The 70,584-nt window shown below is 42.9% G+C and overlaps 2 protein-coding genes across 2 annotated transcripts in view; one reads left to right on the top strand and one right to left on the bottom strand.

The window, feature by feature from the left end:
- LOC306977723 (tumor necrosis factor ligand superfamily member 10-like) overlaps window positions 1–3,218 on the top strand; it is a 24,266-nt gene extending 21,048 nt beyond the window's left edge. The window contains 1 exon segment of the mRNA XM_079576151.1: window positions 2,806–3,218. Coding sequence (XP_079432277.1) covers window positions 2,806–3,015 — 210 coding nt within the window. The 3' untranslated portion in view covers window positions 3,016–3,218.
- A 13,423-nt stretch (window positions 3,219–16,641) lies between these two features.
- LOC306977777 (E3 ubiquitin-protein ligase MSL2-like) lies at window positions 16,642–28,664 on the bottom strand. The gene is made up of 4 exons (XM_079576219.1): window positions 28,330–28,664; window positions 21,589–21,986; window positions 19,486–20,226; window positions 16,642–17,053 (listed from the first exon to the last, which is right to left on the bottom strand). The coding sequence occupies exons 1-4, from the start codon at window positions 28,469–28,471 to the stop codon at window positions 16,760–16,762; spliced, it is 1,575 nt and encodes a 524-aa protein (XP_079432345.1). The 5' UTR covers window positions 28,472–28,664; the 3' UTR covers window positions 16,642–16,759.
- Window positions 28,665–70,584: the final 41,920 nt, after the last annotated feature.

Genomic DNA, 70,584 nt, shown 5'->3' on the forward strand with positions numbered 1-70,584 from the left:
AGTTCGCCATTTCATACTCACTACTGCCACCTCAGGCCATATGTGTAACTGCACCTTCTATATCAAGCTCGTGCATGACGGCAATTCGGGCCGAAGTGACACATTTTTGAGTGACCGTACAGGATTTTAGAGGCAGTTGTGGTGAACAGGTCTGAGCTCATTCTACACATTAGGACATGGCTGGAACATGTAGGGGGAGGAAAATACTTAATTTTAACATTTTTAAACTCCTTATAGTCCCTTTAATAACTGGCAGAACAAATTGGCCCAGGACGTTTAGATCAAGACCAGCCTGCTAAAAATTAGCAGTTTCAATAGTCAATAGTTTCAAGGCCATTAGCGATAAAATAAACCTTTGAACTAAAACAGTTCTGCAAAAGCTCCGTGCTGTTTCTGCTGAATTGAAGCCAGCTCCTCGCAGCACTCACAGCTTTAGTCTTGATGTTTACAACTTGCTGGAACAGTTGTAAAATTACTAACCAATCTTAAAATGCACGTTCCGTTAATGAGGTTCCTCTCAGGACTACGACATAATAAACTTCACAAAACCAACCAAATGATCGCACTGTCGATTAAGTTAATGAGACGGTAGAACTCGCCCCGGGGTTGTGGAGGAGTGGAGGGAGGATAGAAGTAACCAGAAACTCTCTCCAAACTGCGGCACTGACGAGGGGGGGCAGGAGGGCGGGTCACCTGGCAGCTCCCAACATGCACCTGTTTGAATACATTTTTCTAACGTGTATGAAAATAGAGGCCTGGGGTTTTGTGGGTCCTGGAGGGAGTTACAATCAATTATCTTCACTTGTATTGGCAAACATGACGTGGAGCAGGAGTAATGTTGTAACAGAGAGGAGGCCCATTGCTCATGAGGGATTTTCTGGGAACCATAAAACATGTGAGTGGTATGAAAGGGCCAGATTGAGTCTCAGTGTTAGTGTTATCAGTTTCTGTTGAAGCCGCTGTGGTGCAATACAGGCCTGTTACCTCATCTGACCGGCCCAAACGTTCGTCGGCCCAAACTGGGAAAACTCCCGGTGCTCCTGATGAAGCAGAATGTAGTTAATGTGAGATGCTAATGTCCCGCTCTAGCCCGATAGTCTTTCTCACACCTGATATTAACCCCTGTGTTTTCTCTCAGGTGAGCTCCTCTTTAGCCCTGGTTCAACTCTTCTTTAGCCCTGGTTCAGCTCCTCTTTAGCCCTGGTTCAGCCCCTCTATAGCCCCAGTATAGTTCCAGTTTACCTCCTTCTTTAGCCCTGGTTCAGCTCCTCCTTAGCCCTGGTTCAGTCCCTCCATAGCCCTGGTTCAGCTCCTCCATAGCCCTGGTTCAGCTCCTCTTTAGCCTCAGTATAGCCCCAGTTTACCTCCTTCTATAACCCTGGTTCAGCTCCTCCTTAGCCCTGGTTCAGTCCCTCCATAGCCCTGGTTTAGCTCCTCTTTAGCCTCAGTTTACCTCCTCCTTAGCCCCAGTATAGCCCCAGTTCAGCTCCTCTATAGCCCTGGTTCAGCTCCTCTTTAGCCCTGGTTCAACTCCTCCATAGCCCTGGTTCAGCTCCTCCTTAGCCCTGGTTCAGCTCCTCCTTAGCCCTGGTTCAGCTCCTCTTTAGCCCTGGTTCAACTCCTCCATAGCCCTGGTTCAGCTCCTCTTTAGCCCCGGTTTAGCTCCTTATTAGCCCCGGTTTAGCTCCTTCTTAGCCCTTTTTCAGCTCCTCTTTAGCCCTGGTTTAGCTCCTCTTTAGCCCCAGTTTAGCTCCTCTTTAGCCCCAGTTTAGCTCCTCTTTAGCCCCAGTTTACCTCCTTCTTTAGCCCCAGTTTACCTCCTTCTTTAGTCCTGGTTCAGCCCCTCTAGCCCCAGTTTAGCTCCTCTTTAGCCCTGGTTTAGCTCCTCTTTAGCCCCAGTTTAGCTCCTCTTTAGCCCTGGTTTAGCTCCTCTTTAGCCCTGGTTCAGCTCCTCTTTAGCCCCGGTTCAGCTCCTCTTTAGCCCCGGTTCAGCTCCTCTTTACCCCTGGTTCAGCTCCTCTTTAGCCCTGGTTCAGCTCCTCTTTACCCCTGGTTCAGCTCCGCTTTAGCCCTGGTTCAGCTCGTCTTTAGCCCTGGTTCAGCTCCTCCTTAGCCCTGGTTCAGCTCCTCTTTAGCCCTGGTTCAGCTCCTCCTTAGCCCTGGTTCAGCTCCTCTTTAGCCCTGGTTCAGCTCCTCCATAGCCCTGGTTCAGCCCCTCTATAGCCCCATTATAGCCCCAGTTCAGCTCCTCTTTAGCCCCGGTTTAGCTCCTCTTTAGCCCCAGTATAGCCCCAGTTTAGCTCCTCCATAGCCCTGGTTCAGCTCCTCTTTAGCCCCAGTTTAGCTCCTCTTTAACCCCAGTTTAGCTCCTCTTTAGCCCCAGTTCAGCTCCTCTTTAGCCCCAGTTTAGCTCCTCTTTAGCCCCAGTTTAGCACCTCTTTAGCCCCGGTTTAGCTCCTCCTTAGCCCTGGTTCAGCTCCTCTTTAGCCCCGGTTCAGCTCCTCTTTAGCCCCGGTTCAGCTCCTCTTTAGCCCCGGTTCAGCTCCTCTTTAGCCCCAGTTTAGCTCCTCTTTAGCCCCAGTTTAGCTCCTCTTTAGCCCCGGTTTAGCTCCTCCATAGCCCCAGTATAGCCCCGGTTTAGCTCCTCTTTAGCCCCAGTATAGCTCAAACGTTCATCGCCCACTGGGAAAACTCCCGGTGCTCCTGATGAAGCAGAATGTAGTTAATGTGAGATGCTAATGTCCCGCTCTCGCCCGACAGTCTTTCTCACACCTGGTATTAACCTTCCTGTCTTTTCTCTCTCAGGTGAGTTCGTACCCAGTGCCCATCCTCCTGATGAAGACCAGTCGGACGTCCTGCTGGTCCCGGGGCACGGAGTTCTCCCTGCACTCCGCCCACCAGGGGGGGCTGTTCCCTCTGAGCGCAGGCGACCGGATCTTCGTCACCGTCACCAACGCCTCCGCCGTCGACATGGACGAGAAGAGCAGCTTCTTCGGGGCCTTCCTCGTCAGCTAAACCTTCAGCTTCAGAAAACTGCAGGTCTCAGAGGAGCTCGAGACTGAGGTGGAGCCGAGACTCCTCTGATTCTAAACCCCCAGATTCCACATCCTCCCGCTCGCTCCGTTCCGCTGTGAATAGTTTTCCGTTTTAGTTAATGCGAACAGCTCCACGTCGTGTTAAATACAAGTTTATGTTCAGCTCCAGCAGAGTCTCCACATCAGATCATCACCAAACATCTGGATTTTTTACCTCTGCGTGGACTCAATATTTCCACTCTGCTGGATATTGTCATCACTGTAGGCAACAAAAACATAAAACCTCTATATTTAATCACCTGTAAGTGAAAGACACGTGGGCGGCTTCGTCTCCGTGACTGAAGCAAATGCGTTGTTTTAATTATTGAGCAACGTTCCACATTAGGGAGGCACCGATACCACTTTTTCTAAAACCGATACGAGTACTTGGATTTAAGTACTCGCCGATACCGAATACCGATACGAGTACAAGGCATTTTCTTCAACATTCTTATTGTTTTCACAGCAGACTGGTTTGTAATTAGTAAATTTACTGCTACACTTTCAAGAGCAGTTATGTTAGAATTGTGCTGATGCCATTTATTTATTTTTTTAATTTTCATTCAATATAATTTTTTATTTTTATGTCTCTGTCCATCATAGACAGAAAAGCCCATGTCCTAAAGCTCCCAATGCCTGAGCTTTATTCATTTATATATTTTTATTTAACAATAGTATTGAGATGTTTCTTAAATGGTCTCTTTTCGTCTTTACTTCAGCTCCTGTAGATTTTCTCGTGTGTTTGTAGTAACTTAGCGAGAAGCTACAGCGTTTTCATTGTTCTGCTGCAGCTCATTTTCCTCAATATAAACATGCTGTATGTCTTTCATTTGGATTTTCTGAGGACTTTTTAGTCGCTGGGTTAGTTTTTCAGATGAATAAACCCCTGGGCTTAAAACGGCGTCAGAATGACCAAAACTGCTAGCCACGAGTTAGCAACGTTAGCCTGTGTGTTGTAAACACTGCAGACGCTGCAGCGCTAACAACATTAAGCTCTGGTTAAATCCAGCTCAGACTCTGGTTTAGAGAGCGCAGTCTGTAATAAAGTCAGCTCTATGTGGATTATTGTATTTACACTAAACTATTCTCCAGTTTTTGCTATTTTCTCTCCTCAGCTGAGAGCTGCGCCTCGTAGCTGCGCCTCGTAGCTGCGCCTCGTAGCTGCGCCTCGTAGCTGCGCTGGCCACACGTCAAATGGTATCGGTTTCTGGTATCGGGACCTCATGAATGAGTACGAGTATGAGTACAAGCATGTGGTATCGGCCCGATACCCGATGCTGGTATTGGTATCGGTGCATCCCTATTCCACATCCTCTGTTCCTCCCCGACAAAAATATGGATCAGCTCTATTTTCAGGCTCCACATCAGATCAACCACACAGGAGTAGGAGTTCCAAAGTAAAAACCCTCCACACAGGCTTTATTTGAATGAAAATGTCCCTCTTCTACACACAGTAACCTTGATGCTTCCACTCTGGAGGAGCTGGAACCCAAAGTGATGAGACTTCCCTCAGCTCAGAGCTTTAAAATGAGCCCTTTCACACTCCCTGTCACGGTCTCAAGTTAGTTCACCTATTTTATATATTTTACGTTGTAGACTTTTACATTTCAGAACCACACAAGACAGAGGCTTATGGCTGGTGTACCAGAGGGGCAGGGGCGGGCTGGGACTGAAAAACAGCCCTGGCCCAAACTAGCGTAATTGTGACACTTCCACAAATACATATGTTAAAATGTTTAAATATTTAAATACTTTTACCACCCGCCTTAACATTAACAAGTGCATTTTCCCCAGTTCTGCTTTTTATTATTATTTTTTTGATCGGTATCATCAGCAAAAAGAACGGGCAGAAGCAAAATAATTAATATAAATAATAAATAATAATGGTCCCAAAATTGAACCTTGTGGTGCACCATACTCCACGGAATTCCTTTTAGATTCATGTTTTTTTTATACTGGGCTTTACCCAAATCTAAAAGCTTCTCGACTGGAGAGCAACAGTGTAAAGCCTCATTTGAAAGCTAAGACCTACAAAAGTGATGGAAACTTTTCGTCACGTCACCACATTTTTGTCATGTTTTTGATGTTTTTTTAACTATTTTTTCAATCATTTTTTGTCCGTGTTTTTCTCATGTTTTTGTTGACTTTTCATCCTGTTTTTTTTCGCTATTTTGATGCTTTTCTTTTAGCTTTTAGATTTGGGTACAGCTCGGTTGAGGCAAGACCGGTGGCCCTGGAGCCAGTGGCCGTTCTGTGCTCTTCCAGAATGGAAGGACTTGAGACTGACTTGACCAAAGCTCTAAAAAGACTTGCCTTGGGACTTGCTGTTTGTGACTTGAGACTTGACTTGGACTTGAGGCCGATGACTCTCAATGACTCACTGTGACTTTATAGTTATTATTTATCTGAGTGAAACTGTTGAAAGATCAGGATTCATTGCGTTAATCCGCCACATGCTCTTCGGCTTCAGACGGAGCGAGTCGAATCAATACAGCGGGAAAAGGCAGGAGGAAAAACAACGCGTTTCTTTGGGGTAAAGCCCGTTCAGGTGGGAGCTAAGAGGTTAATGCATCCAATCAAAAAGCTTCTTGGGAAGAAAGCACCAAAACAGCCACAAAAAATGAGAAGAAAACAAGGATGTAAACGCAACAAAAATGTGACAAAAATTCAACAAAAATGTGACAAAATTTCAACCAAAAAGTGACAAAAATTCAACAAAAAAATGACAAAAATTCAACAAAAAAACGGAAAAAATTCAACAAAAAAACGGAAAAAATTCAACAAAAAAGTGACAAAAATTCAACCAAAAAGTGACAAAAATTCAACAAAAAAATGACAAAAATTCAACAAAAAGTGACAAAAATTCAACAAAAATGTGACAAAATTCAACAAAAATGTGACAAAAATTCAACAAAAAAATGACAAAAAATCAACCAAAACGTGACAAAAATTCAACCAAAATGTGACAAAAATTCAACCAAAAAAAATTACAAAAATTCAACAAAAAAAATTACAAAAATTCAACAAAAATGTGACAAAAATTCAACCAAAAAATGACAAAAAATTCAACCAAAAAACGACAAAAATTCAACCAAAAAGTGACAAAAATGTGCAAAAAAAATGACAAAAATGTGACGTGGGTTTAGCTGTGTTCATTTTCCGCGGAAAATCCAGAGAAAGTCTTGAGAAATGCGTAGTTGGACCCGCTCATGCCTGGACTCTGAGCCTCCTCTCGCTGCAGAGAGGATCTCTGTCACTCTGCGACTCGTGTTCCAAAACATCAGACACTGCCTCGCTCGCTCGTACGACGGTTCCATTCACATCTGTCTCACTGTCCGACCGAAGACGTCACTCCCCAGAATTGTGCAGTGAACGCCCGCCTTCCCCGTTCTGCAGGGGCGGACTGGGACTGAAAAACAGCCCTGGACTCTGAGCCCAAATTAGCGTAAATGTGCACTTACCACCCGCCTTAACGGAGCGCATTTTCTCCTGTTCGGCTTTACCCAAAAAAGTGATTGTAACTTTTGGTCAAGTTGCCGCATTTTTTGTCATAGTTTTGTTGTTTCTTCATTACTTTTTGTGGCTTTTTGTTGTGTTTTTGTCACATTTTTTTGTTATGGTTTTGTCCCGGTTTTGTGGCCTTTTCGTTGCTTTGTCGTCGTGTTTTTGTTGACTTTTCATCACATTTTTTGTCACTTTTTTGATGCTATTCCGGCACATTTTAGTTTTCTTTTCATCCTCCTTTTTGTCGCTATTTTGATGCTTTTCTTTTTAGCTTTTAGATTTGGGTAAAGCTCGGTTAAGGCGGGACCGGTGGCCTTTCTGTGCTCTTCCAGACTGGACACATGGCCAGTCCGCCCCTGCCGTTCTGTGTTTTCAAATCTAATTTTTGTCTTTCAAACAAGCTCTCTCTGATGTACCCACATGAACATACAGCGCCCCCTGCTGTCACAGTTCAACACTGACACGTTTAGAACACCGTTTTTTAAATACTGGCCAAGAATATCTCAGAAAAACCCACGTCTATCCTCGATTAGATATATTTATATGATTGAAACCATTACTATAATAACCGTCAGCCCCTAGTTCAGTTTGTCGTCACATTTGTTGAACTTTCCTCCTGTGAAAGAGGCTTCAACCCGGGCTCCGTTCCTTATTTTATTAGCGGTTTTATTTTATTTTATTCTTCGGGGAACATGTGGATCATGTGGAATCTGGGGGTGAGGGTTCCTCCTGCAGATGTTTGGAGCTGGTTTAAAAACTGAGACCAAGGACCTCAAAACGTTTGGACCAGATTCTGAAGACGAAATGATCATGAACATTTGCGGAGCAGGAAAGTCCCGTTGGCGGCAGGTTTTATCGGCTCCTGCTCCGGTTCCTCTCCGTGTACCAGCGGAGGCTTTTAGCTGGAAACAGAACGGCTCCTTAACAGGCTGGATGCAAGATGGCGGCGGCGTCCACATGGAGACTTTGAAGACATTGTTTTAAAAGTGACGGGACGCCGGGGTGATGTAGCGCAGACCTGCTCCTCTGTCATTACAAACGCATAATGGTTTCAGACCGGACTGGACTGGACTGAGATCCTGGTCTGCAAACCGGTCTCCATGAACTGGCATCTCGCCGCGATCAAACCCAGCTGCGGAACCGTCGGCAACATCTGGACTCAGGCGCCGTAAAAATGCGTGTAAGAACAAAAGACGGCCCGCGGAGACGCCTGGTTCTGATAAAGGAAACGTCAAAATGATACGTTTTTAAAATGTCTGTTTTATGCAGAGCCAGAGTTACAGATTTATACGTGAATGTTTCCAGAGCCGTCGAGAGAAACCCCGGCGTCGCTTTTAGACGTCCAGGGTTTGGCTTTGATGTTTGGAGTTTGAATTAACCTGTGTTGGTTGGTCTTTACGCCCCCTGCAGGCAGCAGTGGGAAGAGCAGACGCAACTTTGTAACTTTGAAAACTGTCAATCGTAGACCTCTTCTTTGGCCCTAGTTTAGCCCCTCTTTGGCTCTAGTTTAGCCCCTCTTTGGCTCTAGTTTAGCCCCTCTTTGGCTCTAGTTTAGCCCCTCTTTGGCCCTAGTTTAGCCCCTCTTTGGCTCTAGTTTAGCCCCTCTTTGGCCCGAGTTTAGCCCCTCTTTGGCTCTAGTTTAGCCCCTCTTTGGCCCGAGTTTAGCCCCTCTTTGGCTCTAGTTTAGCCCCTCTTTGGCCCCAGTTTAGCCCCTCTTTGGCCCCAGTTTAGCCCCTCTTTGGGCCTAGTTTAGCCCCTCTTTAGCCCCAGTTTAGCCCCTCTTTGGGCCTAGTTTAGCCCCTCTTTAGCCCCAGTTTAGCCCCTCTTTAGCCCCAGTTTAGCCCCTCTTTGGCTCTAGTTTAGCCCCTCTTTGGCTCTAGTTTAGCCCCTCTTTGGCTCTAGTTTAGCCCCTCTTTGGCTCTAGTTTAGCCCCTCTTTGGCCCGAGTTTAGCCCCTCTTTGGCCCGAGTTTAGCCCCTCTTTGGCTCTAGTTTAGCCCCTCTTTGGCCCCAGTTTAGCCCCTCTTTGGCCCCAGTTTAGCCCCTCTTTGGGCCTAGTTTAGCCCCTCTTTAGCCCCAGTTTAGCCCCTCTTTGGCCCTAGTTTAGCCCCTCTTTGGCCCTAGTTTAGCCCCTCTTTAGCCCCAGTTTAGCCCCTCTTTGGCCCTAGTTTAGCCCCTCTTTAGCCCCAGTTTAGCCCCTCTTTGGCCCTAGTTTAGCCCCTCTTTAGCCCCAGTTTAGCCCCTCTTTGGCCCTAGTTTAGCCCCTCTTTGGCCCTAGTTTAGCCCTTCTTTGGCCCTAGTTTAGCCCCTCTTTGGCCCCAGTTTAGCCCCGGTATAGCCCCTCTTTGGCCCTAGTTTAGCCCCTCTTTGGCCCTAGTTTAGCCCCTCTTTGGCCCTAGTTTAGCCCCTCTTAGGCCCCAGTTTAGCCCCTCTTTGGCCCTAGTTTAGCCCCTCTTAGGCCCGAGTTTAGCCCCTCTTTGGCCCTAGTTTAGCCCCTCTTTAGCCCCAGTTTAGCCGCTCTTTGGCCCTAGTTTAGCCCCTCTTTGGCCCTGGTTTAGCCCCAGTTTAGCCCCTCTTTGGCCCTAGTTTAGCCCCGGTATAGCCCCTCTTTGGCCCTAGTTTAGCCCCGGTTTAGCCCCTCTTTGGCCCTAGTTTAGCCCCGGTTTAGCCCCTCTTTGGCCCTAGTTTAGCCCCGGTTTAGCCCCTCTTTGGCCCTAGTTTAGCCCCTCTTTGGCCCTGGTTTAGCCCCGGTTTAGCCCCCAGTTTTTTTAGTTAAATCTACAAAAATAAATCTCCAAATCCAATCCCTAAAAAGTCCTTTAAACCTTTAAAAACATCCCAGTGCGGTTTTGCTGTTTTGCAGACGGAGTTTCGATGCTAAATTCTTTGTAACTTTGTTTTTAATCCAAGGTCTTTATAATGAAAAACAAGCCGACTGTCGCCGAGCGAACCCGTTTTGAATGTTTTTGCAAAGTAAAAATGTCTCTGAGGTGAATGTACATTAAGTAAAACTGTAAATAATAAATATGTGAAATAATAAAAACATTTTTGTATCCGGTGAACGGTGCCGTGTGTTTACTGGACGCTAGGATTAGGTTCAGGGTCAGGGTTATAAGGTTAGTGTGATGTAAGATCTCATACACAGGGGTCTCCAACGTGGTGCCCGCGGGCCCCAGGTGCCCTTTGGGACACGCCCAGGAGCCCTGAGACTTTTCTAAGGTGGAAAACACTTAATTTTCTTGAATCTGATTCTTAAAAATACTGTTATTTCTGTTCTTGTGACAGAGTTTAAATAAAGCTATATAATATGGTGTCAATATCGTATAATTAAACAGTGTATGTATAGCCCCTCTTTAGCCCCAGTTTAGCCCCTCTTTAGCCCCAGTTTAGCCCCTCTTTAGCCCCAGTTTAGCCCCTCTTTGGCCCTAGTTTAGCCCCTCTTTAGCCCCAGTTTAGCCCCTCTTTGGCCCTAGTTTAGCCCCTCTTTAGCCCCAGTTTAGCCCCTCTTTGGCCCTAGTTTAGCCCCTCATTAGCCCTAGTTTGGCCCCTCTTTGGCCCTAGTTTAGCCCCTCATTGGCCCTAGTTTAGCCCCTCTTTAGCCCCAGTTTAGCCCCTCTTTGGCCCTAGTTTGGCTCCTCTTTGGCCCTAGTTTAGCCCCTCTTTAGCCCCAGTTTAGCCCCTCTTTGGCCCTAGTTTAGCCCCTCTTTGGCCCTAGTTTGGCCCCTCTTTGGCCCCAGTTTAGACCCTCTTTGGCCCCAGTTTAGACCCTCTTTGGCCCTAGTTTAGCCCCTCTTTAACCCCAGTTTAGCCCCTCTTTGGCCCTAGTTTGGCTCCTCTTTGGTCCTAGTTTAGCTCCTCTTTGATCCCAGTTTAGCCCCTCTTTGGCCCCAGTTTAGCCCCTCTTTGGCCCCAGTTTGGCCGTCTTTGGCCCTAGTTTAGCCCCTCTTTGGCCCTAGTTTAGCCCCTCATTAGCCCTAGTTTGGCCCCTCTTTGGCCCTAGTTTAGCCCCTCTTTGGCCCTAGTTTAGCCCCTCTTTAGCCCCAGTTTAGCCCCTCTTTGGCCCTAGTTTAGCCCCTCTTTAGCCCCAGTTTAGCCCCTCTTTGGCCCTAGTTTAGCCCCTCATTAGCCCTAGTTTGGCCCCTCTTTGGCCCTAGTTTAGCCCCTCATTGGCCCTAGTTTAGCCCCTCTTTAGCCCCAGTTTAGCCCCTCTTTGGCCCTAGTTTGGCTCCTCTTTGGCCCTAGTTTAGCCCCTCTTTAGCCCCAGTTTAGCCCCTCTTTGGCCCTAGTTTAGCCCCTCTTTGGCCCTAGTTTAGCCCCTCTTTGGCCCCAGTTTAGCCCCTCTTTGGCGCCACTTTAGCCCCTCTTTGGCCCCTGTTTAGCCCCTCTTTGGCCCTAGTTTAGCCCCTCATTGGCCCTAGTTTAGCCCCTCTTTGGCCCTAATTTAGCCCCTCTTTGGCCCTAGTTTAGCCCCTCTTTGGCCCTAGTTTAGCCCCTCTTTGGTCCTAGTTTAGCCCCTCTTTGGCCCCTGTTTAGCCCCTCTTTGGCCCTAGTTTAGCCCCTCTTTGGCCCCAGTTTAGCCCCTCTTTGGCGCCACTTTAGCCCCTCTTTGGCCCCAGTTTAGCCCCTCTTTGGCGCCACTTTAGCCCCTCTTTGGCCCCTGTTTAGCCCCTCTTTGGCCCTAGTTTAGCCCCTCTTTGGCCCCTGTTTAGCCCCTCTTTGGCCCCTGTTTAGCCCTTTAGCCCAAAAACCGCGATGAAACTGAGGATGAAAATACAATTTAAAAAGTGATGAAAAAGAAGAGTTGATGAAGAGTCACAAAAGAGCAAAAAATACTAAATACTTGAACAGCGTGAGGGCTGAAGCCTGATCTTTGTGTTTTAATGGCAGGAGAGAGTTTGGTAAGTTTGAATTCTGATCTGCCATGTAAAGATCTCCCTTTGCTGCCCTCTAGTGTCTGGACGCAGAAATCACCACACAGCACAAACAAATGACTTCATTTCTCTCTTTTTGTGGAAATATCTTACAGTATTGTACAGTTTTCATCAAAGCCCCAACGAAGAGACACAACCAGAACTTCGACACAAAGGAACCGTTTAGAAACGTCCGCCATTTTGTCCAAACTCCTCCTGTCACAGAAAAACGTATCACTTGTCAACACCGTCCTTCGCCAGAAAATAAATAATCCATGAGGCAACTTGGATGTGTTAAGAGGTCGGCCATTTTGGACAGGGAAGACGATGCGTTTGAACCTTGTTTTTGCCTGATTTTGTCATTTTGAAGTCTCGGGCTGCGTCTGAATGTCCACCCGGTCCAGCTGCTCACTGCTTGTGCTTTATTCATTTATCTATTTTTACTGAACAATAGTATTGAGATGTTACATATTACTGCAGATAAACGTTCTCTTTTCTCCTTTACTTCAGCTCCGTGTGGATTTTCTCCTGTGTTTATAGTAACTTATCACTTTGATTGTTTTGCTGCAGCTCATTTTGGCTCAATATAAACATGCTGTATCTCTTTAAGTTGGATTTTCTGAGGACTTTTTAGTCACTGGGTTAGTTTTTCAGATGAATAAAACGGTGTAGGAATCACCAGAACTGTTAGCCAAGAGTTAGCGGCTAGTTAGCAACATTAGCAACATTAGCCTGTATGTTGTAAACAGTGCAGACATGTAGCTCTGGTTAAATCCAGCACAGACTCTGGTTTAGGGAGTGTCGTCTGTAATAAAGTCAGCTCTATGTGGAATATGTGATTTACACTAAACCAGGGGTATAGGCAACGTCAGGCCCTCCATCATCAAACTCTGGCCCTCGAGATGATTTTGAGAAATATTATGCCCCAAATCAGAGCTCAAATGCCTGTTAAAGTTAGTCTCGCCAACCAGACTGCGCTTCTTTACAGAAGAGGGTCTGGCAACACTCCATTGCGCGCTTTCAAAGGTAGTTTATCAACACAAGCAGCCACTTCCCGTAATGCTCCGGTATGCTTGTATTCTGAAGTTTTTCTGACATAAACGACTGAACTCCGTGTGGCAGGAGCGCCATTGTTAATGTCCCAATGATACAACTTTCTTGTGGCTGTTTCTGTCGTCACATCCGCCATGTTCTCATTGGCTGCTGCGCTTCGGTTGTCCCACATTAGTCCCGCCTCCAGCAGTAGCTTTTCTACGACAGGGTCACCAGACTAGTCTCCTGTTTATTCATTAATAAACATCGGAGATTAGTCTGGATGCCAGGCTATGTTAAAGTACTCTAGAAATGTCAAAAATACTGTCAATTCCATAAAATGTCTTAGCAGAGCACCCTTTTAGGCTATAATCCTAAAAGAATACTCTAGGAATACTAAGAAATGACTTAAATCTACTTGAGTTAAGAGATTAAATGTAACGATTGAGTGGATTTGGTCTGGCCTTAAAGCAGATAAAACCTATTCTTGCCAATGGAACAAGCACAAGTTTTTTCTTAATTCTGATTATTTTGTATAATTGGTCTTTTGACGATGAAGAAAACCTCCACCGAGCAAACATGCCCGCCCCGGCACTAAACTATTCTCCAGTTTGTTGTTATTTTTTATCGCTGTTTTGGCTTCGGTTTCCGGTATCGGGACCTGATGAATGAGTATGAGGACAAGCATGTGGTATCGGCCCGATATCCGATGCTGGTATCGGTGCATCCCTAATAAATATCAGTCAGATCAGTTTGATTTAACATGGATTTGACACAGTGCCTTTTCGCCTGAGGGCAGAGCCGTGGGAAGATGTTTTAGTTACGGGGCGCTGAGGGACAAAATATACCCCCAAAATACTTTCTGTGCATAAATCCTATTTATTAACCTCTTAACTCCCGCCTGAACCGAGAGCATTTTCTCCAGTTCAGCTTTACCCAAATCCTGTAGGCCAGTGTAACACCTCATTTAAAAGCTAAGATCTACAAAACTAGATTGATCTTTTTCCTCACATCAGATTTTTTTTCAAATCTACAAGGGCTGGGCAGTCGTCTCATTTCTGTCAAATTTTTGTGACTTTTTTGTGACTTTTTCGTCAAATTATTCGCATTTTTTTGTCAAATTCTTATCACTTTTTTATCCATTTTTGTCATTTTTTTTGTAAATTTTTTGTAAATTATTTTGTCACTTTTTCGTCAAATTATTCGCATTTTTTTGTCAAATTCTTATCACTTTTTTGTCCATTTTTGTCATTTTTTTTGTAAAGTTTTTGTAAATTATTTTGTCACTTTTTCGTCAAATTATTTGCATTTTTTTGTCAAATTCTTATCACTTTTTCGTCCATTTTATCTCAATTTCTCGTCAAATTTTTCTCACTTTTTTGTCAAATTTTTGTCCATTTTTGTCATTTTTTTGTTAATTTTTTGTTAATTTTTTGTCCATTTTTGTCATTTTTTTGTACATTTTTTGTAAATTATTTTGTCACTTTTTCGTCAAATTATTCGCATTTTTTTGTCAAATTCTTATCACTTTTTTGTCCATTTTTTCTCAATTTTTCGTCAAACTTTTCTCACTTTTTTGTCCATTTTTTGTCCATTTTTGTCATTTTTTTGTACATTTTTTGTAAATTATTTTGTCACTTTTTCGTCAATGTTTTCACACTTTTTTGTCACATTTCCATCATTGTTTTCGTCTCAGTTTTGTTGCTATTTTCACACCTTTTTTCCAGAAGCTTTTGGACTGGGGTAAAGCTGGAGAAAATGTGCTCGGTTCAGGTGTTCTGTTCTGTTGCAATGCATTGTGGTCTATATCTCTGACCAGGGCTGCTTTTCAGAATACACTGTGGGAAAGTTTGATTTCACGATTTTTTCCCTCTTTGGACATTCGGACACAGGACAAGATCAAGAAGTTTATAAAAAAACTTGATTGTGATTTAGTAAAATATCGTGCTAATATTGCTAATATTTATACAATCTTTATACTTTTGTCCATCTTTGGGCTAAAAAAAGTAAAGAACTTTCCGGATGAATGTGGAATCCTGCCCTGTCCAAGATGGCGGCTCTGCTGAAAAACTGAGCTGAACCGGACATAAATTAATGAAATATCTGTGTTCGTGTCGCTGCAGCTGCCTCGTTCCAGCGCCGGGTCACGTGACTCTTCCGGGGAGGCGGGGAATGTGCGTGTCCACCAATCAGAGGAGAGCTCGTCGGTGCGTAGACATCAGCAACGGACTCTAACGTGAAAACAAGGCGAGACGCTGCAGGTGGATCAGGAAAACAAATACAAACTTCTGCTGCGGATCAGTGACATGAATGTGAGGAAAATATGTATTTCAAGATTTCATATAAAAATAAGGGATTTGTCTCAGTTGCTATATTATATTTTATAGTCTATATATTATTATTAATCTATATTTTCAGTGGAGTGAAAACGGCCCTCAAGTTTAGTCCCTTTGTCTGCACATGCGCCCTGTGTATAGGTTTGGTGCAGCCCTGTGAGGCGACTTCTGTTGTGATATTGGGCTATACAAAACCATTAAACTTAAACTTATTTCTCCCGTCTTTAGCCGCTGCTGTCACCACACAGGAAATGACCATATTTGGATTATAGCGTCAGGAAAAGAAGAAGAAAGGAAGGAACAAAGGAAAGAAGGAAAGAAAGAAAGAAGGGAAGAAGGAGGGAAGAAGGAATGAAGGAAGGAAGGAAGGAAGGAAGGAAAGAAAGAAGGAAGGGAAGAAGGAGGGAAGAAGGAATGAAGGAAGGAAGGAAGGAAGGAAAGAAAGAAGGAAGGGAAGAAGGGAGGGAGGGAGGAAGGAAAGAAGGAAGGAAGGAAGGAAGGAAGGGAAGACGGAGGGAAGAAAGCAGGAAGGGAAGAAAGAAGGAAGGGAAGAGGGAAGGAAGGAAGGAAGGAAGGTAGGAAGGAAGGAAGGAAGGAAGGAAAGAAAGAAGGAAGGGAAGAAGGGAGGGAGGGAGGAAGGAAGGAAGGAAGGAAGGAAGGAAGGAAGGAAGGAAGGAAGGAAAGAAGGAAGGGAAGAAAGAAGGAAGGGAAGAAGGAATGAAGGAAGGAAGGAAGGAAGGAAGGAAGGGAAGAAGGGAGGAAGGTAAGAAAGAAGGAAGGAAGGAAGGAAAGAAAGAAGGAAGGGAAGAAGGGAGGGAGGGAGGAAGGAAGGGAAGAAGGAAGGAAGGTAAGAAAGAAGGAAGGAAGGAAGGAAAGAAAGAAGGAAGGGAAGAAGGGAGGGAGGGAGGAAGGAAGGAAGGAAGGAAGGAAGGAAGGAAAGAAGGAAGGGAAGAAGGAAGGAAGGTAAGAAAGAAGGAAGGAAGGAAGGAAAGAAAGAAGGAAGGAATGAAGGAAGGAAGGAAGGAAGGAAGGAAGGGAAGAAGGAATGAAGGGAAGAAGGAATGAAGGGAAGAAAGAAGGAAGGGAAGAAGGAATGAAGGGAAGAAAGAAGGAAGGGAAGAGGGAAGGAAGGAAGGAAGGAAGGAAGGAAGGAAGGAAGGAAGGAAGGAAGGGAAGAAGGAATGAAGGGAAGAAAGAAGGAAGGGAAGAAGGAATGAAGGGAAGAAAGAAGGAAGGGAAGAGGGAAGGAAGGAAGGAAGGAAGGAAGGAAGGAAGGAAGGAAGGAAGGAAGGAAGGAAGGAAGGAAAGAAAAAAGGATGGATGGATAGAAGGCCCTAAATTTTAGTCCCTTTGTCTGCAAATGTTGGAGTCACTTCCTGGATAAGGGAAGGGAGAGTTTAGACAAGTGGTTCTCAACCTGGGGGTGGGGACCCCCAAGGGGGTCGCGAGACAAATTTGGGGGGTCGTCATGTAGATAAAATATACATACTTTTTTTTAGCATATTTTATAATATTTTATTGTCACATGTGTGAGCTATTTTACCAGAGTGCCATTATGGGTTCGTAATTTGATGAATTTTATTGCAGCCATTTGTTTTTTAAGAAATATGTAGGCTAATGATACGATTTCTCACGGTGTGACCCAGGCGGGGGGTCACGAACCCCTTTAACTGTTTTAATGGGGGTCGCGGCTCCAAAAAGTTGAGAACCACTGGTTTAGACAACGTTAACACTGCCGGAAACCTGGACGTTTTGACCTGCAGCGTCTCGCCTGAGCGCCCTGACCGCCGTGCGCCCTGACCGACCTGACCGACCTGACCGCCGTGAACGCCGTGCGCCCTAAACGCCCTGAACGCCTCGTCCACTGACGTCTACATCTGAACCCCTCAGGGCGGAGCTCAGTCCTCAGCAGTCGAACCTCAGCTCCAGCGAGTCGTCGAAGGCGCGGCCGTCGTGCCCCGCCCCCGACGTCAGGAAGGAGGCGGTGACCGGGGAGCCGGTGGCCGCGGCGATGAGGGCGTTGCCCGGGGCCGCGGCCACGCCCGGGTTGCGCAGCGCGGTGATGCTGCTCAGGTTGATCCCGAGCGTCAGCCTGGTCTGCTCCAGCGCCTTCTCCGGCACCGCGAACGCCTCCAGCTTCTTCTCGCCGTTCGCCATGAAGGAGTTCTGACAGCCGCGGCAGATACAGTCCAGACACGCCTGCGGACACAGAGGGTTAGAGTGGGCGTGGCTCACATGGCGGTTTATGGGGGTGGACAAAGTGGGCGTGGCTCACCTTGTGGTTGATGGGGTTTAAAGTGGAGTAAAGTGGGCGTGGCTCACCTTGTGGTTGATGGGGTTTAGAGCAGAGTAAAGTGGGCGTGGCTCACCTTGTGGTTGATGGGGTTTAAAGTGGAGTAAAGTGGGCGTGGCTCACCTTGTGGTTGATGGGTTTAAGTGGACAAAGTGGGCGTGGCTCACCTTGTGGTTGATGGGTTTAAAGTGGAGTAAAGTGGGCGTGGCTCACCTTGTGGTTGATGGGTTTAAGTGGACAAAGTGGGCGTGGCTCACCTTGCGGTTGATGGGGTTTAAAGCAGAGTAAAGTGGGCGTGGCTCACCTTGTGGTTGATGGGTTTAAAGTGGAGTAAAGTGGGCGTGGCTCACCTTGCGGTTGATGGGGTTTAAAGTGGAGTAAAGTGGGCGTGGCTCACCTTGTGGTTGATGGGGTTTAAAGTGGAGTAAAGTGGGCGTGGCTCACCTTGTGGTTGATGGGGTTTAAAGTGGAGTAAAGTGGGCGTGGCTCACCTTGTGGTTGATGGGTTTAAAGCGGAGTAAAGTGGGCGTGGCTCACCTTGTGGTTGATGGGGTTTAAAGTGGAGTAAAGTGGGCGTGGTTTATAGGGTTTAAAGTGGAGTAAAGTGGGCGTGGCTCACCTTGCGGTTGATGGGTTTAAAGTGGAGTAAAGTGGGCGTGGCTCACCTTGTGGTTGATGGGTTTAAAGTGGAGTAAAGTGGGCGTGGCTCACCTTGTGGTTTGTAGGGTTTAAAGTGGACAAAGTGGGCGTGGCTCACCTTGCGGTTGATGGGTTTAAAGTGGAGTAAAGTGGGCGTGGCTCACCTTGTGGTTGATGGGTTTAAAGTGGAGTAAAGTGGGCGTGGCTCACCTTGTGGTTGATGGGGTTTAAAGCGGAAGTAAAGTGGGCGTGGCTCACCTTGCGGTTGATGGGGTTTAAAGTGGAGTAAAGTGGGCGTGGCTCACCTTGTGGTTGATGGGGTTTAAAGTGGAGTAAAGTGGGCGTGGCTCACCTTGTGGTTGATGGGGTTTAAAGTGAAGTAAAGTGGGCGTGGCTCACCTTGTGGTTGATGGGGTTTAAAGTGGAGTAAAGTGGGCGTGGCTCACCTTGTGGTTGATGGGTTTAAAGTGGAGTAAAGTGGGAGTGGCTCACCTTGTGGTTGATGGGTTTAAAGTGGACAAAGTGGGCGTGGCTCACCTTGTGGTTGATGGGGTTTAAAGTGGAGTAAAGTGGGCGTGGCTCACCTTGTGGTTGATGGGGTTTAAAGCCGAGTAAAGTGGGCGTGGCTCACCTTGTGGTTGATGGGTTTAAAGTGGAGTAAAGTGGGCGTGGCTCACCTTGTGGTTGATGGGTTTAAAGCGGATGTAAAGTGGGCGTGGCTCACCTTGTGGTTGATGGGTTTAAAGTGAAGTAAAGTGGGCGTGGCTCACCTTGCGGTTGATGGGTTTAAAGTGAAGTAAAGTGGGCGTGTCTCACCTCGTGGTTGATGGAGTTTAAAGCAGAGTAAAGTGGGCGTGGCTCACCTTGTGGTTGATGGGTTTAAAGTGGAGTAAAGTGGGCGTGGCTCACCTTGTGGTTGATGGGTTTAAAGTGGAGTAAAGTGGGCGTGGCTCACCTTGCGGTTGATGGGGTTTAAAGTGGAGTAAAGTGGGCGTGGCTCACCTTGCGGTTGATAGGTTTAAAGTGGACAAAGTGGGCGTGGCTCACCTTGTGGTTGATGGGGTTTAAAGTGGACAAAGTGGGCGTGGCTCACCTTGCGGTTGATGGGGTTTAAAGTGGAGTAAAGTGGGCGTGGCTCACCTAGTGGTTGATGGGGTTTAAAGCGGAGTAAAGTGGGTGTGGCTCACCTTGTGGTTGATGGGGTTTAAAGCGGAGTAAAGTGGGTGTGGCTCACCTTGTGGTTGATGGGGTTTAAAGTGGAGTAAAGTGGGCGTGGCTCACCTTGTGGTTGATGGGTTTAAAGTGGACAAAGTGGGCGTGGCTCACCTTGTGGTTGATGGGGTTTAAAGTGAAGTAAAGTGGGCGTGGCTCACCTTGCGGTTGATGGGGTTTAAAGTGGAGTAAAGTGGGTGTGGCTCACCTTGTGGTTGATGGGGTTTAAAGTGGACAAAGTGGGCGTGGCTCACCTTGTGGTTGATGGGGTTTAAAGTGAAGTAAAGTGGGCGTGGCTCACCTTGCGGTTGATGGGGTTTAAAGTGGACAAAGTGGGCGTGGCTCACCTTGTGGTTGATGGGGTTTAAAGTGGAGTAAAGTGGGCGTGGCTCACCTTGTGGTTGATGGGGTTTAAAGTGAAGTAAAGTGGGCGTGGCTCACCTTGCGGTTGATGGGGTTTAAAGTGGACAAAGTGGGCGTGGCTCACCTTGCGGTTGGAGTAGCAGGGGCAGCGCTGCCCCCTGCAGGTGAGCACAGACGGGTTCTGCGTGGCGCGGCCGCACTTACAGCCTTTCTTCTCGGGCGGTTTCTTGTAGCTGGGCTTGGACGGCGAGGGCGGGTGTGACAGCGGGTGTGCGTGGGCGGGGATCCGGGGCTGTGGGCGGGGCTTGGGCGCCCCCTGCTGCCTGGCCTTTTTGGGCACGCCGTGGTGATCCAGAGTCTTTTTCAGCGCCTTGTTGGGCAGCAGCAGAGTCTTGCCCACTTTGGCCGGGCCCCCGTTGGGCAGCGGCGCCAGGGCGGGGAGGGGGCAGATGGAGGCGAAGTGTGGCTCCTGTTTGGGGCTTGAGCCGCGGAGGACGCTCAGCGACACCGGCGTCAGCTTCTCGCTGTCGCTCTCCGACCGCGAGCGCTTCCGATGGCAGCGGAACGGCGCCAAGACCGCGCTGTTCTCTGATTGGACGTAGAGCTGCAGACAGGGGGCGGGGCTGGGCTCTGATTGGAGGAGAGCCTGTCCGTTTACAGAGGGGGGGTCCAGAGTCCGTAACACCTCCTCCACACTGAGCAGCAGAGGCCCCGCCCCCGGCCTCAGCTCGTCCATGATGTCACAGAGCCCCACCCCTCCGCCGGTATCCACGGTGACGGCAGCGGGCAGCCCGTTACAGTCATGGAGGCCGTTCAGTCCCAGACTCGAGTCGTCCGGCGTCTGCTGCAGCGACGGCGCCTCCTCCTGGGAACGGGGACCAGACGTTTCCTGTCACAGAACTATCTCTCCACAGTCTGTACTTTCATTATGATTTCTAATGAGGCTTTGACAACAGCTGGAAACATCTGGATCAATGTTCGAGGCTAATGCTAACGGCTATAGGAAAAATACATTGAGCAGGCTAACGGAAAAGGGAAACTTTTTCAATGTAGAGATATTAGTTTGAACACTTTGCTGTAAATTAACCTCTTAACTCCCGCCTGAACCGAGAGGAGCTTTTTCCTCACGTCAGCAGATTTTTTTTCCGTCAATTTTTTATTGGGTATTCAACTCATTTTTGTAACTTCTTTGTCATTTTTTTGTCAAATTTTTGTCATTTTTTCGTCCATTTTTATTATCACATTTTTGTCTTTTTTGGTCAATTTTTTGTCATTTTTTTGTCACATTTTTGTCACATTTTTGTCATTTTTTTGTCACATTTTGTCACATTTTTGTCATTTTTTTTAGTCATTTTTTTGTCCTTTTTTCATCAATTTTTTGGTCATTTTTTTGTCAATTTTTTATCATTTTTTAGTCATTTTTTGGTCACATTTTTGTCATTTTTTTGTCAATTTTTTATCACATTTTTGTCAATTTTTTTGTCAATTTTTTATCATTTTTTTGTAATTTTTTTGTCAAATTTTCATCTATTTTTTGTCATTTTTTGTCAGATTTTGTCATTTTTTTGTCATTTTTTTAATCATTTTTTGTCATTTTTTTGTCAAATTTGTACCAAATTTTTGTCTTTTTTTTGTCATTTTTTTGTCATTTTTTTGTCATTTTTTCGACATTTTTTGTCATTTTTTAGTCATTTTTTGGTCACATTTTTGTCATTTTTTTGTCAATTTTTTTAATCATTTTTTTAATCATTTTTTTGTCATTTTTTTGTCAATTTTTTTTATCATTTTTTTGTAATTTTTTTGTCAAATTTTTGTCATTTTTTTAATCATTTTTTTGTCATGTTTTTGTCAAATTTGTACCAAATTTTTGTCTTTTTTTTGTCATTTTTTCGTCAACTTTTTGACATTTTTGCCACTTTTTCATACATTTTTCGTCACTTTTTTGTCAATATTTTCTCACTTTTTTGTCACATTTCCATCATTGTTTTCGTCTCAGTTTTGTTGCTATTTTCACAGCTCTTTTCCAGAAGGTTTTGGATTGGGGTAAAGCCAAACTGGAGAAAACATGCTCGGTTCAGGTGGGAGTTAAGGGGTTAATGACATAAATATAAAAGTAAGGCCTTTTATGCCTGAAAATGTCCTATATTTTTGTGACATATTAGTTACAAAGTCTTTCTCAGAGGGATTTTCGATCTTGTTTTGTTGGCATTTCGCAGCCAGTCCTCACCTGTGTGTCGTCCCTGTCCTCCTCCTCGGCCCCCGCGGTGTCCCCCGGCTCCTCCCGTAGCTCCTCCCCGAGCTCCTCCCCCGGCTCCTCCCCCGGCTCCTCCTCTGGCTCCTCCCCCGGCCCCTCCTCCAGCCCCTCCTCCAGCACCGCCTGCAGGTCGGGGCAGTCTGCGGCGGCCTGGGCGATGTGCGGGGCCAGGGGCGACTGGGCCACGTAGGAGCAGAGGCGGCGGTAGCACAGCACCAGCAGGGACAGCTGCCGGTTCAGCTGGAAGCGAGAGTAGTCTTTGCACCAGGAGCAGGACGGCCGCAGCTGCATGCGCTGGCCCTTACAGCCCAGGCACACGTAATGCTGGCAGGACGAGTCCACGGGCGCGATGGGGTCCGCCAGGAGGTTCCCTGAGGCACATGGGAGAGTTACGTTCAGCTCGGGATGAAAACAATCAGCAGGGATCATTATCAAAACTTTAGGCTTTATGACCACGACACTAGAGGCCGCCATTGCTCCGCCATTGCTGTAGTACCTCCATATCGCCACTAGGCCCCCATTGAAAAGCACTGGAGTTTAGACACCTTAAAAACAACTTTGACTTTTTGTCACTTTTCTGTCATTTTTTCGTCCATTTTTTATCAATTTTTTGTCATTTTTTTGTCACATTTTTGCTCACATTTTTGTCACAATTTTGCCCATTTTTTATCAATTTTTTATCGATTTTTTTTTTCTTTTTTTGTCACATTTTTCGTCAAATTTTTGTCATATTTCTTTCATTTTTTTGTCACATTTTTGCTCAAATTTTTGTCACAATTTTGTCCATTTTTTATCGATTTTTTTTTTCATTTTTTTTTTCATTTTTTGTCATTTTTTCGTCTATTTTTTATCAATTTTTTGTAATTTTTTGTCACATTTTTGTCAATTTTTTTTTATTTTTTTTGTCAATTTTTTGTCAATTTCTTGTCACATTTTTGTCATTTTTTTGTCACATTTTTGCTCAAATTTTTGTCACAATTTTGTCAATTTTTTATCAATTTTTTTATGGATTTTTTTTTCATTTTTTGTCACATTTTTTGTCAAATTTTTTGTTATTTTTTCGTCTATTTTTTATCAATTTTTTGTAATTTTTTTGTCACATTTTTGTCAATTTTTTGTTATTTTTTTGTCAATTTTTTGTCACATTTTTTACATTTTTTGTCAATTTTTTGTTATTTTTTTGTCACATTTTTTTCATTTTTTGTCATTTTTTCATCTATTTTTTATAAATTTTTTGTCATTTTTTTGTCACATTTTTGCTCAAATTTTTGTCACAATTTTGTCAATTTTTTATCAATTTTTTATCGATTTTTTTTTTCATTTTTTGACACATTTTTTGTCCATTTTTTGTCATTTTTTCGTCTATTTTTTATCATTTTTTTGTCACATTTTTGTCCATTTTTTGTTATTTTTTTGTCAATTTTTTGTCAATTTCTTGTCACATTTTTGTCATTTTTTTTGTCACATTTCCATCATTGTTTTCGTCTCAGTTTTGTTGCTATTGTCACAGCTTTTTTCCAGAAGCTTTTGGATTGGGGTAAAGCCAATCCATTGGTTTCAATGTTTTCAACACTAGACTAGGCTGGATGCTCCTCGGACTGTTAGCATTGGAGCAGCGCGAGCTACACGTCACGCAAGGGCGGAGTCTACGGTGAAGATCCCGCCCTTATGCCCTTTTTAGGAACACGCTCATTATTGCTCCTAATCCCTACGTAAACACACCAAACTCAATCCATTAAAAAGACAATTGTGAATCATCCAGGAGAGTAAATACAAGAGTCACTGCCCACTCTACCGTCTGATGATCTGATGCAGAAAATATTATTATTATTGTCAAAACGTTGGCTTAGTCTTAACCTCTTAACCCCCGCCCTAACCTAGCGCATCCTCTTACCCAAATGCCCATCGTAACGACCTACAAAACTCATCAAATAAATCTTTTTTTCCTTGCATTGTTGCTGTGTTGTCATTCCTTTTGTCACTGTTGCTCTATTGTGGATTTTTTGTGGATTTTCAACACTCTTTTCTGTCATATTTATGTCACTTTTTTGTCACTTTTTCGTCACATTTTTGTCAAATTTTTGTCAGTTTTTCGTCAGTTTTTTGTCACTTTTTCGTCACATTTTTGTCTGTTATTTTTTTCAGTTTTTTTACAGTTTTTCATCAAATTTTTGTCACTTTTTCGTCAGTTTTTGTCACTTTTTCGTCAGTTTTTCGTCAAATTTTTGTCAGGTTTTTTTTTCAGTTTTTCGTCAGTTTTTTTTCATTTTTTTTTTTTTCATTGTTTTGTCACATTATTGTCTGTTTTTTTTTCTCAGTTTTTACAGTTTTTCGTCAAATTTTTGTCACTTTTGTTGCTCTATTGTGGATTTTTTGTGGATTTTCATTTCAACACTCTTTTTTTTGTCAAATTTATGTCACATTTTTGTCACTTTTTCATCACATTTTTGTAAAATTTTTGTCAGGTTTTTTTTCAGTTTTTAGAGTTTTTCTTCAATTTTTTGTCATTTTTTTTCTGTTTTTTGTCACTTTTTCGTCACTTTTTGTCCGTTTTTTTTCTTCATTTTTTTGTCACGTTTTTGTGTTTTTTTTTTCTCAGTTTTTCGTCAATTTTTTGTCACTTTTTTGTCACTTTTTCATCACATTTTTGTAAAATTTTTGTCAGTTTTTTGTCAGTTTTTTGTCACTTTTTCGTCAAATTTTTGTCTGTTTTTTTTCAGTTCTTTGTCAGATTTTCGTCAGATTTTTGTCACTTTTTCACATTTTCTTCACATTTTCATCTCACATGATGCTTTTATCAAGAAGCTTTTAGATTTGGTTAAAGCCAAAATGAAAGCCAAAATTTTTGTCACTTTTTTTTCAGATTTGTGTCTTTTTTTTTTATTTTTGTCTTTTTTTTCTCCGATTTTTTGTCCGATTTTTTTCATTTTTTCGTCCCATTTTTTGCCACATTTTTGCCACTTTTTTGTCATTTTTTTGTCAGATTTTGTCTTTTTTTTTCAGCTTTTTGTCTTTTTTTTCAGCTTTTTGTCTTTTTTTTCAGCTTTTTGTCTTTTTTTCTCCAATTTTTCGTCAGATTTTTGACATTTTTTCATCACATTTTTTGCCACATTTTTGCCACTTTTTAGTCATTTTTTCGTCAGATTTTTGTAATTTTTTCGTCAGATTTTTGTCTTTTTTTTCTCCGATTTTTTTTCAGATTTTTGTCATTTTTTGCCACATTTTTGCCACTTTTTTGTCATTTTTTTCAGATTTTTGTCATTTTTTTCTCCAATTTTTCATCAGATTTTGGTGATTTTTTTGTCAGATTTTTTGTCAGATTTTTGTCTTTTATCGTCAGATTTTTGACATTTTTTCATCACATTTTTTGCCACATTTTTGCCACTTTTTTTGTCAGATTTTTGTCAAACTGGAGAAAATGTGCTCGGTCCAGGCGGGAGTTAAGAGGTTAAAGGTCCAGTTGCATCGATTATGTGAACTCTTCTATTTACTTTCCTGGATGACTGAGAATTATTATCTGAAGTGTTCAAAGATCAATGAAGGGGTTTGGACTTGTCTTCGTCCAAGAACTTTGTATTTTTGGATCCAAACGTCTGCAAACCCCTGGACGGCCTGATCTGAGCGACATCTGCAGCAGCTCCTTCTCAAACAGCTCGTCTGCTGTTGCTCCGGAGCCGTAAGTGACTCGACCTTTCGCTCCGTCAGAACAGACTGAATTATTGATCCTTGTTTTATATTTGTCAAGCCGCTGCTGCTTCTGTTTTGAATAATGCAGCGCTCGCCTCCCGCTCCTCCTCTGTGTCTGATGGAGGCGTTGTTTTTATGAATGGACCTTGGTTTTTCTGCAGCTGCGGGCCCTAGCGACCGCCGTTGCTAAGGAAGCTGCTCTCAAAGAGACGTCTCATTCACGTTTCCGAGAGCCGGCTCGACTGCATCTCAGACTGATTACGGATTCAGCCACATCTTTACGACACACTCATTTCTTCTTCTCTTGCCAGACCTTTACCCCAGTGAGAATCTTTGGGATGTGCTGGAGGAGGCTCTGCACAGTGGTCGCACTCTCCCGTCACCAATACAAGATCTTAGTGCAAAAACAAGAACGATACTAAAACATTTGTCATCTAGAACCAGAAAACAGAACGATGATGTGGGAAAGATCTGCAAAGTTACAATATCATGCCACATTTTTGCCACTTTTATGTCACTTTTTCGTCAGATTTTTGTCTTTTTTTTGTCATTTTTTCGTCAGATTTTTGTTTTTTTGTCTGATTTTTGTCGTTTTTTCGTCAGATTTTTGTCATTTTTTTTTGTCATTTTTTCGTCAGATTTTTGTCATTTTTTTGTAATTTTTTCGTCAGATTTTTGTTTTTTGTCTGATTTTTGTCGTTTTTTCGTCAGATTTTTGTCATTTTTTTTGTCATTTTTTTGTCAGATTTTTGTTTTTTTGTCTGATTTTTGTCATTTTTTCGTCAGATTTTTGTCATTTTTTTTGTCATTTTTTCGTCAGATTTTTGTCCTTTTTTTGTCATTTTTTTGTCTGATTTTTGTCATTTTTTTGTCATTTTTTCGTCAGATTTTTGTCATTTTTTTGTCATTTTTTTGTCATTTTTTTGTTTTTTTGTCTGATTTTTGTCATTTTTTCGTCAGATTTTTGTCTTTTTTTTGTCATTTTTTTGTCAGATTTTTGTTTTTTTGTCTGATTTTTGTCATTTTTTCGTCAGATTTTTGTCTTTTTTTTGTCATTTTTTCGTCAGATTTTTGTCATTTTTTTTGTCATTTTTTCGTCAGATTTTTGTTATTTTTCGTCAGATTTTTGAATTTTTTCGTCAGATTTTTTGCCACTTTTTTGTCAGATTTTTGTCATTTTTTTTGTCATTTTTTCGTCAGATTTTTGTCATTTTTTTGTCTGATTTTTGTCATTTTTTTTGTCATTTTTTTGTCAGATTTTTGTCATTTTTTTGTCATTTTTTTGTCATTTTTTTGTGATTTTTTTGTTTTATTGTCTGATTTTTGTCGTTTTTTCGTCAGATTTTTGTCATTTTTTTTGTCATTTTTTTGTCAGATTTTTGTTTTTTCGTCAGATTTTTGTCTTTTTTTTTGTCATTTTTTCGTCAGATTTTTGTCATTTTTTTGGTCATTTTTTCGTCAGATTTTTGTTATTTTTCGTCAGATTTTTGAATTTTTTCGTCAGATTTTTTGCCACTTTTTTGTCAGATTTTTGTCATTTTCAATATATTCAATAATGTCAAGAAATGTGTGGAAAAACTGTAAATAATTTGGGGAAAAAATAGAGAAAATAGGGAGAAATAGACAAAATTAACAAATTGCGTTTTTTCTTTTTTTGTTGAAAAATTGGTGGAAATATGGTAAATATTAATACTAAAAAATGAGCAAAAAATGTGTAAAACAAGAAAAAAAAAGGGGGGGGGAAAAAAGAATTAAAAATGCAACAAAATTTGGAAAAAATTGTGTAACATTGGGGAAAATAATTGTAAAAATAAATCGGGGGGGAAATTATTTTAAAAAATGGGGGTGACTTTTGATACTTTTTGATACTTTTTATTATCAACTGTACATACGATACCTGTCACTATTACTTGTTTGCACATCTTCTCCTGAGTGTTACTGAGAGCTGATGTAACGGTGAGTTTCTCCATTGTCAGATCAATAAAGCTCAATAATATCTAATGATGTAAGTTCTGACATATGACTGGGACAGTTATTTGCTTTAATGATGTCATTTCAAACTTTCAGAGACAGATATTGATGAGTTTCCTCCAGTAAGGAGCTGCCTGTCCTGCGTTACCATGGAGACCAGCTGCACTATGTCAGTGTTAATCAACCCCTTAACTCCCGCCTGAACCGAGCACATTTTCTCCAGTTTGGCTTTACCCCAATCCAAAAGCTTCTGGAAAAAAGGTGTGAAAATAGCAACAAAACTGAGACGAAAACAATGATGGAAATGTGACAAAAAAGTGAGAAAACATTGACAAAAAATTGATGAAAAAGTGGCAAAAATGTGACAAAATGTGACAAAAAAATGTGACAAAAATTCGATTAAAAAATGACCAAAAATTTACGAAAAAATGACCAAAATTTGATGAAAAATTGATAAAAAAATGACCAAAATTTGACAACAAAATTACGAAAAAAATACAAAAATGTGACATAAATGTGACAAAAAAATGACAAAGATGTGACAAAAAAGTGAGAAAACATTGATGAAAAAATGACCAAAAATTGATGAAAAAGTGGTAAAAATGTCACAAAAATGTCACAAGAAATTGACAAAAAATGGACGAAAAAATGACAAAAATGTGACAAAGAAATGAAAAAAAATGATAAAAAATGGACAAAAAAAATACAAAAAATTGATAAAAATTTGACAAAGAAATGATAAAAACGTGATAAAAATGTGACAAAAAAATGACAAAAATTTGACCAAAAAAATGTGACAAAAATATGATAAAAAAGTTACAAAAATGAGTTGAATACCCAACAAAAAAATTATGAATGATGGAAAAAATATCTGTTGACGTGAGGAAAAAGATCTCTCGGTTCAGGCGGGAGTTAAGAGGTTAAACGAGTTGGGAAATAATCAGTTAAAAAAAGCCACTGTGTTTTAAATCAGGAAAAGCTAAACCTAAAGTGTAACATTCACGTGTAACAAGTTGCTAAAGCGCTTCATCCCGGAGCTCCGCACCCCGCACTCACCGCACACCAGGCAGGACAGCGACTGCCTGAAGAAGGGCAGCAGTCTGCACACCTCGGCCAGGGCCTTGGGGTCCCGGGGGTCGCACTGCAGCACGGAGCGGGCCGCCGACACGAACAGCGCCGTGGCGTTCACCGGGTTCATGCCTGCCTGCCTGCCTGCCCTGGGGCACCTCACAACAGCGCTGCCCTGGAAAACGCGGATCGGGCCATGCACTTCACTCCGCACCCCAGCGCTTCGGCCAGAGACGCCCCCAGTGCCGGCGCGTCTCCCGGAATGAACGCGCGCCCCGGCGTCCCGTTGCCATAAACGTTTCGGGGGGTTTTTTGTGCAGGTTTAAAAAAAAAAAAAAATCACGTGTAAAGTCCACGTTCACGCGCTCGCAGCTCACTTCCGGTCCGCCCCTTCAAAACAAAAGCGTCCGGCTACAGAGGCGCGACTTCCGCTCGATTCAAAACGCCAAAAAAAACAAACATAAATCCCGGTAAAGTCTGGAGGTTCTGCGGGGAGCACGGGATGAGATGAAACACGCCCCTCGCGCTGGTTTCAGGACGTAAATGTGAATCCCATCGGTGCGAAACGTCCTCGCGCCGTCCCCCGTCTCACAGCATCACTCCCAGCTCATCCATCCCTCCGCGCGCACCTGCCGCCGGCCATGTCCGCGCGCGATCCCAGGCGGTGAAAGCGCGTTATCAGTCGGGGACAAGTCAAAGCGCCCCCCGACGCCGAACCCCCGGGGACGTTTCGATGCATAATCCGAACGCCTCGCTCCGAAACCTCATCTTTGCGCGGTGTGTGTTGAGGCGCTCGCGGGTTATTCCCAGGGCTCGTGCATCGTCGCGCCTCCTCCTCCTCCTCCTCCTCTGGCACCGGAGAGATTTGTGACGGCGAGGCGAGCTCCGGCTTATGACCGTGTTATTCTCCTGCTGCACGAGGGGGGGTGAGGGTGAGGAGGGAGGGGGGGGGGGGGAACCAGGAGGCCGCCCCGGGTTTGAACGCTCCTCTGCGGGGGGGAGAAGCGCGCGCAGCCTCACGGTGACATTATTGAAAAATCGGTTGAGTCACGAGTCGCGCGGCTGCGGCGGATTCACAGTTTGGGAGAATCTAATAAAGGCGCAGAAAATGATCCGGCGGAAGCAGCGGTGTTTCCTGACGGCGCTCCCCGCCTCGGCAGCGCTGTGGGCCGGGGAGGGAGGCAGGCCGCGCCGCTGTCCTCCGGGGGGGGGATTAGCGGGACTCCTGTGCGGGTCTGCGCCGCGTCTGGTGCTGCCTGGAGCGGGGAGGGGGGGGATGTCGCGGTCCGGTCGCTGCGGAGTCCTCTCTCCGGCTCGCCCGCGGGGGGGACCGAGGGCGCAGATCTCCGGCCACGGCGCGTGTGAATGTTGTGTTTGTGGGGCTGTTGTCATTAGCAGCGCAGTGTCTCAGCCGCTGCGGAGCCCTCGGCGGACACCAGGGGGCGCTGCGGTGGCGCAGAGAGCACGTGACAGGCGCTCCGTTTATAAACATTGACAAAAGAGGGGATTGTTTTGTTGTTTCACCGCGAATGGATGAATGAGATGTGGCGCTGTTTGGCTTAGCGCAGTTTGAATAGATTGTGGAATAAATCAGAGTTACCTTTACTGATGATTAAACACATAGAAACACACAGATGTTCTTCTTTATTTTGTACAGATCATTTATTACAATGTTACTGTATATGATGTAACCAGGGCCTGCAGATGGAAACCAGCTCTTTGCCTTTAAGAACAGATCTGTCTCTGAGCTTAATGTCTCTGTGCACTGTCCCTTTAACCTCTTAACTCTCGCCTGAACCGGATCTTTTTCCTCACGTCATCAGATTTTTTTCCATCATTTTTGTGTTGGGTATTCAACTCATTTTTGTAACTTTTTTGTCCATTTTTTGTCATATTTGTGTCATTTTTTTTTCTCATTTTTTTAATCAAATTTTTTAGTCAATTTTTTGGTCAAATTTTAACACATTATTGTCATTTTTTATCATATTTTTGTAATTTTTTTGGTCAATTTTTTGTCATTTTTTGGTCAATTTTCATCACATTTTCATCACATTTTTGTCACATTTTTGTCATTTTTTGTCAAATTTTTTATCACATTTTTTTTCATTTTTTTGTCTTTTTTTTTTCATTTTTTTGTCCATTTTTTGTCACATTTTGTCAAATTTTTTTGTCAAATTTTTGTCAATTTTTTGTCAATTTTCATCACATTTTGTCATTATTTTTGTCACATTTTTTTCATTTTTTTTTTTTCATTTTTTTTTTTTCATTTTTTTGTCACATTTTGTCAATTTTTTGGTCAAATTTGTGTCATTTTTTGTTAATTTTTTGTTAATTTTTTTGTGACATTTTTGCCCCTTTTTCATAAATTTTTCGTCACTTTTTTGTCAATGTTTTCTCAATGTTTTTCTCAATGTCTTCTTTTTTGTCACATTTCCATCATTGTTTTCGTCTCAGTTTTGTTGCTATTTTCACACCTTTTTTCCAGAAGCTTTTGGATTGGGGTAAAGCCGAACTGGGGAAAATGTGCTCGGTTCAGGCGGGAGTTAAGGGGTTAATAAAGACTGAGCTAAACTAAAACAAAAAAGCACTACAGAGCAAAACTTTCCCCGTTTCCCTGTGATTCTAGGCAGTGCTTAATTTGATCATATTTCAGATTTGGTCTGACGTGATGGTGTTTAATGAGAGTGCTCCGGCAGATGTTCTGGCATGTTCCTCGAATCCATCACATCAGACCAAAAGTGTTCCTGAAAATACTCAATTACAAATGAAGCACTGATTTGAGGACAATAACGACGGCCTCATGGTTCGACCCGGGCCTGTTGGTCTCTCATAAGGGGCTTCTGACCCGCTCTTTGTCTGACCCGTCACCTGTAGGACCTGTTTGCCCCCAACAGAGCTCCAGGATCATTCGGGCGCTCAAATCTTTGAGTGTCCAGAAAAAGCTCTGCGTAAAACCGATGCATTATTATATTATTACTAAATACGTGTGTACTTCCCAGCACTGGTTGTGCACCTGGAATTACCTCAGGTTAACCTCTTAACTCCCGCCTGAACCGAGAGCATTTGCTCCAGGTCAGCTTTACCCAAATCCTGTAGGCCAGTGTAACTCCATTTGAAAGCTAAGATCTACAAAATTCATCTAAATGGATCTTTTTCCTCACGTCAACAGATTTTTTTTCCATCTTTTTTTGGGGGGGTTTTCAACTCATTTTTGTAACTTTTTTGTCATTTTTTTGGTCATCTTTTGTATTTTTTTGTAATTTTTTTGGTCACTTTTCTGTCACTTTTTTTGTAATTTTTTGTCAATTTTTTTGTCATTTTTACGTCATTTTTTGTCATTTTTTTGGTCAAATTTGTGTCATTTTTTTGTCCATTTTTTTTTGTCATTTTTTGTCAATTGTTTTGTTTTTTTTGGGTCAAATTTGTGTCATTTTTTGTCAATTTTTTGTAATTTTTTGTCAATTTTTTTGTCATTTTTACGTAATTTTTTGTCAATTTTTTTGGTCAAATTTGTGTCATTTTTTTTGGTCATTTTTTGTCAATTGTTTTGTCTTTTTTTGGTCAAATTTGTAATTTTTTTGTAATTTTTTGTCTTTTTTTTGTAATTTTTTTGTAAATTTTTGTAATTTTTTTTGTCACTTTTTTGTCACTTTTTTGTCAAATTTCATCATTTTTTTGTCAAAGTTTTCTCACTTTCTTTGTCATATCTTCATCATTGTTTGATGGGGGAGTTTAGGGGTTTTAAACCAAAAAGACACTCAAAATGCTTTACACCGGTGTATGCAGACACTACGGGACAATATCAATATATTTTCGAGGAAAAGTTATTTTAATGCTGTTTTTTGAAAGTATTTAACTTTATTTTGCTGTTAGGCGTCGTTCGTATCGTTAGCGTTCGTATTATTGCATTATTATGTAATGAAATGACTGTGGCTGAATCATTATCATCTGTAGTCATAATAATCGTAACACTACAAGACAAAAGAGGAATTACTCACAGTTAAAAACACATTCATGTTTGTTGATGGTTTATTTTCTTCCCGTTTTGTCAAACCCTTTGCCCTTTCGACCTGTTGCAACATCACTTCCCTGTAGTTCAGTCCGGAAGAGTAAAAGTAATGTTTCCTTTTCGGTTCAGTGACAACAGAGTTCAGAGAGCGGAATAAAACGCTCCGTAACGGAAACTGTGATGTCACGTCCTGTTGTGTAAAGTATTTATATTTATGTTTTTATCAGTAAATATTTCTCACGTCCACATTCCGGGCGCTCATGATCACAGAGGCCCAGGGGCGGACTGGCCATATGTCCAGTCTGGCAGAGCACAGAAGGGCCACCGGTCCCGCCTTAACCGAGCTTTACCCAAATCTAAAAGCTGAAAAGAAAAGCATCAAAATAGCGACAAAAAAAGAGGATGAAAAAAAAAAAAATGTGCCGGAAAAGCATCAAAAAAAGTGACAAAAAATTGGATGAAAAGTCAACAAAAACCCGACAACAAAGCAACGAAAAGGCCACAAAAACGTGACAGAACCGAAACAAAAAATGATAGAAAAAATGTAATAAAAAGTGACAAAAAAGTGACACAAAAGTAACAAAAATTCAACAAAATGTGACAAAAATTCAACAAAAATTCAACCAAAAAGTGACAAAAATTCAACCAAAAAGTGACAAAAATTCAACAAAAAAGTGACAAAAATTCAACAAAAATGTGACAAAAATTCAACAAAAAGTGACAAAAATTCAACCAAAAAGTGACAAAAATTCAAAAAAAAGTGACAAAAATTCAACAAAAATGTGACAAAAAAGTGACAAAAATTCAACAAAAAAGTGACAAAAATTCAACAAAAATTCAACAAAAATTCAACAAAAAATCAAAAAAAATTCAACAAAAATTCAACAAAAATTCAAAAAAAATTCAAAAAAAATTCAACCAAAAAGTGACAAAAATTCAACCAAAAAGTGACAAAAATTCAACAAAAATGTGACAAAAATTCAACAAAAAGTGACAAAAATTCAACCAAAAAGTGACAAAAATTCAAAAAAAAGTGACAAAAATTCAACAAAAATGTGACAAAAAAGTGACAAAAATTCTACAAAAAAGTGACAAAAATTCAACAAAAATTCAACAAAAATTCAAAACAAATTCAAAAAAAATTAAAAAAAAATTCAAAAAAAAGTGACAAAAATTCAAGAAAAATTCAACAAAAATTTAACAATAATGTGACAAAAATTCAACCAAAAAGTGACAAAAATTCAACAAAAAGTGACAAAAATTCAACAAAAAAATGTCAAAAATTCAACAAAAAAGTGACAAAAATTCAACCAAAAAGTGACAAAAATTCAACAAAAATTCAACAAAAAATCAACAAAAATTCAACAAAAAGCCACAAAAAGTAATGAAGAAACAACTAAACTATGACAAAAAATGCGGCGACTTGAGAAAAAGTTGCAATCACTTTGCAGGTCTCAGCTTTCAAATGAGGCGTTACAGTGTTGCTCTCCAGCCGAGAAGCTTCTAGATTTGGGTAAAGCCGAACTGGAGAAAATGCGCTCCGTTAAGGCGGGTGGTAAAGTGTCACATTTAAGCTAATTTGGGCCAGGCTGCTCAGAGTCCAGGGCTGTTTTTCAGTCCCAGTCCAGCCCCTGCAGATTCCTCCACACATTCTAAAAACGTCACACGAGTTCTTCACCATCTCAACCTTCAATAAACAACAAACTATTTCCATTGGGCTCCATATTTATCTTCAGTTCATTTATTTTCCTTTTTACTGAGATGTTTCCCGTTTCTGTTCCTTCTCTTACTCTTAAACCAGAGATGTGTGAAATAAACGTCTTTAACTTTGGACAGAACCATATATGTTTACAAAAATCACCATAGTAACACTTCCTCTGTCTATATTCAGCTGCTTCTTACACCCACGGCTTTGCTCTTTCACAAAACGCTTCCTCTTTAGTCTCACGCTTCATGACGAGGCCGACGTTCTTAGCGCTAAAATCTATAAATACAGAGCTGGTTATTTCTGCTGATGTGGAGTTCCCCTCAGGGTCACGAACGGAAACGCCCTGAGTTTGACTAACTGTTGAGAAATATTATCAGGAATCAAAGAAATGTTGAATTTCTTTATGAAGCTGAGTAAGTTTTATGACTTTAGAAGCAAAAGAAGGAGAAGTTAAATCAGCAAAAACGAAGTGTGGGAACAGAAGCCAAGAGTCCTTAAGGTCTTTAAGGTCTTTAAGGTCTTTAAGGTCTTTAAGGTCTTTAAGGTCTTTAAGGTCGTTACATTTGTAGAAGCCATTTGCTTTTTATCTTTGGCTTTTGAGCAGTGGTGTCTAAAGTTCTTCAGCATCAAACGTTTGGACAAATGAACATAAACTTTTTTTTCTCATGAATCGTTTCATAATGCACCTTTAAACACCTTCCACACGCTTTTCGGAGTTCAAAAACCCGCCTTAAGCCCATAGTTGGACACTTGTTCTTACTGAAGTCAGACTCGTGTCATTAATGTCGAGAGTTGGTCCATGTTGGAAGCAGCTCTGGCCTGACAAACACCTGCTGTCTGAGACAAACTCGTCTCCCTCTTTGTCACTAACATGTCCTGTGATCTTTAACTATATCTTTAACTATATACGTGAAACCTCCCTCGTATTTAAGTCCATATCCAGCCCATACGATTGAATAAGGGACATGGCCGCGTTAGCCGCGTTAGCCGCGTTAGCCACGTTAGCTTGTTACAATCGCCTGCAGCTCATTGTTGATTAAAAGTCTGTAATAAAGCACGGATGTAGTTGTTGTAGTTGTACAATGTAGTTACGGCTTTATTGACGTTATGAGTGCATTATACTGGTTTTCACAGGAGAAAACCGGAGCTCGATGCAAGCTAACTGAGCTAACTGAGCTAACTGAGCTAACTGAGCTAACTGAGCAAACTGAGCAAACTGAGCTAACTGAGCTAACTGAGCTAACTGAGCTAACTGAGCAAACTGAGCTAACTGAGCAAACTGAGCTAACTGAGCTAACTGAGCTAACTGAGCAAACTGAGCAAACTGAGCTAACTGAGCTAACTGAGCTAACTGAGCTAACTGAGCTAACTGAGCAAACTGAGCTAACTGAGCTAACTGAGCTAACTGAGCAAACTGAGCTAACTGAGCAAACTGAGCTAACTGAGCTAACTGAGCAAACTGAGCTAACTGAGCAAACTGAGCTAACTGAGCTAACTGAGCTAACTGAGCAAACTGAGCTAACTGAGCAAACTGAGCTAACTGAGCTAACTGAGCTAACTGAGCAAACTGAGCTAACTGAGCTAACTGAGCAAACTGAGCTAACTGAGCAAACTGAGCTAACTGAGCTAACTGAACTAACTGAGCTAACTGAGCAAACTGAGCTAACTGAGCTAACTGAGCTAACTGAGCAAACTGAGCTAACTGAGCTAACTGAGCTAACTGAGCTAACTGAGCTAACTGAGCTAACTGAGCAAACTGAGCTAACTGAGCTAACTGAGCTAACTGAGCTAACTGAGCTAACTGAGCTAACTGAGCTAACTGAGCAAACTGAGCTAACTGAGCTAACTGAGCAAACTGAGCTAACTGAGCAAACTGAGCTAACTGAGCTAACTGAGCAAACTGAGCTAACTGAACTAACTGAGCAAACTGAGCTAACTGAACTAACTGAGCAAACTGAGCAAACTGAACTAACTGAGCAAACTGAACTAACTGAGCAAACTGAGCTAACTGAGCTAACTGAGCAAACTGAGCTAACTGAGCTAACTGAGCTAACTGAGCTAACTGAGCTAACTGAGCTAACTGAACTAACTGAACTAACTGAGCTAACTGAGCTAACTGATCTAACTGAGCTAACTGATCTAACTGATCTAACTGAGCTAACTGAGCTAACTGAGCAAACTGAGCTAACTGAGCTAACTGAGCTAACTGAACTAACTGAACTAACTGAGCTAACTGAGCTAACTGAACTAACTGAACTAACTGAGCTAACTGAGCTAACTGATCTAACTGAGCTAACTGAGCTAACTGAGCTAACTGAGCTAACTGAGCTAACTGAGCTAACTGAACTAACTGAACTAACTGAGCTAACTGAGCTAACTGATCTAACTGAGCTAACTGATCTAACTGATCTAACTGAGCTAACTGAGCTAACTGAGCTAACTGAGCTAACTGAGCTAACTGAGCAAACTGAGCAAACTGAGCTAACTGAGCAAACTGAGCTAACTGAGCTAACTGATCTAACTGAGCTAACTGATCTAACTGATCTAACTGAGCTAACTGAGCTAACTGAGCTAACAATGGTTATGGTTTTCTATGGAGTTAATTGTAGATGATGTGAATAATAAACTACAACATCAGCCCGGCTCAGTGTGTGATCATTGTTAAACTGTTCTTTATGTGGATGGAGGTTTTATTGACTTTATTTGTGCATATTTAGAGAGATTTAGCTTAGCTTGTAGCATTAGCTTTCTCCGGTGGTGATGCTACAACAGGCATCCTCGAGGCCCAAACACATTCCCAGCACAGATTCAGCCTCTGAAATAAGTTTTCTTGTCTTTTAATCCTGGTGTTTAGATAAAGAAACACTGATGTGTCTTTGTAAAAGTCCAGGAGCTGCTGTAGCTCTGGGTCACCATGAAGCTAATCCTCCGTGACTTGTTTACATCTGAGGCCTGGCAGAACATCTGCCCCGGGGGCTCAGCTACAGCGTCACTGCTGGAGAAAGCTCCTGATGAGTCGACGCTCACAATTTCTCCAAAAAGTTCAACATTTCAAACTCTAGCGCCGGCCGCGCTGGAGGAGCTGGAGGAGCTGGAGGAGCTGGAGAAGGTGGAGGAGCTGGAGACGCTGGAGGAGTTGGAGGAGCGGCAAAAGCGGCAAAAGCTTCACACGCGTGAAAAGCTTGAGGCGCGTGACTCGCTGCGGGACCTCCTGGCGGGACCTCCTGGCGGGACCTCCTGGCGGGACCTCCTGGCGGGACCTCCCTCCTGCCGCTCCCTGAGGCGCGGCCTCCGTGTATTTTACAAGTAAACCTGACGCTTTGGAGGCGTCGTCGCGTTCGGTCTGGACGCACCTTTAAGGTTAAAGGCTCCATGAGACGCAAGAACTTTGTTCTTACACCGAGAGCTGCAAGAACAAAACGACAAAAGTCATTTAGTCATTTTAACCGTGGAAATGTCTTCAGTTACAAGACGTCTTGTAGAGAACGAACCGGCCTTAAAGGGACTAGATGGAAGTGGTCATGGAGCTCACCACTGCCCCCTCAGGTCTTCTGTGTAACTGCAGTCTCTCTGTTAAGCTCCTGCTTTTTGACAGTGACACTTGTAGGACATGGCTGGAGCCTGAAGGGGCTGGAAAATACAATACATCACTTTAACACTTTTAAATTCTTTTAAAATGTCAGCAAAGTGTCCGATTATCAGAAATTCCAGCTCATCTAAATCTGTAAGTGAGATTTCCTTTTGTCGGGCTGATTTAATCTGAACACATCACGTCACAGACTCGTGTCATCTCTGTGTATTTGTAACGTCCAAAAAAGGCAGAATCTGTGATGCAGGTGAGACACTCGGTCAGTCTGTCACTCACGTCGGCCTGAGTGAGTCATGTCAGTCCTCACACTCATGTTTCCAGCAGCTCTTCCTCTTTTTCAGGGCGTATTTAAAGTCCAGTCTCCTGCAGGTCCTTCACAAAGCTCTCAGCCCTCAGACCTGCAGCTCCGGTTCACCATGGCCTCCTTCACTCCCTGGATCCTGCTCAGCTTCACCATCGTTCTCTGCGTCACCGGCCAAGGTAAAAACAAACAGGTTTTATCATGAATTATTACTTGACTGTTTGCTGTGGAAAGTACTTGAGTGTTAAGAGTATAAAGTACAAATCTGTTTAAGTAGGAAGGAAAATAACTTAGATACTAAATCTAAAAGGAACGGTTTAAGTCGAGGCGCTGCAGGTTTAGGGGAAAATAGTTAAATATTACTAAAGAAGTATTGCAAGTTACCGTCATTTGATGTTTTCATATAAAAATGAGGCATTTTGTGAATAAAAATGGACTAAATTCCTGATCTTTTTAGTGTCAAAACCTGAGTAATGGAAAGAGTCAAACTGTAACAAATAAGAAGTTGAGTAAACTTTTAAAAAAAATGAAGCTTTTTTGAGTTCACTCGACTTTTAAGGTTTTATTTGGACCAAATCTTATGCAGAAGTTTAGCAAAAAAACTGTTTTCAGTAATTACAAGAAAATGTTGACTTTAAATCAGTCCAAGAGAAAAGAACGACTTGTGTTGATTATTACACGACAAAAACTAAACCAAACATCAAGCGTGGGTTTAAATGACTTGAACTGAGAACGTTCATGAATCAAAATAAGACGATAAGAAGTTGATCATCACTTCAGGTTGATTTATCTGCTGATGCACAACAGAAAATAAACCCACCTGAAATAAAGACTAAATGTATTGAAATAATCTGGACCAAACAAGTCAAAATGATTCTGTTTGATTTGAGACATTTAAAGTGATCTCTAGTTTCTGGAGTGTGAGGATCAGCTCCTCAGAGACTGGACGTCAGTGTTCATTTCTTCGACTATAATATTTAGTCTTAATTTTAGTCAAAGTGATATTTTTGACGACGAAAATTGGACTAAAACTAAATTGAAAGTTTCTCATGAGCGACAGTGGCGCAGATGGTAGAGAGGGTCGTCTCATGATCGGAAGGTCAGGGGTTCGAATCCCACCTCCTGAAAGTGCACATTGTCGTTGTGTCCTTGGGCAAGACACTTCACCCACATTGCCCCCAGTGTCTGTGTACATTGGTGTATGAATGAGAGCATGAATGGGTGAGTGGATCCTGAGTGAGTTGAAACCATTTACCATGAGACTAAAACTATGACTAAAATGTCCAGATTTTTTAGTCGACTAAAATAAGACTAAATAAAAATGAAAAAAGGAGAGACTAAAATCATCCAAACTTCTATTGAGCGTCTGAAAGAGCCTCAGATCTTTTAAATTCTCTGCCAAAGGATCAGCTCTGAGCTTTGTTCATGTGGAGCAGAAACATGAAGCAGAGGAACAAGATTAAATATGATTATAATGAATATAATCAATGCAAAGTCCACTCAATTGACATGCAATTTTAGTCGACTAAAACTAGACTAAAATTGAAAAGCTTTTTTTGACTAAATCTCGACTAAAATTAAATTACATTTTAGTCAAAAGACTAAATAAAAACTGAAATAAAACCTGTTGTCAAAGTGAACACTGCTGGACGTCTGGAGGAGCTGTTGATGTGGAGATGACGTCGCCGCAGTGGCACAAAAATGAGAGAAAACGCCTTTGGAGAAAATGTTCATTCACAATTTACTAAACCAAATGAAAACACGTTGAAAATCGAGCCTTTGTCAGATCTTCGTCCCGTGTTTTGCTGCAGGTTTTTCAGGATCGAGAATCAACCCCTGCTCCTGCACCAAGACTCAAATAATCAAACGTGGGCCAGAACCTAAACCCGAAAATGTCCAGAAGTGCCTCATCCAGGAGGCGTCCCGGGACTGTCACAGCGCCATCGTGTAAGTCCTTCATCAGAATCTGCTCTTGTACATGTTTCAGGCTCAGAGATAAAGACACACTTATTATCTCTTGACTCTTGTTTTGTTTCAGGGTAAAGCGTCATAAGGGAAAACCGCTCTGCTTCGACCCAACACTCCCCTGGATCGACGGCTTCATCAACAGCGTGAGTCCTGGTTTAGTCCTGGTTTAGTCCTGGTTTAGTCCTGGTTTAGCCCTGGTTTAGTCCTGGTTTAGTCCTGGTTTAGCCCTGGTTTAGCCCTGGTTTAGCCCTGGTTTAGTCCTGGTTTAGTCCTGGTTTAGCCCTGGTTTAGTCCTGGTTTAGTCCTGGTTTAGTCCTGGTTTAGCCCTGGTTTAGCCCTGGTTTAGTCCTGGTTTAGTCCTGGTTTAGCCCTGGTTATGTCCTTCTTTAGTCCTGGTTTAGTCCTGGTTTAGCCCTGGTTTGGTCCTGGTTTAGTCCTGGTTTAGTCCTGGTTTAGTCCTGGTTTAGTCCTGGTTTAGCCCTGGTTTAGCCCTGGTTTAGCCCTGGTTTAGCCCTGGTTTAGCCCTGGTTTAGTCCTGGTTTAGCCCTGGTTTAGTCCTGGTTTAGACCTGGTTTAGTCCTGGTTTGGTCTGACTCTGCTCTCTCTCCTCAGACCTCCTGTGAGCCTCTTCTGGTCCCGTTATCAGGATTCTGAAGCAGCTGCAGTTTTTTAAATAATAATTTCTTATTTCGTATTTATTCTAAAACATTCTCTATTTTTATATACATTTATATTTATTTATTCATTTATGTATCTATTGTTTATCATTATCGTCTGTAACTGTCGATGTAACTCTTTTGCTGAAATAAAGATGTGAAAGTTTGAAACTGTGTCTCTTTAAATGCTGTTTACTCTGAGTTCAAATATAAATCCTGTTCCTCTGATGTTTGAAGTTGCAGAAGTGGAGACAGTTTTCAGGAACAGACCAGTTTCCTGTTGCAGTTTGGGCTTTTCTCCAACAGATGTCGCTGTTTCCCTTTTGCGTTGGTGTCTTTCCTCTGGTTCTCACACAGAGGTCAGAAAGTATAAGCAGTGGTGGTTAAAGTACTGAAGTATTTACTAAAGTATTCACAGTACGGCAACTCGACGTGTGGTTTACGAGTGTTCAGGGTGAACTATTCGTCTTTTGTTTCTGAGATCAGAGGGTTTTGTTGGACAATTTGTTAATACATAGGGCTGGGACTTTTTTCCCCGATTAAAGCAGAACTAAGTAACTCGTGCCCCTAGAGGCCATAAGCGCCACTGCAGCTGTCGCAGCATGTTGTGTTTTTTTACTCATTAAAGAGGGGGTATTCTGCTTTTTTCAGCCACATAGCACCAGTCTATATCACACTACAATGATGACCAAACCTTCTGTTGGTCTGTAAATGCAGTAAATTAGAATAACTGCCTTGTATAAAATGTCTCTCTCAAAATGGCTGTAGTGAATGTCTTGAAATAGGCCTCTGTCTCTTTAAGAACCTCTGAGCCTTTCCGACACGCCCCCTCCACACGCTGTCTGTGGCATCAGTGGGGAGGGGGTTCTGCTGAGGAGCAGTGGTTGGTCACTCGGCTGGTGACGAAAGCTCTGAGGCGTCTCCAGGAGGTTGGGGCGTTCCTAGGAGGACTCAGGCAAAGCTATCCCTAAAATGGCCGCCATCAGAGTTTTTACAGATTACTCAGAAATACGTGAATGTGCCAAGACAACACTTCAGGCATGTTTTTAATGAGGGAATGACACTTGTGTGAAGTTAGCTCCCCCGTAGTGTCCGATTTGTTTCAAAATGGTGTCATTTGGTTTGTGCTTCGTTTGTGCACATACAATTATCGTTTCATGTGCATCTTTATGTGCACAAACGAAGAGCTGAAAAATGACATTAGTTTGGAGTGAATCGGACACTATGGGGGGGTTGATCAATTACCAATCAACGATCAATATCTCAAAAACGAAGTGCGTTGGTGCACCGTCTGGTCTTGGTTTGGTTCTTCGTCTTGATCTGGTCTTAGTTCGGGTCTTGATCTGGTCTTAGTTCGGGTCTTGATCTGGTCTTAGTTCGGGTCTTGATCTGGTCTTAGTTCGGGTCTTGATCTGGTCTTAGTTCGGGTCTTGATCTGGTCTTAGTTCGGGTCTTGATCTGGTCTTAGTTCGGGTCTTGATCTGGTCTTAGTTCGGGTCTTGATCTGGTCTTAGTTTGGGTCTTGGTCTGGTCTTAGTTCGGGTCTTGATCTGGTCTTAGTTCGGGTCTTGATCTGGTCTTGGTTTGGGTCTTGGTCTGATCTGGTCTTAGTTTGGGTCTTGGTCTGGTCTTGGTTTGGGTTTTGGTCTGATCTGGTCTTGGTTTGGGTCTTGGTCTGATCTGGTCTTAGTTTGGGTCTTGGTCTGGTCTTGGTTTGGGTTTTGGTCTGATCTGGTCTTAGGTCGGGTCTTGATCTGGTCTTAGTTCGGGTCTTGATCTGGTCTTGGTTCGGGTCTTGGTCTGGTCTTGGTTCGGGTCTTGGTCTGGTCTTAGTTTGGGTCTTGGTCTGGTCTTAGTTTGGGTCTTGGTCTGGTCTTAGTTCGGGTCTTGGTCTGGTTCTTAGTTGTGGTCTTGATCTGGTCTTAGTTCGGGTCTTGATCTGGTCTTAGTTCGGGTCTTGATCTGGTCTTGGTTCGGGTCTTGGTCTGGTCTTGGTTTGGGTCTTGATCTGGTCTTAGTTCGGGTCTTGATCTGGTCTTTGTTCGGGTCTTGATCTGGTCTTAGTTTGGGTCTTGATCTGGTCTTAGTTTGGGTCTTGGTCTGGTCTTAGTTCGGGTCTTGATCTGGTCTTAGTTCGGGTCTTGGTCTGGTCTTAGTTCGGGTCTTGATCTGGTCTTGGTTTGGGTCTTGGTCTGATCTGGTCTTAGTTTGGGTCTTGGTCTGGTCTTGGTTTGGGTTTTGGTCTGATCTGGTCTTGGTTTGGGTCTTGGTCTGATCTGGTCTTAGTTTGGGTCTTGGTCTGGTCTTGGTTTGGGTTTTGGTCTGATCTGGTCTGGTCTTAGGTCGGGTCTTGATCTGGTCTTAGTTCGGGTCTTGATCTGGTCTTAGTTCGGGTCTTGATCTGGTCTTGGTTCGGGTCTTGGTCTGGTCTTGGTTCGGGTCTTGGTCTGGTCTTAGTTTGGGTCTTGGTCTGGTCTTAGTTTGGGTCTTGGTCTGGTCTTGGTTCGGGTCTTGGTCTGGTCTTAGTTTGGGTCTTGGTCTGGTCTTAGTTTGGGTCTTGGTCTGGTCTTGGTTTGGGTCTTGGTCTGGTTCTTAGTTGTGGTCTTGATCTGGTCTTAGTTCGGGTCTTGATCTGGTCTTAGTTCGGGTCTTGATCTGGTCTTGGTTCGGGTCTTGGTCTGGTCTTGGTTTGGGTCTTGATCTGGTCTTGGTTCGGGTCTTGGTCTGGTCTTAGTTCGGGTCTTGATCTGGTCTTAGTTCGGGTCTTGATCTGGTCTTGGTTCGGGTCTTGGTCTGGTCTTGGTTTGGGTCTTGATCTGGTCTTGGTTCGGGTCTTGGTCTGGTCTTGGTTTGGGTCTTGATCTGGTCTTGGTTCGGGTCTTGGTCTGGTCTTAGTTTGGGTCTTGATCTGGTCTTAGTTCGGGTCTTGATCTGGTCTTAGTTTGGGTCTTGGTCTGGTCTTGGTTCGGGTCTTGGTCTGGTCTTGGTTTGGGTCTTGGTCTGGTTCTTAGTTTGGGTCTTGGTCTGGTCTTAGTTTGGGTCTTGGTCTGGTCTTGGTTCGGGTCTTGGTCTGGTCTTGGTTCGGGTCTTGGTCTGGTCTTAGTTTGGGTCTTGGTCTGGTCTTAGTTTGGGTCTTGGTCTGGTCTTGGTTTGGGTCTTGGTCTGGTTCTTAGTTGTGGTCTTGGTCTGGTCTTAGTTCGGGTCTTGATCTGGTCTTAGTTCGGGTCTTGGTCTGGTCTTAGTTCGGGTCTTGATCTGGTCTTAGTTCGGGTCTTGGTCTGGTCTTAGTTCGGGTCTTGATCTGGTCTTAGTTCGGGTCTTGATCTGGTCTTGGTTCGGGTCTTGGTCTGGTCTTGGTTTGGGTCTTGATCTGGTCTTAGTTTGGGTCTTGATCTGGTCTTAGTTCGGGTCTTGATCTGGTCTTAGTTTGGGTCTTGATCTGGTCTTAGTTTGGGTCTTGATCTGGTCTTAGTTCGGGTCTTGATCTGGTCTTAGTTTGGGTCTTGATCTGGTCTTAGTTTGGGTCTTGATCTGGTCTTAGTTTGGGTCTTGGTCTAATCTGGTCTTAGTTTGGGTCTTGATCTGGTCTTAGTTTGGGTCTTGGTCTGGTCTTAGTTCGGGTCTTGATCTGGTCTTAGTTCGGGTCTTGATCTGGTCTTAGTTCGGGTCTTGATCTGGTCTTAGTTCGGGTCTTGGTCTAATCTGGTCTTAGTTCGGGTCTTGGTCTGGTCTTAGTTCGGGTCTTGATCTGGTCTTAGTTCGGGTCTTGGTCTAATCTGGTCTTAGTTCGGGTCTTGGTCTGGTCTTAGTTCGGGTCTTGATCTGGTCTTAGTTCGGGTCTTGATCTGGTCTTAGTTTGGGTCTTGATCTGGTCTTGGTTCGGGTCTTGGTCTGATCTGGTCTTAGTTCGGGTCTTGATCTGGTCTTGGTTTGGGTTTTGGTCTGGTCTTGATCTGGTCTTAGTTCGGGTCTTGATCTGGTCTTAGTTCGGGTCTTGGTCTGGTCTTAGTTCGGGTCTTGGTCTGGTCTTAGTTTGGGTCTTGGTCTGGTCTTAGTTCGGGTCTTGATCTGGTCTTAGTTCGGGTCTTGATCTGGTCTTAGTTCGGGTCTTGGTCTAATCTGGTCTTAGTTCGGGTCTTGGTCTGGTCTTAGTTCGGGTCTTGATCTGGTCTTAGTTCGGGTCTTGGTCTAATCTGGTCTTAGTTCGGGTCTTGGTCTGGTCTTAGTTCGGGTCTTGATCTGGTCTTAGTTCGGGTCTTGATCTGGTCTTAGTTCGGGTCTTGATCTGGTCTTAGTTTGGGTCTTGATCTGGTCTTAGTTTGGGTCTTGGTCTGGTCTTGGTTCGGGTCTTGGTCTGATCTGGTCTTAGTTTGGGTCTTGATCTGGTCTTGGTTTGGGTTTTGGTCTGGTCTTGATCTGGTCTTAGTTCGGGTCTTGATCTGGTCTTAGTTCGGGTCTTGATCTGGTCTTGGTTCGGGTTTTGGTCTGGTCTTGGTTTGGGTTTTGGTCTGGTCTTGATCTGGTCTTAGTTTGGGTCTTGATCTGGTCTTGGTTTGGTTCTTCGTCTTGGTCTGGTCTTGGTTTGGGTCTTGGTCTGGTTCTTAGTTGTGGTCTTGGTCCAATCTTGTTTCGGGTCTTGGTCTTTGCTTAGTTTTAGTCTGGGTCGTGGTTCGGATCTTGATCTGGTCTTAGTTCGGGTCTTGATCTGGTCTTGGTTTGGGTCTTGGTCTGGTTCTTAGTTGTGGTCTTGGTCCAATCTTGTTTCGGGTCTTGGTCTTTGCTTAGTTTTAGTCTGAGTCGTGGTTCGGATCTTGATCTGGTCTTAGTTTGGGTCTTGATCTGGTCTTGGTTCGGGTCTTGGTCTGGTTCTTAGTTGTGGTCTTGGTCCAATCTTGGGGCTGGAAAATACAATACATCACTTTAACACTTTTAAACTCCATCCAGTCCCTTTAAAGTGCACTTCATTGGGCCTGTAGATCTGATGTCAGCAAAGTGTCCGAAATTCCAGCTCATCTGAGTCTGTAAATGAGATTTCCTTTTGTCGGGCTGATTTCATCTGAACACATCACGTCACAGACTCGTGTCATTTCTGTGTATTTGTAACGTCCAAAAAAGGCAGAATCTGTGATGCAGGTGAGACACTCGGTCAGTCTGTCACTCACGTCGGCCTGAGTGAGTAATGTCAGTCCTCACACTCATGTTTCCAGCAGCTCTTCCTCTTTTTCAGGGCGTATTTAAAGTCCAGTCTCCTGCAGGTCCTTCACAAAGCTCTCAGCCCTCAGACCTGCAGCTCCGGTTCACCATGGCCTCCTTCACTCCCTGGATCCTGCTCAGCTTCACCATCGTTCTCTGCGTCACAGGCCAAGGTAAGAAAAACATGTTCTATCATAAAAAATATATAATAATATGACTTGACTGTTTGCTGTGGAAAGAAAGAGTTTTAGAAGAAGAAAGTACAAATCTGTTTAAGTAGGAAGGAAAATAACTTAGATACTAAATCTAAAAGGAATGGTTTAAGTCGAGACGCTGCAGGTTTAGGGGAATATTCAGTTTAGTTAAATCAAGTTGAAACTCCTGCTGTAGATTATGTAAGTATTGCAAGTTACCGTCATTTGATGTTTTCACATAAAAATTGGCCATTTTGAGCTTAAACCTGAATAATGGACTGAGCCCCACTGTAAAAAATAAGAAGTTGAGTAAAGTTAAAAAAATGAAGCTTTATTGAGTTCACTCGACTTTTAAGGTTTTATTTGGACCAAATCTTATGCAGAAGTTTAGCAAAAAACTGTTTTCAATAATTACAAGAAAATGTTGACTTTAAATCAGTCTTGTGTTGATTATTACACTACAAAAACTAAACATCAAGCGTGGGTTAAATGACTTGAACTGAGAATGTTCATGAATCAAAATAAGACGATAAGAAGTTGATCATCACTTCAGGCTGATTATTATATTATTATATTAAATAATATAACATATTATGTATAATTGGGCGTCACGGTAGCACAGCTAGAAGGTCCCGGGTTCGATTCCCACCTGGACTTTCTGTGTGGAGTTTGCATGTTCTCCCCGTGTCTGTGTAGGTTTCCTCCGAGTACTCCGGTTTCCCCTACCACTAAAATCCGGTGTGGCTTCATTAACCTGCACTGTCCCGACCAAATAAACCAACCCATTAATCTGCTGATTCACAACAGCAAATAAATCCACCTGAAATAAAGACTGAATGTATTGAAACATCTCAGAAGTGAAATAATCAAAATGACTTTAAATGATTTAAATGATTCTGTTCGATTTCAGACATTTAAACTAGTTCACTTTTTGGAGTGTGAGGATCAGCCAGAAAATGGCCGTTAAGTAAATCTTGACTGAAACCAAATGAAATCGAGCCTTTGTCAGATCTTCGTCCTGTGTTTTGTTGCAGGATCGAGAAACAACCTCTGCTCCTGCAGGTCCAAGTCTGGATTTAAAGAGTGGCCAAAACCCTTGCCCAAAAATATCGTCAAGAGATGCTTCATTCAGAAAGAATCACGGGACTGTTACCACGCCATCGTGTAAGTCCTTCATCCCTAATCTTACACATTCATTTTTATATATAAACGTCTGTTGACTCTTGTTTTGTTTGTTTCAGGGTAGAGACTCGTAACGGAAGAGAGCTCTGCTTCAACCACACACTGCCCTGGATCAACGACTTCATCAACAGCGTGAGTCCTGCTTTAGTCCTGGTTTGGTCCTGGTTTAGTCCTGGTTTAGTCCTGGTTTAGTCCTGGTTTAGTCCTGGTTTAGCCCTGGTTTAGTCCTGGTTTAGTCCTGGTTTAGTCCTGGTTTGGTCCTGGTTTAGTCCTGGTTTAGTCCTGGTTTAGTCCTGGTTTAGCCCTGGTTTAGTCCTGGTTTAGTCCTGGTTTAGTCCTGGTTTGGTCCTGGTTTAGTCCTGGTTTAGTCCTGGTTTAGTCCTGGTTTAGTCCTGGTTTAGTCCTGGTTTGGTCTGACTCTGCTCTCTCTCCTCAGACCTCCTGTGAGCCTCTTCTGGTCCCGTTATCAGGATTCTGAAGCAGTTTTTTGATAATGATTTATATTTATCTGAATATTTATTCCACATTACTCTCTATTTTTAGATACATTTATATTTATTTATTCATTTATTTATCTATTGTTTATCATATTCATCTGTAACTCTTTTGCTGAAATAAAGATGTGAAAGTTTGAATCTGTGTCTTTTTAAATGCTGTTTACTCTGAGTTCAAATATAAATCCTGTTTCTCTGATGTTTGAAGTTGCAGAAGTGGAGACAGTTTTCAGGAACAGACCAGTTTCCTGTTGCAGTTTGGGCTTTTCTCCAACAGATGTCGCTGTTTCCCTTTTGCGTTGGTGTCTTTCCTCTGGTTCTCACACAGAGGTCAGAAAGTATAAGCAGTGGTGGTTAAAGTACTGAAGTATTTACTAAAGTATTCACAGTACGGCAACTCGACGTGTGGTTTACGAGTGTTACGGGTGAACTATTCGTCTTTTGTTTCTGAGATCAGAGGGTTTTGTTGGACAATTTGTTAATACATAGGGCTGGGACTTTTTTTCCCCGATTAAAGCAGAACTAAGTGACTCGTGCCCCAGAGGCCATAAGCGCCACTGCAGCTGTCGTAGCATGTTGTGTTTTTTTACTCATTAAAGAGGGGGTATTCTGCTTTTTTCAGTCTATATCACACTACAATGATGACAAACCTTCTGTTGGTCTGTAAATGCAGTAAATTAGAATAACTGCCTTGTATAAAATGTCTCTCTCAAAATGGCTGTAGTGAATGTCTTGAAATAGGCCTCTGTCTCTTTAAGAACCTCTGAGCCTTTAGACACGCCCCCTCCACACGCTGTCTGTGGCGTCAGTGGGGAGGGGGTTCTGCTGAGGAGCAGTGGTTGGTTACTCGGCTGGTGACGAAAGCTCGGAGGCGTCTCCAGGAGGTGGGGGCGTTCCTAGGAGGACTCAGGCAAACCTATCCCTAAAATGGCCGCCATCAGAGTTTTTACAGATTACTCAGAAATACGTGAATGTGCCAAGGCAACACTTCAGCCATGTTTTTAATGAAGGAATGACACTTGTGTGAAGTTAGCTCCCCCATAGTGTCCGATTTGTTTCAAAATGGTGTCATTCGTTTGTGCTTCGTTTGTGCACATAAAATTATCGTTTTATGTGCATCTTTATGTGCACAAACGAAGAGCTGAAAAATGACACTAGTTTGGAGTGAATCGGACACTATGGGGGGGGGGGTTGATCAATTACCAATCAACGATCAATATCTCAAAAACGAAGTGCGTTGGTGCGCCGTCTGGTCTTGGTTTGGTTCTTCGTCTTGATCTGGTCTTGGTTCGGGTTTTGGTCTGGTCTTAGTTCGGGTCTTGATCTGGTCTTAGTTCGGGTCTTGATCTGGTCTTAGTTCGGGTCTTGATCTGGTCTTAGTTCGGGTCTTGGTCTGGTCTTAGTTTGGTTCTTGATCTGGTCTTAGTTCGGGTCTTGATCTGGTCTTAGTTCGGGTCTTGATCTGGTCTTAGTTCGGGTCTTGATCTGGTCTTAGTTCGGGTCTTGATCTGGTCTTAGTTTGGGTCTTGGTCTGGTCTTAGTTTGGTTCTTGATCTGGTCTTGGTTTGGGTCTTGATCTGGTCTTAGTTCGGGTCTTGATCTGGTCTTAGTTTGGTTCTTGGTCTGGTCTTGGTTTGGGTCTTGATCTGGTCTTAGTTCGGGTCTTGATATGGTCTTAGTTCGGGTCTTGATCTGGTCTTAGTTTGGGTCTTGATCTGGTCTTAGTTTGGGTCTTGGTCTGGTCTTAGTTTGGTTCTTGATCTGGTCTTGGTTTGGGTCTTGATCTGGTCTTAGTTCGGGTCTTGATCTGGTCTTAGTTTGGGTCTTGATCTGGTCTTAGTTCGGGTCTTGATCTGGTCTTAGTTCGGGTCTTGATCTGGTCTTAGTTTGGGTCTTGATCTGGTCTTAGTTTGGGTCTTGATCTGGTCTTAGTTCGGGTCTTGGTCTGGTCTTAGTTTGGGTCTTGGTCTGGTCTTGGTTTGGGTCTTGGTCTGGTTCTTAGTTGTGGTCTTGATCTGGTCTTAGTTCGGGTCTTGATCTGGTCTTGGTTTGGGTCTTGATCTGGTCTTAGTTTGGGTCTTGATCTGGTCTTAGTTTGGGTCTTGATCTGGTCTTAGTTTGGGTCTTGATCTGGTCTTAGTTCGGGTCTTGATCTGGTCTTAGTTCGGGTCTTGATCTGGTCTTAGTTTGGGTCTTGATCTGGTCTTAGTTCGGGTCTTGATCTGGTCTTGGTTTGGGTCTTGATCTGGTCTTAGTTCGGGTCTTGATCTGGTCTTAGTTCGGGTCTTGATCTGGTCTTAGTTTGGGTCTTGATCTGGTCTTAGTTCGGGTCTTGATCTGGTCTTGGTTTGGGTCTTGGTCTGATCTGGTCTTAGTTCGGGTCTTGATCTGGTCTTAGTTCGGGTCTTGATCTGGTCTTAGTTTGGGTCTTGATCTGGTCTTAGTTCGGGTCTTGATCTGGTCTTGGTTTGGGTCTTGATCTGGTCTTAGTTCGGGTCTTGATCTGGTCTTAGTTCGGGTCTTGATCTGGTCTTAGTTTGGGTCTTGATCTGGTCTTAGTTTGGGTCTTGGTCTGGTCTTAGTTTGGTTCTTGATCTGGTCTTGGTTTGGGTCTTGATCTGGTCTTAGTTTGGGTCTTGGTCTGGTTCTTAGTTGTGGTCTTGATCTGGTCTTAGTTCGGGTCTTGATCTGGTCTTGGTTTGGGTCTTGGTCTGGTTCTTAGTTGTGGTCTTGGTCCAATCTTGTTTCGGGTCTTGGTCTTTGCTTAGTTTTAGTCTGGGTCGTGGTTCGGATCTTGATCTGGTCTTAGTTTGGGTCTTGATCTGGTCTTGGTTCGGGTCTTGGTCTGGTTCTTAGTTGTGGTCTTGGTCCAATCTTGGGGCTGGAAAATACAATACATCACTTTAACACTTTTAAACTCCATCCAGTCCCTTTAAAGTGTACTTCATTGTGCCTGTAGATCTGATGTCAGCAAAGTGTCAGATTATCAGTAATTCCAGCTCATCTAAGTCTGTAAGTGAGATTTCCTTTTGTCGGGCTATGATTTCATCTGAACACATCACGTCACAGACTCGTGTCGTTTCTGTGTATTTGTAACGTCCAAAAAAGGCAGAATCTGTGATGCAGGTGAGACACTCGGTCAGTCTGTCACTCACGTCGGCCTGAGTGAGTCATGTCAGTCCTCACACTCATGTTTCCAGCAGCTCTTCCTCTTTTTCAGGGCGTATTTAAAGTCCAGTCTCCTGCAGGTCCTTCACAAAGCTCTCAGCCCTCAGACCTGCAGCTCCGGTTCACCATGGCCTCCTTCACTCCCTGGATCCTGCTCAGCTTCACCATCGTTCTCTGCGTCACCGGCCAAGGTAAAAACAAACATGTTTATCATAAAAAAAAAAATATATATCTGTTTAAGTAGGAAGGAAAATAACTTAGATACTAAATCTAAAAGGAATGGTTTAAGTCGAGGCGCTGCAGGTTTAGGGGAATATTCAGTTTAGTTAAATCAAGTTGAAACTCCTGCTGTAGATACTAAAGAAGTATTGCAAGTTACCGTCATTTGATGTTTTCACATACAAATTGGGCATTTTGAGCTTAAACCTGAATCATGGATTGAGCCCCACTGTAAAAAATAAGAAGTTGAGTAAACTTTAAAAAATTAAGAAACTGGCAGCAAAGCTTTTTTGAGTTCACTCAACTTTAAATGTTTTGTTTGGACCAAATCTTATGCAGAAGTTTAGCAAAAAACTGTTTTCAATAATTAGAATAAAATGTTGACTTGTGTTAATTATTACACTACAAAAACTAAACCAAACATCAAGCGTGGGTTAAATGACTTGAACTGAGAATGTTCATGAATCAAAATAGTGCAATGACAGTTGATCATCACTTCAGGTTGATTATTATATTATTATATTAAATAATATCATATATTATGTATAATTGGGCGGCACGGTAGCACAGCTAGAAGGTCCCGGGTTCGATTCCCACCTGGACGGGGCCTTTCTATGTGGAGTTTGCATGTTCTGCCCATGTCTGTGTAGGTTTCCTCCGGGCACTCCGGTTTCCTCTACCACTAAAAACATGTACAATAGGCCAGGATGAATGAGAGTGTGTTTGAGAGTGTGCATGGGAGACGACGGATGGAAATTAGCCTAAGGCTACAGTCCGGTGTGGCTTCATTAACCTGCACTGTCCCGACCAAATAAACCAACCAATTAATCTGCTGATGCACAACAGCAAATAAATCCACCTGAAATAAAGACCAAATGTATGTTCCTGTCTCTGTCGAGTGCAGACGTGTTTTCTAACTGCTCCCGGCTTTCGTGCTTTTTTTCCAGCTTCTGCGAGTGTCTTTGTCTGACTTTTGTTTCTCTTTGACCACCTGCTCTCTGTCCTCCCGAACCGCTAAACTATGGAATTGATTAACTGGAATCTCAGCGCAATTGATAAGGTTTTTTCCCAAAGTGAGACCACGGAGGAGGTCGTCTTCCCTGACTGGACTTTCACAGCTACGGTGGACGTGTGGAGTAAGTGGATCGTTTGCCTAGCGGTCCTGTCGGTCGGAGACCGACAGTACAAAGATATTCACTTATTTGGACTCTTGATAACAGGGTACGGACTTGGCTTTGCCCCGGTTTATCGAAAAGTCGGAAAGTTGACAACTTGCAATCGGACCCCGCTGCTGTCGCACTTTGGAGCAGGGAGTGACCGAGTGATGGACTTATACAGGAAAGTAATGCACAGTGATGGACTGTTCTGCACGACCTGGCAGCTCGCTGTGGAGACGGACAAAAGGAGGGCGACATCTTGGCAGGAAAAGGGATGAACTGTGAAGGAACTACCTGCTCTTGAGAACTGAACTTATGCTGAGACCAAGAAAAAACAAAAAAGCAAATTTATTATAAATTGATGAACTAATACTGGAATAATTCTTTTCCTCCTGAGAGGAGATTGAAGCAGCTGGACCTCTTATCTCTCCTACACCGTCAGCTTTCCCCACTCAAGGTCAAGTCACGGAGCTAAACCAGATACGGACTGACGCTTCTGCGACTATATTTACAAACATTCACTCACAACATTCATTTCAAGGACTATGCAAATAACTGCACACACATCCCCTCCTAACCACGCCCCAAATCCCTCTGCGTCTGTGTTCACCACCTTTCTTCAACACCCACACCCCCGCCCTCCAGTCGACAGGCGGGCGCCCCTCCCCTACCCAACAAAAAATTCCAGCGCCTGCCCAGGTGTACTGTGTGTTTCCCATGTCTTGATGTTTTAATATGTGCTTTGCCTTAACTTAACCTGATTGTAATTTCGCATATTTTCTTTTGTAAGGCGCATTGAGTTGCCTTGTGTACGAAATGCGCGGTATAAATAAAGTTGCCTTGCCTTGCCTTGAAATAAGTAAGTGAAATAATCTGGGTCAAAATGACTCCATTTAAATGATTCTGTTCGATTTCAGACATTTAAACTAGTTCTCTTTTTGGAGTGTGAGGATCAGCCAGAAAATGGCCGTTAAGTAAATCTTGACTAAAACCAAATGAAATCGAGCCTTTGTCAGATCTTCGTCCTGTGTTTTGTTTCAGGATCGAGAAACAACCTCTGCTCCTGCAGGTCCAAGTCTGGATTTAAGGAGTGGCCAAAACCCTTGTCCAAAAATGTCGTCAAGAGATGCTTCATTCAGAAAGAATCACGGGACTGTTACCACGCCATCGTGTAAGTCCTTCATCCCTAATCTTACATATTCATTTTTATATATAAACGTCTGTTGACTCTTGTTTTGTTTGTTTCAGGGTAGAGACTCGTAACGGAAGAGAGCTCTGCTTCAACCACACACTGCCCTGGATCAACGACTTCATCAACAGCGTGAGTCCTGCTTTAGTCCTGGTTTAGTCCTGGTTTAGTCCTGGTTTAGTCCTGGTTTGGTCTAACTCTGCTCTCTCTCCTCAGACCTCCTGTGAGCCTCTTCTGGTCCCGTTATCAGGATTCTGAAGCAGCTGCAGTTTTTTGATAATGATTTATATTTATCTGAATATTTATTCCACATTACTCTCTATTTTTAGATACATTTATATTTATTTATTCATTTATTTATCTATTGTTTATCATATTCATCTGTAACTCTTTTGCTGAAATAAAGATGTGAAAGTTTGAAACTGTGTCTCTTTAAATGCTGTTTACTCTGAGTTCAAATATAAATCCTGTTTCTCTGATGTTTGAAGTTGCAGAAGTGGAGACAGTTTTCACTCACAGACCAGTTTCCTGTTGCAGTTTGGGCTTTTCTCCAACAGATGTCGCTGTTTCCCTTTTGCGTTGGTGTCTTTCCTCTGGTTCTCACACAGAGGTCAGAAAGTATAAGCAGTGCAGGTCAAAGTACTGAAGTATTTACTATAGTATTCAAAGTACGGCAACTCGACGTGTGGTTTACGAGTGTTCAGGGTGAACTATTCGTCTTTTGTTTCTGAGATCAGAGGGTTTTGTTGGACAATTTGTTAATACATACATAGGGCTGGGACTTTTTTTTCCCGATTAAAGCAGAACTAAGTGACTCGTGCCCCAGAGGCCATAAGCGCCACTGCAGCTGTCGCAGCATGTTGTGTTTTTTTACTCATTAAAGAGGGGGTATTCTGCTTTTTTCAGTCTATATCACACTACAATGATGACCAAACCTTCTGTTGGTCTGTAAATGCAGTAAATCAGAATAACTGCCTTGTATAAAATGTCTCTCTCAAAATGGCTGTAGTGAATGTCTTGAAATAGGCCTCTGTCTCTTTAAGAACCTCTGAGCCTTTAGACACGCCCCCTCCACACGCTGTCTGTGGCATCAGTGGGGAGGGGGTTCTGCTGAGGAGCAGTGGTCGGTTACTCGGCTGGTGACGAAAGCTCGGAGGCGTCTCCAGGAGGTGGGGGCGTTCCTAGGAGGACTCAGGCAAACCTATCCCTAAAATGGCCGCCATCAGAGTTTTTACAGATTACTCAGAAATATGTGAATGTGCCAAGGCAACACTTCAGGCATGTTTTTAATGAGGGAGTGACATAATAACATGTAAAGCTTGAAAAAGTCCATTTTGCATAATACCCCCCCTTTAACACTTGTATCACCCCCAGAGGGACTACGGGAAGGATGTATTAGGGTAAAAAAGTTACGTAGTTCTGCTTTAATTCTGATTAATTAATTCCAGCGTAAATCTGATTTTTATTTCTAATTTTGATGATGACTGGTGAAGAGAACAGTGGGCGCCAAAGTGACTGAGCAGAATGGAAGGAAAGGACAGGAAGTAGCACATACCGCCGCTATCAAAATAAAAGTCACGCTTGGAGATACAAATAAAACCACAGAGGAAACAGACATGACAGACCAAGCAGCAACCTCCCTCTCTCTTGGTACAGCTGTCTTTTTTGCCTTTTTCTGTGAACTGCGTTTGTGGTTTCTGTTCCACATGGTTCGACTGGATGCTTTTGTACGTCTTTGCTGCGTTTTTGTGAGATCCTGAAGAAAACAGCTGTGAATATATCATACATATACATATACATATACATATACATATACATATACATATACATATACATATCTATGGTCAAACAGGGGATTTTTACACAGTCACATAAACCAGGGGGAGGCAAGTTTGCGTCACTGAGGGCCAATTTTCATCATTGCCAAAACACCCAAGGGCCGAACCTCAACATTGTACCTAAAGTAAAGAACTATTTTCTGCAAATGCCGATGTTTTCATCAGCGGTTCTGAAGTGGCTTTGGGACTCACCATTACCCTCGGATGACGAGCCGAGGACCCAAATAAAACTGTAATTTGTCATATTTCGTATAAAATATTGTATTTTCCACTCAAGTTTTTGTTGAACAAGCAGTAGATTTCTCTTTACCCTGTTCAGGACCGCTGTCCCTGATCAGGGTCTGATTCCAGTTCCATTGACTTATTATATTTCAACCAATATAGACATGTGGCCCAGATTTTTAAACAGGCACTTCTCCCCAAAACATCTATTCCAGTCATGGAACACCATAATCAAAACATTAATTAAGGACGGAAAAATAAAAAAAACCATGAAAATAGAGCATTAAAATTAAGCATTTCTTATCCATATTAAATTATTTATGGTCCAATCATAAGTTGACTGAATTTTTTTGGTCCAAAATACTCAAATAAAATATAATTCAACAAAAATTTCAACAAAATACAACAAAATTTGGCTCATTATTTTCAATTTTCACGGTCAGAAAGAAGAAGCTACTTCTTGTCCTGATTCCTATGATGGTTCCTATGGGGAGGTTTCTGTTTAATTTAGCCAGGCGAGAGGACATCAAAATAGGTGGTCCTTAACAGGTTAAGACTGAAACTATGATTAAAACAACCCAATGACATTCATTTTAACAGACACAGTTAGTGTTTCCATGCAGTTTCAGATGGAAAATATTGAATAAAATATAGCCTATAGACTCCCAACCCACTGGAAATGGTTCCGTGACCCACTTTAGGGTCCTGATCCACCAGTAGACAATCACTATTTAACATTATATATGACCAAGAGGGACGTTCTGGCAGGACATTTAAAAATACTGACATTTTTAGAGCACTTTAACAGGTATTTGTTTTTTTATTTGCACAATAATATTTCTCCAAATCATCTTGGGGGCCAGAGGTTCTGTGCTGGACGGCCGGATTTGGCCCCCGGGCCTGACGTTGCCAACCCCTGACATAAACTAATGTTTGGTGATAGTTTTTCTACTTCCTGTTTTGGTAAAACTCACTGAATCCATCTTTCACCATCTGACCGGTTGCAACATCACAGTTACAACAGTTACTGTAAAGTCAGTTTCCGTTTTTCTTCTGAATTCTGTGACACAAACAACAAAGAGAAATCCATAGAAAAAGAGCCGTGACAGAGCGGAATATAATGATTAGTAATGGAAACGTAATGTTCAGTTCAGTTCAGTTCAGTTCAAGTTTTTTATTCAGCCATGGTGTTATTACAGACACAATAATAACAACAACAGCAAAAGCAAAATATTCAATGCTGAACAGGAGCATGAGGAAGACATTGTCTTATAAATTTCATGCCCCTTTTTTTTTTTTTTCTCCAAAATCTGAGCTGGCTCTGAATAGATGGCTCACCGGTTTTTGGTGTGTTTTAGCCTATATCAAGGTACAAATAATACTTTACATCTAAATCAATGACTGTTACAAATTCAACATTGGTTCTTATGTTTCGTCGCCTTCGTATTTTCCAAGTACTTTTTTTTTATACATTTCATTAAATTGAGTGATTGTGTTACATGATTTTTGAACAATGTCCAAAGAATTCCATAAACTGATCCCTTTTACAAGAAACCCCTTTTGTTTTTGTGAAGTGTGTGAAAATGGAACCCAGAAATTGCCCTTTCTTCTGTTGTTACTATCTGTAATTAACACAAATTTGTTTTGAATATGTATTGGCACCAACTTATTTCTTACTCTCCACATAATTTGTAGTATTTTAAATTTGACCAATTCATTAAATTTCAAGGTCTGCAGTTTTATAAACAGTTTGTTTGTGTCTCGTGGACCTTTGAGAGTCACAAATAGCTTTCTTCTGGAGTAAGAACAGCCTTTCTGTATAACCGGTGCATGCATTTCCCCACACTTCAATACAGTCTGTTATATAAGGAACTATTAATGTAATAATGTCTTACGTATATTTTTTTATCAGTAAATTCCAGTCCCTCCTGATCCCAGAGGCCTCAGTGCATCAACGTCACCGTCTCTTCATTACGTCTTATTAAACTGTTCTGTTAGAAATAAATGCAGACAATACTTATAACTCTGCGGCTCCGAAAACACAAAACTCAAGCCAAAATCCCCTCAGTACGACGACACCAAACCTTGTTCTTTGCCGTGAGTGACTGACCGTCCAGCAGCACAGCGCCACCTATGGTCTGGAGTCTGCATGATTCACCTTATTCCGTCTATTCTCCGACACATTCAGGTCTTTTTTTGGGCTTTTACAACTTTTTGGACAGAACCGGATGTTTACAAAAGCTCCAAATCACTATGGCAACACTCCATCTGTCTATCTGTTGTTTACGCCCGCGGATTTGTTCTTTCATAAAAACTCATCACAGGGACTTCCTCCTTCGTCCGGCCTCACGCCTTATGATGAAGCGACGTTACAGTGACAGAGCTGGTTATTTCTGCTGATGTGGAGTTCCCCTCGGTGTCACAGAAGGAAAACGCTCTGAGTTTGACTAACTGTTGAGAAATATTATCAAGAATCAAAGAAATGTTTCATTTGTTTATGAAGCTGAGTGAGTTTTATGCAAAAGGAAGGAGAGAAAAAGTTGAATCAGCAAAAACGAAGAGTGGGAACAGAAGCCAAGAGTCTTTGAGGTCTTCACATTTGTAGAAACCATTTGCTTTTTAGCTTTTCTTTCTCACAGATGTTTGGATCACGGTGGCGTCTACCAAGCTCCAGGATCAACAAACAAATATCAACTTTTTTTCTTGTGAAATGTTCCATAATTCCCTCCTGGAACCGCCACCTAGGGCAAAGGCGGTGATGTCACAGTGGCTGAAGAAGCAGTGAGACAAAGCTAAATGCCAAAATGATTTTTGTCATGTTGTTCTTGCAGCTCTCGGTGTAAGAACAAAGTTAACGGTGCATTATGGAACATCCATCCGTTTTCTTCCACTTGTCCGTTGCCGGGTCGCGGGGGCTGTTGGAGCTGCACCAGCCCCTTATGGCGCCCCCTGCAGGTGGTGGGTCCACAGGAGGACGACCTCATGGTTCTAACCGGGCCTGTTGGTCTCTCATGAGGAGCTTCAGACCCGCTCTTTGTCTGACCCGTCACCGAGGACCTGTTTACCCTGGGAAACCCTACAGGGGCACGAAGCCCCGACCACAGAGCTCCAGGATCATTCAGGCTCAAACCCTCCACCACGTAGAGGCTCAGCAGGAAGGGCCTGGTCAGGACTTGGATGGGAGACCGTTTGGTAACACCAGGAAGCCTCGGGTGAATGTGGGGGTCGGAGGGGCCGATGGCGGAGACCGGTTGCCTCGCTTCCGTCAGTCTGCCCAGGGGCGGACTGGCCATATGTCCTGTATTCTGGAGGAGCACAGAAGGGCCACTGGCTCTAGGGCCACCGGTCCCGCCTTTCACTTTACCTTACCCTTACCCCCGGGCGAAACCGAGCTTTACCCAAATCTAACAGCTTAAAAGCATCCAAAAATAAAAATGTGCTGGATAAGTGACAAAAAAGTGACAAAAACACAACAAAATGTGACGACAAAGCAATGAAAAAAGCGATGGAAAAACAACAATAACATGAAAAAAAACCCGAAAAACAAGAGACGAAAACACAACAAAAAAGTGACAAAAAAGTGATGAAAACATGACAAAAAAGTAATGAAAAAGCAACAAAAACATGACAAAAATGCAGCGACAACGTGACAAAAAGTTACCATCACTTTTCTAGATTTGAGCTTTCAAATGAGGCGTTACAGATTTGCTCTCCATTTGCTCTTAACATATGTATTTGTGGAAGTGTCATATTTACACTGACCAGAGTCCAGGGCTGTTTTTCAGTCCCAGTCTGCCCCTGAGTCTACCCCAGGGCAGCTGTGGCTACAATAGTGTTTCCAGCTCATCTAAAGCCCCGTCCATATGAAGCTGAGGACCAAAGACATTTGATCAGTCCAGAGTATCGTCCAGACGAGCCGGCTTTTTGGGCGTCTGTGAACTAACATTTTCCAAACCAGGTCCCAGAGGAAAGATCTGAAAACGCAGTTTACGTGACTCTGTTGTTACGACGTCTCGATGACATCACAGCTCCAGAGTCTGTGATCCATAATCGACTGACCTTATACTGAGTTTTCCTCATGGATCTATGATGGTTTGACTCCGCCCCTCTTTGCTCCACAAGCCACAGGTGACAAGTAGAAAAACACGAGTCAGTCTGTGTTTTTGGACCGACAGTAAAAGTCACTGAAAGAAGAATAAACTCTCCTCCTCGTCTCTTCTGTAGATCCTAAATCCTGTGGGCGATTTCACAGGAAATATTAAAACTCTAAATTCACATGAGGTCTGACTCCATTAGATCATTTTAAACACATTTAAACAGTCAAGTTTAAATATTAAAGTATCAAAAAGGTCTCGCCAAGTGTGCTCGTTGATCCCAAGGTCCAAGGAGAAAACACCAGTATTCAGTAGCTTTAGTCAAAGAAGATTTATTCTCTATAACAATTACAATTCTAAACACAGGTTATCCGAGCGCTAAAGTCCCGAACAATATAGACACGGTGCTCGAGCGGGGCAGTCCCAGGAAAAAGCACCTTCTAGTCTGCGCTCTTACAATATATATTATCAAAAATGTGACGTTCACGAAGAGATAGGAAATGAGTTGAGCTTAGGCCAAGGTCACCAAGCTTTTTCTCTCAGTAGTTTTCCACTAGAAGTGTCTTCCTGATGCCTTATTTAGGGTTATTTGTCTCCATAGATTTGAGCAAAAGAACGCAAGAGCAAGAAATGGGATATTGTTGCAGCAATGTGCGTGTGAAAAGAAGCACATAGATTAAATTCATCAAAAACATTCAATAGCATTCTAAAATGTAACATTAACTAAAAATCATCAATTTCCCACAATCCTCACTTTCATTTTCACTGTTTCCACATAAGTTTACTGCACATGCGCCTCTACATCTATTCTCTGTGTTAGCGTCACAGCGCCTCACACAGGCCTGGAGGATGAACTGTTTTCACAGAGTCGCTCACATTTACTGAGCTGCTTCAGGCTTACAAAGAGCATTTCTGAAAAGTCTTTTGTCTTCGTGTGGACAAAGCCTGAGTCTGTAAATTCCTTCAGTCGGGCCATGATTTAATCCGAACACTTTGCGTCACAGACTCGTGTGTATTTGTAACGTCTGGAACAGAATCTGTGATGCAGGTGAGACAGTCGTGTGAGTGAGTAATGTCAGTCCTCACACTCATGTTTCCAGCAGCTCTTCCTCTTTTTCAGGGCGTATTTAAAGTCCAGTCTCCTGCAGATCCTTCACAAAGCTCTCAGCCCTCAGACCTGCAGCTCCGGTTCACCATGGCCTCCTTCGCTCCCTGGATCCTGCTCAGCTTCACCATCGTTCTCTGCGTCACAGGCCAACAGGACGGTAAGTTTGTTTAAGGATGAAAATAACTTTAAAAACAAGACAATGTGGCGAGTGAAGAGTTCTGGAGTATATTTAGTGAAGTGGAAACTGATACACTGATAAATGATGAGGAAAAATGTATAGCAAAGTTTCTGTTTATTTTATTTTATTTATTTGATAGGGACGTGTACAGGAGCATCAGCATATGAAAAGATGTTGTACCAGACTTTAGCTCTTGGAGCTAATTTCCATCTGCAGTTCCCGAGACAGACAATTACAAAACACTACAAAAAGCATTAAAAAAATACAGTTCATAATATTTACAGACAGTATTTACATTTATATACAATAGGCGGCGTTCACGATTTAGAATGTGATGATGTCATAATGTCAGATGGAGGGCGGGGCCAATACAACTCTATGGGAGAAATGCAGTTTTTGGAAGAAATCTCCAAAATGAAAATTGACAAATGTTTTTCCTCTTCAGTGTTTGATCGTGATCGGATTCACAAACCTGTGATATTATTTTTTTGTCTGAAAGTCTTTTCTATTGGACATCATCTCGGTCATGTTTTCACATATTATCACCACTTTTTGACATTTTTCAGAGATAATAGTTGTACATTAGTTCATATGAGCCGACAGAGGAGACAATGAACTTTGTGACAGTTTGTGTTTCATGTAGATTCCTCCAGTCACGACTGAGATATGAGCCAAAAAACAAAGACATAAAAATATGCATTTTGTCAGTTACCACAGTTACCATAGTTACCGTCAGTTGCTCCACCTCAGTGTTAAACTATGGGCTCTTTAGAATGTTGTGATGTCACGTCAACGCTACCTATTTTTTAAAAAGTACATATTATTAAAGGGAAAACTTGTTCCTCTATAGTCTATACCCGCCCCTACCCTTGTCAGACGTCAAATTTAGTTGTTGCTGTTGTTGTTTTCTTTAATACTGACATGTTTGATTTCCCAGAAAATGTTGTTTCACACTCAGGCAACATCGTTTTAAGTCTTTGCATAGTTTTAGTGCAGTTGGAAGTTTGTTCCATTCAGAGATAGTTTTAAAAGGACATGCTGATTGTCCTGATGCTGTTTTTGTTTTGGTCCATTGGCCTCTGACTGTTGACTTGTTGTTCTGACTCTGATCAGATGTTAATTGGACAAACTCTTTTAGCGGTGGAGGGCCCACATTATTAACAATCTTGAATAGTAATTTTAGATTGGCTGATTTAACTATATATTCAAAATTGAGCATTTCATATTTGGTCAGTATTTGACAGTGATGATACTGTCGCGATTTCCTATCTAGAATCCTAAGTGCTTGTTTATAAAGAGATTCTAAAGGTTTAATTGTGGATTTGTGGGCTTGTGACTTTTGGCTTTTATGCTTATGAAAATCACATAAAAATGGACAGAATTGCTGATATTTTTAGCAGTGAAATCTAAATGATGGAAGGAGCCAAACTGTAACAAACAAGAAGTTGAGCAAACTTTAAAGAAGAAAAATAAAGCACTGGCAGGAAAGCTCTTTATTTTATTCATTAACTTTTAAGGTTTTTGATAAGAGTATATATATTTTTTAAAATAGTTTTTTCAATAATTACAAGAAACTTGAATCAAAAGAATGACATCACCAAACTGTTGGACTTATAGCAGTATGTTGTGTTATTATGTTGTTATGTGTAATAATCAGTCAAGTTAACTTAGTAACACACGCTGGCCCAGCTGTCCTGTAGTGAAGTTGAGTGAACTCGTTGTGTAGTAGAGTCAAGGCAAGGCAAGTTTGTTTGTAGAGCACAATTCATACACAAGGCAATTCAAAGTGCTTCACAGTTGCATATATCACGTTTAGCACAGAGACCCAAATGCGTGGCTCAAAATCTTTTATTGCCGTGGTCAAAAACAAGGAAGCAAACACAGAATTCCCACAGGAGCTGCACAAGGACAAAGAAACAAGTGTCAAAAACTTAAAACATACAAGAACAAAATGACATGATTACCTGCACAAGGACAAAGACAAAGGGTAGGGCTGGTTCCGAAACGGTCAGATTGCTAAGAGCTCTTACGCCAAACCAGATGTGCGTCAGCGTCCGCCATGGCAAGTTGCCTCCGAATTGGTAAGTCAGTTAGGAAGTAGTTAGGAAAAGGAGCCTTGATGCTAACTATCATAGCCACTTTAGCATAGGGACCTCTGATGCTAACTATCATGGCCACTTTAGCATAGGGACCTCTGGTGCTAACTATCATAGCCACTTTAGCATAGGGACCTCTGATGCTAACTAGCATAGCCACTTTAGCATAGGGACCTCTGATGCTAACTATCATAGCCACTTTAGCATAGGGACCTCTGATGCTAACTAACCAGTGATTAGGAGCTATGTGCCATCCCACAAGCCACTGCGCCAAAAAACCCCACCCCCCTCGCCCCCACCCTCGAGTGATTTATGCGCAACCACTGTTGATTGACAGGAGCACATTTAATAATAAAAATAATAATAATTAAAAATGAAGATTCTGCACAAGCCAAACTTTATAAAAGTGATAAATCCATGTTGTCGTCCCCACAGCTCAGTCACATGTCAGTGTTAAAGAGGAAACTCAGGAAACAGATTAAATGCTTTTGTTTTCATTTAGTAGAAACTTAAGCCACATGGATCATTTGCATAATGTAGCTTTATGAAACAGCTGTTGAAATAAAATAACACTAAAGGGAAATGTTTGGATCATTTGGATTTATTTTTCTCCTTAAATGTCTTTGTTTGGACACTATGTTGTTGTTGGACACTGTACACTAGGGGGCGACATGCACTTTTGTTTGGCTTGCACTCCACCAATAACTAAAGAAGAAGAAAAGCAGCTGTTGGTGATGTCACTTCCCCTTCCCCTGTTTAAGGACGGACGGATTGTTCAAATGCAGCTGAAGCTCTAGTTCCCTAACTGCATAGAGGTCTAACAGTCGACCCCATGAAAGGTTAAGGAGTTAGTTGCTAGTGTTAGTGCTTAGAGGCTACAATTTGATGGTTTCGGATTGAGCCGAAGACTCAGACAATATATACTAAAAGGGCGGGGAGGGCAAAGACAACAGGTGTAACACATTAGGGAGGAGGCAGGTAATCACACAGGCGGGGAAACAGGGAAGGGCAGGAAGGAAGTCTGAAACGAGAAACATAAAGTAAGATTTCAAAATAAAACAGAATGACTAAATAACACAAAACAAGAACTTAAACACCAGACATGACAGCATAAATATAAGAAAACAAATACAATCAATAAAAACACCAACATAAAATTAATCAATTACAGTAAGAGGCAAGAGTGCAGATAAAATACTTTCAGTTATTTGCATTTTTAAGTCTTGTTTAGATTCGCTCTGTCTCGAGAACTATTTTTTCTTGCTCGTTCACACAAAGTTACCAAGCCTCTGTTTTGTTGCTCCTTCTCCTCTGGACGTCAACATAAAATTAATCAATTACAGTAAAAGGCAAGAGTGCAGATAAAACACTTTCAGTCATATTAATGGGCAAAAAGAACTGTTTTCAGCCTGGATTTGAACATTGTCAGAGACGAGGCCTGTCTCACATCCTCGTGAAGACTGTTCCAGATTTTAGCTGCATGAAACTGAAACGCAGCCTCACCGTGTTTATTATTGACTCTGGGACTCTAGAGCAATGACGGTTCCTGGTTTTGTTTTGACCGTGACCTGTCAGGTTCTGTGTTTGGCTGCAGGGTTCACGGGTTTGTTTTGGTTCTGTGTTTGGCCTCAGGGTTCACGGGTTTGTTTTGGTTCTGTGTTTGGCTGCAGGGTTCACGGGTTTGTTTTTGGTTCTGTGTTTGGCCTCAGGGTTCACGGGTTTGTTTTGGTTCTGTGTTTGGCCTCAGGGTTCACGGGTTTGTTTTGGTTCTGTGTTTGGCTCCAGGGTTCACGGTGTTGTTTTGGTTCTGTGTTTGGCTGCAGGGTTCACGGGTTTGTTTTGGTTCTGTGTTTGGCTGCAGGGTTCACGGGTTTGTTTTGGTTCTGTGTTTGGCCTCAGGGTTCACGGGTTTGTTTTGGTTCTGTGTTTGGCTCCAGGGTTCACGGGTTTGTTTTGGTTCTGTGTTTGGCTCCAGGGTTCACGGGTTTGTTTTGGTTCTGTGTTTGGCTGCAGGGTTCACGGTTCTGTTGAGGTTCTGTGTTTGGCTGCAGGGTTCCCGGTTCTGTTTTGGTTCTGTGTTTGGCCTCAGGGTTCACGGTTCTGTTTTGGTTCTGTGTTTGGCTGCAGGGTTCACGGGTTTGTTTTTGGTTCTGTGTTTGACTGCAGGGTTCACGGGTTTGTTTTGGTTCTGTGTTTGGCCTCAGGGTTCACGGTGTTGTTTTTGGTTCTGTGTTTGGCCTCAGGGTTCACGGTTCTGTTCAGGTTCTGTGTTTGGCTCCAGGGTTCACGGTGTTGTTTTGGTTCTGTGTTTGGCCTCAGGGTTCACGGGTTTGTTTTGGTTCTGTGTTTGGCTCCAGGGTTCACGGTGTTGTTTTGGTTCTGTGTTTGGCTGCAGGGTTCACGGTTCTGTTTTGGTTCTGTGTTTGGCTGCAGGGTTCACGGGTTTGTTTTGGTTCTGTGTTTGGCTGCAGGGTTCACGGTGTTGTTTTGGTTCTGTGTTTGGCTCCAGGGTTCACGGTTCTGTTTTGGTTCTGTGTTTGGCCTCAGGGTTCACGGGTTTGTTTTTGGTTCTGTGTTTGGCTGCAGGGTTCACGGTTCTGTTCAGGTTCTGTGTTTGGCCTCAGGGTTCACGGTTCTGTTTTGGTTCTGTGTTTGGCAGCAGGGTTCACGGTTCTGTTTTGGTTCTGTGTTTGGCAGCAGACTTCACGAACCACGACCTCTGCTCCTGCCGCCCCCCGAACATAATGAACCGTCCCAAACCCTTCCCGGTCCGGCTCGTCAGGAAGTGCTTCATCCAGGAGGCGTCCCGGGACTGTCACAGCGCCATCGTGTAAGCCCTTCACTAAGACTCTGCTCTTGTACATGTTTTGGCCGAGGGCAGGTCCTCGAGTCCCCGGGTCCTCGAGTCCCCGGGTCCTCGAGTCCCCGGGTCCTCGAGTCCCCGGGTCCTCGAGTCCCCGGGTCCCGGCTCGTTTTCATCTGATCCTTGTTTTGTTTATTTCAGGGTAAAGCGTCATAGGGGAAAACCGCTCTGCTTCGACCCAACACTCCACTGGATCGACGACTTCATCAACAGCGTGAGTCCTGGTTTAGTCCTGGTTTAGCCCTGGTTTAATCCTGGTTTGATCCTCGTTTAGACCTGGTTTAGTCCTGGATTAATCCTGGTTTAGTCCTGGATTAATCCTGGTTTAGTCCTGGTTTAATCCTGGTTTAGTCCTGGTTTAGTCCTGGTTTAGTCCTGGTTTAGTCCTGGATTAATCCTGGTTTAGTCCTGGTTTAGTCCTGGTTTAGTCCTGGTTTAATCCTGGTTTAGTCCTGGTTTAGACCTGGTTTAGTCCTGTTTTAGTCCTGGTTTAATCCTGGTTTAGCCCTGGTTTAGCCCTGGTTTAATCCTGTTTTGGTCCTGGTTTAGTCCTGGTTTAGTCCTGTTTTAGTCCTGGTTTAATCCTGGTTTAGCCCTGGTTTAATCCTGTTTTGGTCCTGGTTTAGTCCTGGTTTAGTCCTGTTTTAGTCCTGGTTTAGCCCTGGTTTAGCCCTGGTTTAATCCTGGTTTGATCCTGGTTTAATCCTGGTTTGATCCTGGTTTAATCCTGGTTTAGTCCTGGTTTAGTCCTGTTTTAGTCCTGGTTTAATCCTGGTTTAGCCCTGGTTTAGCCCTGGTTTAATCCTGTTTTGGTCCTGGTTTAGACCTGGTTTAGTCCTGTTTTAGTCCTGGTTTAATCCTGGTTTAGCCCTGGTTTAGCCCTGGTTTAATCCTGGTTTGATCCTGGTTTAGTCCTGGTTTAATCCTGGTTTAGTCCTGGTTTAGACCTGGTTTAGTCCTGTTTTAGTCCTGGTTTAATCCTGGTTTAGCCCTGGTTTGATCCTGGTTTAATCCTGGTTTGATCCTGGTTTAATCCTGGTTTAGTCCTGGTTTAGTCCTGGTTTAGTCCTGGTTTAGTCCTGCTTTAGTCCTGGTTTGATCCTGGTTTAATCCTGGTTTAGTCCTGGATTAATCCTGGTTTAGTCTTGGTTTAATCCTGGTTTAGTCCTGGTTTAGTCCTGGTTTAGTCCTGGTTTAATCCTGGTTTAGTCCAGGTTTAGTCCAGGTTTAGTCCTGCTTTAGTCCAGGTTTAGTCCAGGTTTAGTCCTGCTTTAGTCCAGGTTTAGTCCTGGTTTAATCCTGGTTTAGTCCAGGTTTAGTCCAGGTTTAGTCCTGCTTTAGTCCAGGTTTGGTCCTGGTTTAGCCCTGGTTTAATCCTGGTTCAGTCCTGGTTTAATCCTGGTTTAGTCCAGGTTTGGTCCTGGTTTAGCCCTGGTTTAGTCCTGCTTTAGTCCAGGTTTGGTCCTGGTTTAGCCCTGGTTTAGTCCTGCTTTAGTCCAGGTTTAGTCCTGGTTTAGTCCTGGTTTAGTCCTGCTTTAGTCCTGGTTTAGTCCTGGTTTAGTCCTGGTTTAGTCCTGGTTTAGTCCTGGTTTAGTCCTGGTTTGGTCTGACTCTGCTCTCTCTCCTCAGGCCTCCTGTGAGCCTCTTCTGGTCCCGTTATCAGGATTCTGAAGCAGCTGCACTTTTTTGATAATGATTTATATTTATCTGAGTATTTATTCCACATTACTCTCTATTTTTAGATACATTTATATTTATTTATTTATTTATTTATCTATTGTTTATCATTATCGTCTGTAACTGTCGATGTAACTCTTTTGCTGAAATAAAGATGTGAAAGTTTGAATCTGTGTCTCTTTAAATCCTGTTTCTCTGATATTTGAAGTTGCAGAAGTGGAGACAGTTTTCAGGAACAGGCCAGTTTCCTGTTGCAGTTTGGGCTTTTCTCCAACAGATGTCGCTGTTTCCCTTTTGCGTTGGTGTCTTTCCTCTGGTTCTCACTCAGAGGTCAGAAAGTATAAGCCATGGTGGTTAAAGTACTCCAGTATTACTCCAAAGTACTGAAGTATTTACTAAAGTATTCAAAGTACGGCAACAGGATGAGGACAAACGTTCATGGTGAGTCAGTTTCTTCTGGTCCTGGTGTTCCTGAAGCTGAAGCTGGATTCCTCTGTGGAATTCTTTCCTTTTATTCTTGTTTAAGCTGCCCCCTAGTGGCTGGAGTGAGCATTCTGGTAATTAAAAAAAAAAGTCATAACTCCGCACAGGAATGGGCAAGAGACTACTTATGAATTTATGCTCTACAAGTTGTGGGTCGGACTGTAAATCATCAGGTTCTGATTCAGTTGTTTCGGGAGGAGGAGCTTCGAGGAGCAAGACACCGACATGGGAGGAAGGAACCTGTAATAGATGGACTCAGAGGGTCCCAGGGGTCCAGGCTTATTGGTCGGCAGAGTCCGAAACATGGCTCCTGGGCCCCGTCCGAGACCAGTAAATTGGTAAGAGGGCTTACGCCAAACCGGATGTGCGTCAGCGTCCGCCATGACAAGAAGCGTCCGAATTGGGCTGTCAGTCAGGAGGAAGAAAAGGAAAAGGAGCCTCAATGCTAACTATCATAGCCACTTTAGCATGAGGACCTCTGATGCTAACTATCATAGCCACTTTAGCATAGGGACCTCTGGTGCTAACTATCATAGCCACTTTAGCATAAGGACCTCTGATGCTAACTATCATAGCCACTTTAGCATAGGGACCTCTGGTGCTAACTATCATAGCCACTTTAGCATAGGGACCTCTGATGCTAACTATCATAGCCACTTTAGCATAGGGACCTCTGATGCTAACTATCATAGCCACTTTAGCATAGGGACCTCTGGTGCTAACTATCATAGCCACTTTAGCATAAGGACCTCTGGTGCTAACTATCATAGCCACTTTAGCATAGGGACCTCTGGTGCTAACTATCATAGCCACTTTAGCATAAGGACCTCTGATGCTAACTATCATAGCCACTTTAGCATAGGGACCTCTGGTGCTAACTGTCATAGCCACTTTAGCATAGGGACCTCTGATGCTAACTATCATAGCCACTTTAGCATAGGGACCTCTGATGCTAACTATCATAGCCACTTTAGCATAGAGACCTCTGATGCTAACTATCATAGCCACTTTAGCATAGGGACCTCTGATGCTAACTATCATAGCCACTTTAGCATAGGGACCTCTGGTGCTAACTATTGTCAGGTCTCTGTCTGGTTTTCGTTTTCTAAGTTTCCTAGACAACGTGAAATCACAACATTACAATCAGAATTATGTTTCCCGCACACTGGGGGCGACAGATGGACCCCCTGTGTCCGTTTGGGATATCCGTCACCTCTCCACAGTCAGCAATTAAAACAACATGAAACAAGAGAATAGTTGTTGGATAAAATGTGTATTTAAAAGAGTTAAAAAGACAGATTAATACAAAACCAATTCAGAGAGTCCTGAAACAACAGTACGGCGCCAGCAGAGGAGATTGACCAGGTCTCGTGACGTAGAACACAGAGACAAGGAGTGGATCATGCCAGTCTGGTACTGAGGGTTCAGTCTCTCACATATTTATTCCCTCTATCAGTGACGTGCACAGACATTTTGAGGGGCAGGTGCTCAGCCAAGACAAAAGGGCAACTCCCCCCCACCTGGGCTCTATCTGTGCACGTCCCTGCCCTCTATGCTTTTACAGTGTTACTAGTGGTCAGTGGGTGGGTAATTTCCCTCAGACCGTAAATCTGGTTTAAACTAGCTCTGCGGGTGTCTGTAGGCAGGTGCAAGTGTCTCAGCCTGCTCTTCATGCCCATATTTGGTTGCCTCTTGACCTTGGGCTCTGTGCTCAGTACTTTTCCACTAAGTTGTTTTTTCTGAAACTGAGAACTTTAGCGCTTATCACATCCCCATATGGTCATCCTGAGCAGACTGATAAGGCAGCGTGTGGTGCAATACTAATACAAAAATATGATTCCTAACACTATCATAGCCACTTTAGCATAGGGACCTCTGATGCTAACTATCATAGCCACTTTAGCATAGGGACCTCTGGTGCTAACTATCATAGCCACTTTAGCATAGGGACCTCTGGTGCTAACTATCATAGCCACTTTAGCATAGGGACCTCTGATGCTAACTATAGCCACTTTAGCATAGGGACCTCTGATGCTAACTATAGCCACTTTAGCATAGGGACCTCTGATGCTAACTATCATAGCCACTTTAGCATAGGGACCTCTGATGCTAACTATCATAGCCACTTTAGCATAGGGACCTCTGATGCTAACTATCATAGCCACTTTAGCATAGGGACCTCTGATGCTAACTATCATAGCCACTTTAGCATAGGGACCTCTGGTGCTAACTGTCATAGCCACTTTAGCATAGGGACCTCTGGTGCAAACTATCATAGCCACTTTAGCATAGGGACCTCTGGTGCTAACTGTCATAGCCACTTTAGCATAGGGACCTCTGGTGCTAACTATCATAGCCACTTTAGCTTAGGGACCTCTGGTGCTAACTATCATAGCCACTTTAGCATAGGGACCTCTGGTGCTAACTAACCAGTGAGGAGTTAGGAGCTACATGCCATCCCATAAGCCACTGCTCCGCCAATCCCAATGCATTCAGCATAACCTGTTAAAGGAATAGGCCACCGTTTTTCCATACTGAGATATGTTCTTACTTTAGCTTTGACGAGTTCTTTAGGACCTGTCTGATCTTCCCCCGTACCTTCAGTCACGTAAACACAGCGCAGACGGCGTTAGCATTTAGCCTCTCCCTCTCTCCTC

This window comes from Gobius niger, assembly GCF_951799975.1.
Source record: "Gobius niger genome assembly, chromosome: 18".
Classification (NCBI taxonomy): Eukaryota; Metazoa; Chordata; class Actinopteri; order Gobiiformes; family Gobiidae; genus Gobius; species Gobius niger.

Coding starts and splice junctions, on each gene's coding strand:
- LOC306977777 (XM_079576219.1), bottom strand. CDS start 28,471: ATGAACCCGGTGAACGCCACGGCGCTGTTCGTGTCGGCGGCCCGCTCC. Junction 21,987..28,329: donor GCTGTCCTGCCTGGTGTGCG/GTGAGTGCGGGG, acceptor CATGTGCCTCAG/GGAACCTCCTGGCGGACCCC. Junction 20,227..21,588: donor AGGACAGGGACGACACACAG/GTGAGGACTGGC, acceptor CCCCGTTCCCAG/GAGGAGGCGCCGTCGCTGCA.